The 72089-nt window shown below is 36.2% G+C and overlaps 1 long non-coding RNA gene across 1 annotated transcript; it reads right to left on the bottom strand.

Annotated features, from left to right (window-relative positions):
• Positions 1 to 29308: 29308 nt before the first annotated feature.
• On the bottom strand, positions 29309 to 58735 carry LOC150064235 (uncharacterized). Its single transcript, XR_016535138.1, has 2 exons — positions 58622 to 58735; positions 29309 to 29650 (listed from the first exon to the last, which is right to left on the bottom strand). It is a non-coding gene; the product is annotated as an uncharacterized LOC150064235 (long non-coding RNA).
• Positions 58736 to 72089: the final 13354 nt, after the last annotated feature.

Genomic DNA, 72089 nt, shown 5'->3' with positions numbered 1-72089 from the left:
TGGTTAATACCTACAGATGATCACTTTCCCCGCTCTGCTGGCTTACTTATTCCAGGGCTGTCACTTCCTTCTGAACAGTAGAGATGATTATCAGCTAATAGAGTTGAACGTTACCTACATGTCATGTAAACTTTTAGTCACACAGATATGCTTACCATATTTACCTCATTGTTGAGGCCAGGGGTACTTAGTCAAAACATGGGTTACTGAGAAGTGATTGATAAAGATAAAGCAATTGAACTAAGTGCTTTGCAAAGATGTGTTGAAATACAAGTAGGGCTTCATAAGTAGACAGTATATTCTTCCTCCTGAGAGTCTACAGTGTAATCTCAGATCAGTAAATAATGTTTCAGTGTATCGAAGTAAAGGTATATACATGCAAACGTACATACAATCGATTTTTTTCAAATTATTTTACTTGATGTCTTAAATTTCCTGAAAAACAATGGATTACATTTCAAAGTCACAGCATTTTGTCTCAAAAATTATCTTTTTTATTTAAAGAATTTATTAACATTGATTTTTACATCACCTTTCAAATGACTCATTTAACAAACAAGTATTGAAGAAGGGAATCTCTATATACAATCACTGTCAAAAATTATTTTGTGTCTACATGAATTCATAGTGTCGCTATGTGAGTAAAACAAGACTAGAGTTAGACATGATGCTTTGCTCCAGCAAAAGATATAGCACTAGTGTCTCAAAAGGTCATGTCTAACATGACTTTCAGAAATACCAAACCAGAGACCACAAGAAAGCAGTGTGTGTGCAAACCAGTTCAATAGAATATTGATTGGTAGAATCCATAAGTTCAAAGCAAGAGTTCCCTATTTGATCTATAGATCCAATCTAGGTAGCACTGGAACCATCATACATACTGTAAAGCGAGAGCACTGGAGCTCTTAGCAATATGATCCAAATAAAATTCGCTGCAAGATTATTCATATTTAGGCTCCAAAAGAATGGCTAGTGATGTGCTCATGTGTTCATATAATGTACTTAGCCCTCTCATGTGGTTGATTTGCAGTGAAATAATACTTGGCATATTCCTGCAGCAAGTGAAAAATAAACAGCATTTAATAAAAGGAAGCCAAATTTAACATTTTAATCAATGTCTTTCCCCACTATGGCAACAAAGTGTTTTAATGTGTTTCCCCTGTCCAGTCTCCCTCTGGCATTAAAGCCATGCCTTCCAGTATGGCTTTACCACCTGCCACTACTAATGTGGAAGCTACATATTGTTTAAACGTTGTTATGGGTGCCTTTGAATTCAAAATATTGCTGGAGGTCAGCATTCCATTCCAATGCATTTCAATATAAACAAACAGAAGCTAAAAGGAGAAGATCTTTAATTCTAAGTCTGTATTTCCTCAGGTTTTAATCTTTGTGAAACTACTTTCTCAAATAACAACACTCTTTTAAAAAAAATAGCAAAGGATTGTAAATAAGAAACATTTTTTGCTCCAAATAAGCACATTTTGTTATATGTTCCACCAGTGCAGTTAAAACTTAAAGATATAAAGAAACTGTCCAAGTAGCCATGTAAACAATAAATATTATCTAAAAATGAAACACATTTTATTAGCTATTTAGAGCTTTCTATGTCTTCTGGCTAATAAACTGAAATTCAAATATTACATTTGAAGCTGAATCATAAATCTATCAAAGAGCTTATTTTCCCCAAATTCCAACATCCAAAATATATGGAAAATTGCCTAAAGGTAGAGAAAGTTGTTGCTTTTATCACAGTGTGCATCTAAATTCCCGAGATGATTGATTTAACGAGGTTTGCACATTTGAAGCTTTTTCCATTGTTACAATAAGAGGAAATCACAAGAAAGATTAATGCCCTCTGCATGGTGCCACTGTATTAAAATGTCTTTGAAATGTCTTCACTCCAGGAGCACTTCCTACCCATATCAGTACTTAGGAAAGTTGGTCTCAGTGTAAAGAATGTATTAGTTATGGCCAATGAAGCTGTTGTGTTGGAAATAAATACCTGTGTTTCATTTACTTTCAAAGAGACATATAAGCCAGTCAGTTTCCAAACAAATTCTGATTTCATGGCTTAGCTCAAGGAGATGCTTGCAAATGAGGCCACCCACTGGTCTACCCTGGGGTCTGAGATCTTGTCATAACACCTCAGAATTATGGATGCTTCACACCCTCTTATCACTCAGGAAGCCTCTGGCCCTTAGATCCTCATGGGAATGGCCTTTAAAGTAGGGACATCTCCTGACCTCATCTTCCCTCTTCTGCACAGAGGTGGGAGAAGGCATTCCAGCTGCCCTCTGCAATCACAGGAATCACATAGATATCTGCATGACTCTTAGAGCTGAGCCTGTTCCTTTTCATACCATTCTGCTTCTAAAAGCGAGGAGAATTCAAAAGTTCTGATTAACATATATAAATTACAAAAAAAAACACTTGGTTTCACTGTGATATTTTCATTCACCATGTGCCCTAAATCATTCTCTCTTGCTCTCCTCCATTTCCATATCCTCTTTTAAAATGTCTTTCTACTTTTATGTCCATTTTTGTAACTCTTGCTATATTGATCTAGTTTGAAATTAAGCATGACTCTAAGTAATAATAGTGGAGAGAGTCAACATTCATGTCTTGTAGAGGAAATATTTTCAGGGGTTTTTTCTGTTGTTGTTGTTTGTTTTGTTTTTAGCCAGTCCTAGGGCTTGAACTCAGGGCTTGAGCATTGTCATTGGGCGTTCTCAAGGCCAGAGCTGTACCACTTGAACCACAGCACCACTTCTGGCTTTTTCGATGTATGTGATACCAAGGAATAGAACCCGGGTCTTCATGCATGTGAGGCAAACACTCTACCAGTAGGCCAAACTCCCAGCCCATACTTTCAGTTTTTATCCTTATTTAGTAGAGGGGATGATTCTCCTTAAGAAATTCATTATGTATCACATTGTACTAAATGCTGAGATAAACACACAAATCTTTCACAACCCCCCCAACCAAAAAAAAAGCAGGTATTACTCCATTACTATTAATTCAAATAATAATACAGTGGAAAGTATATAGAATATGCAGGAGCAATACAATTTTGTAAAAAAAGAGTCATATGATTTGTAACAGCATTGTGGCTTATGAATGTCAAGTATATGTCATGCCATAGTAATATAATGGCTGGCACATGTCCAATACTAAATCAGCATGCATCCAAGAAGAAGGGCTTCTATCACCATAGACTTACTTTCTAGCATTATTGCATTTCTACTTCTTTGTCTTTACTTATATTCTCTTGGTCTGGAATATTTGACTCTTCTCTGACTATATCAGTGATAAGTCCCTGTGTCCCCAAATGAGATTCCACTCCTAACCCTATCTTCTCCCATTTCTATGAACACTTACAGTTTTGTAATCACCACCTCAGATTTCAGCAAATATTGCCCTATGTATCTTGATACTATTTCCCCATAATTTCATAATTCTATCTAGCTTACAAGTTTCTTGGCTTTTTTGTTTTTTGTTTGTTTGGTTGTTTTGTGTATGTGTGTGTGTGTGTGTATGTGTGTGTGTGTGTTTTCTTTTTTGGTCTCTAGGCCTGGGCATTGTCCCTGAGCTCTTCAGCTCAAGGCTACCACCCTACCCCTTGAGCCACAGCACCACTTCTGGTTTTCTAGGGGTTAATTGGAGATAAGAGTCTCATGGACTTTAGTGCCAGGGATGACTTTGAACCTCGAGACTCAAATCTCAGCCTCCTGAATAGCTAGGATTACAGGTATGAGCCAATGAGCCTGGCTTAGCTTACAAGTTTCACAAGTATAAAAAAAAACAGGACTTTTATGACTTCTGGTTTCTTATGACACTTTTGAATTATGAATTTTTTTAGGAATTATGACATTTTTATTTGCACTTAATAAATACTTGACAATTTGGTTTGTTCTTATTACAGCCATTACCAGAAGGTTTCATCAGATTATAAAAATAACTATGAAATACAGAATAAAAACATATAACCACATGCAGAAGGCTGAAACTGGGTCCCTGGGTTCCTTGTTCTAATGTCAATTAAAGTGTATCAAAGACCTTAAGGCAAGACTAGAAACCTTGAAAAAAATGACAGCAAATAGGGAAAATACTATAACTTATTTCTAGGCAGAAACTTGAATAGAATGTCAGCGTCTCAACAAATAAGGGAGAGAATTGACAAATGGGATTTCAAGCTACAAAGCTTCCACACAGTGAAAAATAACATCTAAGATCAAAACAGTAACCTTCAGAATGGAAGATCGTTTCCAGCTATACATCCAGCAAGGTTCTAATAGCTAGAAGATACAAGGAGCTTAAGAAATAAAACCCCAAAAAGTTAATAATCCCATTAATAAATGGACAAAAGGAGCTAAATAGACTTCGCAGAAGAAGCAATGACCAAGAATTCATTGAACATGGTCAGTATCCTCGACTGTAAAGAACACAAAAATCAGAACAACATTCAGATTTCATTTCACTCCAGAAAATAATGGCAATCACACTGAATATGAACAACAACAGATGCTGCCAAGGGTGTGTGCCAAGGGGACAAGAAACCCTTTCACACTGTGGGTTGAAATGTTTAACTACAGTGTGCAATCACTAGGGAAATCAGTATGGATGTCAGAGTGCAGATTCATCCCAAGACTGAAAATAAAGGTGTCCCTTGGTTCAGTGATACTCTTCTTTTTTTGGATATTTTTTCAAATTTTTTATTGTGATTGATAGAAGGGTTACATTATATTCACCAGATAGAAGGTGCATAACTTCACAAACATTGATACCCTTTCTCATGACATGATCCCCATTTCCCTCCCACCCTCCCCCCCGCTTATCTTGATTTCCCCCCTTCCCTAGCCAATTTCAAACAACCAATTAAGCACATATAAAATATATCAGATAACAAGGTGAAAAATATGAGATAACCAAGGGATGGCAAAAGAGATGAGAGATAACATAGTACATTAAGGACAACAATCATTCATTATATGGCTTTTGTTTCCTTATCCTGGAGTTCCTTACATTTAGTGTCATACTATTTGGCCTAATATCTCTAAGTTTTGTTCTATTGTAAATCTCTGCTAGTAGAGCCCAAGGTTTCTACTGATTATGACAAATGAGGGAGACTATTGGACCTATGTTCCTTTGAGACTGGCTTACTTCACTTAATATGATTTTTTCTAAGTCTTTGCACTTCCTTACAAATGGGGCGATATGTCATTCTTTCTGACAGCAGCATAGAATTCCATTGTGTACAAATACCACATCTTGTTGATCCACTCATCAACTGAGGGACATGTGGGTTGGTTCCATATCTTTGCTATGGTAAATAGTGCTGCAATGAACATCTCAATTTCACTCTTGGTCATTTATCGAAAAGATTCTAGATGAGGGTATAACATAGATACTTGCACATCCATGTTCTTTGTAGTCCTGCTCACAATAGCCAAGATAGAAAAACAACCCAGATTGTCGGGGTCCTTCATCCCCGGTCCCCCTCTACTAGTAGGGGGATGGGAAAAACACACCCCGGCCAGGCCAAGCCGGGAGAGGAAGGGACCCAGTGTACTCCCGGACCCGACCTTCTTACCCCGGAGCACAAACGGAGACGCCATCAAGGCAGGAAGATCTCTCTCTCTCTCTTTATTCCCTAAATCCCTCCCCCTTATATTGGGTGAGAGAACCTATCAGTATACAAGATGGACAGGACAAAGAGATCCACGTGTATTATCCCTACTATAAGCCTCAGCAGAAAGTTATTAGGCATGGCGTTACTCAGCCCCCAACACCAGATGTCCTACAACAGATGTATGAATCAAAAAAATCTCTTTCCTCTCTCTCTCTCTCTCTCTCTCTCTCTCTCTCTCTCTCTCTCTCTCTCTCTCTCTCTCTCCACACACACACACACACACACACACACACACACACACACACACTGGATTTTTATCCATTCAGAAGAATCTTAGGTCATTTGCAAAGAAATTCATGAACTTGGAAATAAATTGTATTGAGAGAAGTAAGCCAGCCAGCTGCAGAGAGGCAAATAGCATATGTTTTTTCTCATATCTGGAAATTAGACCTAAACTATGAAAACTCATGCAGAATTGCATGTATATATATATGCAATCAACCTGACTGAAGTACATATATAGAAGAGTGAAATTCTATGAAGAAAAACCTTTGAACAATTGACAGTTTAACAAAAGGAGTTATCAGGGAGCTGACACATACCTCAACTGAGGGGTCCAAAAAGAGGGTAGACAGACTAAGGAAAAAAGAAATAATTATTGACTTAGAACTGTAGATATGAGAAACATGAAAACTCCATAAGTAAACACAACGAAACATACATTCATATATTACCTATAGCCTCTCTGCTTTATATCATATATTCCAACATTGTTTGCTAGAATTGGAAAGTTAAGATTTCCTATCAGCATATCCTGGAAAAATGAAACAGAGAGAAGCAAAGAACCTGTATACATGGGACATTAAGGAGCCATTAAGCAACAGAATTTTTAAAAGATGAAGAGAAAAAAATGCTGCTGTGGTTGCTACTGTTAAGGGAGATATGGATTTCAAACAAAGGTCTGGATTTCAGTTTTGCTCAGCTACTTAACCAGATGACAGTAACTTAAAGTCTGAATCACAGATTCTGTTTATGCAAAATTCAACACATAGTTATCATTATAGGTTATTCAGAGGACTAAGTGAGATCTTAGCCCATTGTTAAAACTTTATAATTATAATGTATATAATTATGTTATTATCAATAAAAAGCTTTAAAATTTGGACTGAAGGCGGTTTAAAGAAAAATCTATTTCTATTTCTACTTGAAAAAAATTCGTTTCCTTTTCATTTAACAACTGAATTTTACAACTGAGTGCATTCAGAAAAAATAAGTGCATCACAGGTTTAATCTGAATTCTAGTTGTGAGAAGCCAGATGAGTCAGGAAGATGCTGAACTTCTCACATCTCCTCTTTCTCCTTTAGCACTTCACCTTTTCCCTACTAGCTACTTCTTCCAGCGTTCCAAGTGGTTTCCTATGTGATTCCTACCTTTGCCCTTTCCTCTTCATATCATTTTCATGCATTCTCTTGCCTACTCAACTGTCTACATATGTTTCTCCTGAGAAAACAAAATACAAATTTAAAAAGTTGATTTTTCTCATAAGTAATTACCTTGAAACTTATGATCATTTTATGTAAGAATTCATATAGCCATGATGTATAATATATTTATAACAGTACCCCTCTAAACATATTATAGATATCTTCTAATATATTTGTTCATTGTTTTGAACTTAGGAATAGTGAAAGCAACTTTACCCTGATATCATTAAAATATCATGTTCAACAGGGGTGGAATTTTTTAATTTGAACCATAAACTATATGTAGATGTGTGGATTTATAGTTAAATTCTTTAGTTAAAATCAATGGGTATATCAATTGTTATCTCAGGTTCCTTACCATACCTAAAGGTATGGTTCAAGTAATCATATTTAAAAGCATGACTATCACTTTTAGGAAAAACAGAAGTAGAACAACCATGGGATCTCAAAAGTGAGAATTAATGTCTGTAATCTTTAAGAAGCATCCAATAAATAAAAGGAAGTTCTATTTGTTTTTCTGTACTTTGCTTTCAATATTTGAAGTTCAGACAGTCTGGCTGGTGTAGTTCAGATCAAGGGTCCACAGGGGGTCTTCATATTGCTCACTTAACTCCAGATGATAAGTTCTTATGTAACCTATGAGTAGACATGTGTGAATGATTTCCCTTAGAATGGAACAATGTGGAATGTAGTGGTTTGCTGTTCCAAGGCCAACCAAACTAAAAACTATATGCTTTCCCTGGCATCCCCTGCACACTTCAGAAGAAACAAGTCCTCAGTCTATATCTGTGTCCAAAGTTGGAGTGATAGGAAAGACATTCCCCTGATGGGAGTTACTAGGACAGAGGAAGAGGAGGAACTAAGAAGAAAGGGAAGAAAGAAGGAGGAGGGAGACAAAAAAGGGAGGAGGAGGAGCAGGAAGAAGAGTTGGAGTAGGAAGAAGAGGAAGAGGAGAAGGACTTATTTTCTTATTATTAACACTTCATTTCTTTTTTCTTATCTCTATGTGAGAAAATTCTCATAATTGCTATGAAATGACTTGCAATTTTTACCCAAGTAAAAGTATTGTGACTCATTTTGTGTGTGTGTGTGTGTGTGTGTGTGTGTGTGTGTGTGTGTGTGTGTGTGTTAGAAAGTGGGGATGGAGAGGCTTTTTATAGCTGAACGATGAGTCAGATGTTTCTATATAGAAGACGAAGCCATGGTGCTAATCTGGAAGGATGTGTGGATGTCACTCCATAAAGAAGAGTATATTTACGGAATTTGCCTACTTTCATGGTCACAAGTTTTAACCTACCATTTGACAATGTCAAGTGGTATGGCTTTCTGAGCTTCTGGACTAGTGAATTCCTTCAACACATTTTATAGGTACAATTTAAATACCATCACTGGCTTAGGTTATAGGCCCAGGTTATAACATTTGTTGCATAATTTACTCACTAGCTTTATGACTCTGGACAGATGATTTATTCTGTCAAAATTCTCTTCACTGAATAAAAAGAGAATGATGATCCTATATCACAGTATTGTCTATTAGAAGCAGAGACATGTATACTCAAAAAGGCTTAGCTGTTCTCCCAACCCTCCTGATAGATAGATAGATAGATAGATAGATAGATAGATAGATAGACCAGATAGACAGACAGGCAGACAGACAGAGACATACAGAAAGACAGACAGGCAGGCAGGCAGGCAATCTTGGCTTTCCACCAAATTGTATATATTGGTGTCACCTCACAGGACACTAGTGTATAATATTTCCTTTTCATTAGACCCAATATTTCTCTTGCCCAATTATTGCCACATAGTAAAAATTTTAGTTTGGGTTCTTATTACTTCAAATATGTAATAAAACAATGAGAAAATTAACTGTAGGCATTCAAGACATAGCTCTTCTGTGGTAGGGAAAAAACAATCAAAGCATTAAGAGGTTATTAAGTTTGTGAATTTATAAGCCCTTTGAAGCTAGAATATACTTAACTTTGAATAAAAATTCAATATTCTAAAAATTGACTTACCTATGATTTAAAAAATACATCCTTTGTATTCTGTACTTTAATCATGTTGATCAATTATCATGAAGACATTCTATCAGGTACTAACGATGTTGCTTGGGTGACGGAACTCAACAATATACTCAGGTTGTCCCAGGGAAGGTCTCCAGATACAAAGTCATTACAAAGGTGGATCTCTGAAGGAAAGTGCTTTGACATGCTATGATAGATGTACAGTGAACTTGTGATGTATTTAGCTGAAATGTAGACATAAATATTCAAAAACTCTGAAGCATATTCTAAGGGCTAATAAAAGTTCAGGCTTAGTGTAGTCCTCTGCTAGGAGAGTCTAGTTGTGTACTAATTATTACAAATGAGGGAAAGCATTGAGCCTATGTTCTTTTGGGTCTGACTTACTTCACTTAATATGAATTTTTCCAAGTCTTTCCATTTCCTTACAAATGGGGCAATGTCGTTCTTTCTGATAACAGCATAGAATTCCATAGAATTACACATCTAAGTAATCCAATCATCTACGGAGCCATACAGGATGAGGCTAAATGAAAGGATCTTCAGGATGTAGAAACCAGAGCTTCATATTACATGATTGTTGTTCTTAATGTACTACATTATTTCTCTTCTCTTTTTGTTGCCCTTTAGTTAATCTCATATTGTTACAGTATCTGACTTTGTTACCTGATATATTGTATATACGTTTGTTTACTTGAAATAGGAAAGGGAAGAGGGAAAACAAGATGATTGGAAGGAGGTAAATAGGGACAAAAACATGAGAAGGGGTGTCAATGTGTGAGAAGTGATGTATCCTCTGTCTGGCAAATGTAACTGTGATCCCTCTATACATTACAATAAAAAAGGTCAGGCTTATTCCAGTCAACCTCAGTAAAGATATTAATGCTCAAAACATGAGGAGCTGACAATCATATACAGACAGTAATGTTCTAGCATGCACTTTGCTGGTCTACCCACTTGAAATTTCTCTTTGTTTTCATTATCAAGAAAACTCAAAATTGCCAAATGTCAGATCTATTCTCCTCCAAAGATGGCTTTTACTGGACCACAAGAAGTTAAGCTACTTTAGTCAAAGCTACTTATAGTACTTTTACTTCCTTTGCAAACAATATGGATAAATATGTCACCCGCAATTTGCTAATAAGAAATAAAGGGATACTTTTCCAGGAGCATGGATAGAAAATTTTGTTTGCTGTTTTTTGAAGGCCACAAGTAAATGATAGGGAAAGAAATAATTCACCCTTATTCTCTTGTTTAAGAAATGGATTATGGTGAAGAGTTCACCATTGCACAAAAATTCTAACAAATAGAACCCCTAAGAAAATAATGAATCAGGTTGTTCAAAAGGTTAAAAATAAAACTCACTGTAACTCAACAATTCCACTCTTGAACATTTACCAAAATGATTACAAATAAGACCACACTAAAGCTACTAGCACAACAATGTTCATTGCAGCATTACGTACCATAGCTATGAGAGGAAATCAACCTAGATGCCTCTCAGTGGATAAATGGGCCAAGAAAAGGTGATACACACACACACACACACACACACACACACACACACACACACACACATTGGAATTCTATTCTTCCAGCAGAAAGAATGACATTGCCCAATTTGTAAGGAAATGGAAAGGCTTGGAAAAAATCATGTTAAGCCAGACCCAAAGGAACATAGGCTTCATGATTTCCCTCATTTGTAATAACTAGTACACCTAGGTAGTTCTAGGACAGAATCACAACTCATTAGCTATGTACATATGACCTTGTAAAATAATGCTAATTGAAATGAACTGAAAGACATGGAAACAAGAGGGTTTGGGGGTTTTCTCTCTTAGTGTACTGTATGCAGTTATTTCTTTTTTTCTTTCTCTCCCCCAAACCCTTTGGTTTAACCCCTGTAGTAACTGTTTTTTTTATTTCAGTATTATTTGTATTATATATCTACATCTATATAAGTTTATCTGACTTAGGTATGGGAAGAGGAATCATAGAAATGGTGAGACAAAGGACAACGGGTAAACCAATCCAACAGAGATACAATACACTATGTTGGAAATGAGCTCTACAACTTGGGAGGATGGGAAAAAAATGTACTCATTATTTTACTTATGTAAGTGTAATCCCTCTATACATCAGCTTTATAATTAAAAAATTAAAAAGAAAAAAGAAAAAATGCAACTAAAATTACCTTTCTTTATATTGGAAGCCTTGGGACACACATGGTATCACCTATGGAGTAACCTTCAGAGAAAGCTAACAAAAGGTATGTCTAACTTCATCGAAGTCTCTGTAAGTCAGTCTATAATTCAGAAATCAGAGATGGGTCAAGATAAATGTGTCACAAAAAAAAAACACACAGACAAGTACAGAACGTGAGCTAGGGTAACTAGTTTCTTGAACAAAATACGTGGGAAAATACTAGTAAATACTAGTAAAGCTTTAAAGTTTACAATCACAGTGGTATACAGACTTCAGATTTTTTTCTTTAAATACTTTGAAGAAACTGTGCCTTTAATAGATTTTAAGAACTATTTTTGAAAAAAACCTTTTCCTTTGATATTGCTAAAATATAAAAAACACATGCTAAAATATTCATTGACAAGATTTGTGATTTTCCATTAAAAATACTCATATAAAGTATAGAAGTTGGCACTGGTCATTCGCAGCTATAATCCTAGCTACTCAGGGGACTGAGATCCGAGGATCATGGTTTCAAGCTAGATGGGACAGGAATATACACAAGACTCTTATTTCCAATTAACCATCAAAACAGTCAATCTAGAGCTGTGCTTCAAGTGGTAGAGGTCCATCCTTGAGGAAAAATATCTCAGACACAGTGTACAGGCTCTGGGTTTAAGCCCCAGTACCGAGATATACACAGACACACATACACGCACATGCACACGTACATGCACACACACACACACACACACACACACACACATATAGGAAAGAAAGAAATAAAATAGATCAGAAAATGCCAATAATTGTTGAAGTTGGGCAAAGGGTATGTGATTGAACTTTTCCAAAACTGAAAGATGTTAGACAGGTAGGAAAAATCTGATCTGAAAAAAGATGTGCCCTCTTCCCATTTCCAACCTCTAAACAGTACTATGATTGTGAAGGAAGACTGTCCTTAGAGCAGAGCAGAGGAAAGAAAGAAAATGACTTCTTTGATCACATTACTGAGAGAATGGATGAACCAGCCTCAAAGCATTTTACCTTGTGATTTCACATTAAGGACCAATGTTCCTTAACTGTTAATCAAATCCTAGAACATGGTTCCTGCTTTTTTGAGAGTGACCTTTGTATATTACATAGATTTACTCTATTCTTCTTTTAAAAATATTTATGTTAGAGGCCAGAAGTTTTGTCTAATGTAGAGTGCATGCCTAGCATGCACAAAGACCCAGGTTTGATTCCTCGGTACCACATACATAGAAAAAGCCAGAGGTGGTGCTGTGACTTAAGTGGTAGAGCTCTAGCCTTGAGAAAGCCCAAGGACAGTGATCGGGCCCTGAGTTCAATTCCCAGAACTGACATATACATATATATATATATACATATATATATGTAAATAACCACATGCTCAGTGAAAGAAGTTATGAAATGCTCACTTAAAAAAATCCCACAACAGTTGGGAATAATAAGGGCACAGATTGTTGCTTCCCCTCATGCCTTCCATCCTCCTCTCTTCATCAGTAGCAACCAGTATTCCTTAACATGTTCTGATTGAAATGTTAGCGCAATATCTGCACCTGTGTTTGCCAAATACTATTGCAAGGATCTTCCTGTAGGGACACAAACTTTATTTCGTGTCTTCTGGGGTTCACATAATACTACAATTCCACAAAGCACTCAATAAGGACTTCTTTGTAGGTGCTATTATTGTTGATAAGAACAGCCCTGATCAGAAGAATCCTTTCCAAACTTACACAGAAATTGAACTCAAGTTTCCAAGCATAATATTGTACTTGCCTCATCCCCACAGAAAAATAATAGAGCAACCTTGAAGATACCAGCAGGTGTGCCACATGCAAATGGCAAGCAGGCAAGTAAAGTGACTGACATTCTGAAGACATTTTCCAGCAAGATAAATTGTCAAAGCTGAGAACATTTGAACAGCAGGGCACAGCAAAGAGGCATTACATCTTCACATTTCAAGTCATTTGGCTGTGCACAGCAAGTTACTCACAAAACTTAGTAAAAAGAAATCTACATTAACTGTTGAGCCATCTACAGGACTGCATTTGGTAAGAAGAGGGCATATGTGCCCATCTGTTCCGGATCTACGTACCTTCCCAACCTTCCCTCTCTTGTCATTTTTAGAATGTAAACATTTTGAATGTAGGGAAGAACTGGGTTCTGGGGTATGTTCTGAACAGTTTCCAGCTCTTTGAGCACTTAGAACATTTTTTAAGGAATAACAACATTTTGCATTGGACTGGAGGGAATAGAACTTCCCCCTTCATTTGCTAAAAATGAGAATATCTTTTATTCACCAAAAGCTGTTCTTTGGCTGACCAATTTAGCAAAAGAATAAAGAAATCCCTCCTCTTATGCTTAGAAGAGACCTGTTCTGAAACAATGAAATGGAAATTCAAGGAGACAATTTCCAGCAGAGAGCAGTTTGTAAAAGTACTTTCTTGGACACGAAAGATTCAGTTTCACACTGTAGGAAACTCACTTGGTTCTGAGCAGAGAGGGCCCCCAGATAGACAGACATAGAGGGAAAATGTGTAGGGCTAGGCCAAGCATGCATAAAACTTTTTGCTTCTTATGTGTAAATTTTAAAAGAAGGAGAAGAACTGGTACAATTGTTAACTTTTTTTTCCTCAGTTGTGTGGTTTGAACTCTGGGCCTGGGCCTGAGCTCTTCAGCTAAAGGCTCATTGACATTCTTTAAGTATTCCTCACAAAAAAAAGCAAAGATTTTTGTCTTGGTTGAAACTTACCCTTTTGTGATTATCATTTAAGTATTTAAAAAATGTAAAAGTAAGTAAGTTCTTATGTGAAATCACAGTAGAATAGAAACTATACAAAGGGCCATCAGAAAAGACCAGGCTGAGTAGTAAACTTTCCAACCAAGTAAAATACTATATAGCTGCAAAGAGAGGAAGACAGTTCTCTACTTAACAATGAGAAACATGAATGGAATTGGTAAATTTTAAAAAATGCTATTCCCATTTTACAATAATGGAAAATAAACACAAAAAATATGCATAAAGCAAGTCTGTAATCTTCAGAGCAGCTACCTGGGAAGAAGTGAGAATGTATAAAGCTAGAACACAAGACTGATTTTCTTGATGCAATTATTCATACTTTCTCAGTTAGACTGATATGAGTGTTAAAAATGTTGAAGATTGGGGCCGGGAGTTTGGCCTAATGGTAGAGTGCATGCCTAACATGCACAAAGACCCGGGTTCAATTCCTCGGTACCACATACATAGAAAAAAGCCAGAAATGGTGCTGAGGCTCAAGAGGTAGAGCTCTAACCTTGAGAAAGTCCAAGGACAGTGCTCAGGCCCTGAGCTCAAGCCCAGGACTGGCAAAAAAAAAATGTTGAAAATTGAGTTCCTTTTAAGCCTTTATTAAAACTGAAGACCTATTATAAAGACAAAATTTTACTTTTAGGATGGTATTTTAAATGTTTTCTTCTAGTTCTTCCAAAAAGGCAGTTCTTCCACTGCCTGGATAGATGCCTCAAAAAAAAGTTGAGCAGGTAAAAAAAAGAGATAAGTGTACAACATATTCCTCCCTAGACAGCCAATAAGATGAATGTATAAATATTTGAAATGGTGAGTTGCTAATACAAAATGAAAGATGCCACCTCAGAGATAGAATTGAATTCACAAGAGAATATACAGTTTAGAGGAAGAAAAAAAAAACAGACTAATGCTGAAAACCTCAACTGTGCCCTCAAGACTGTAAACAAGAAGTGGAGGCGAGTGACAACATCAGATCTTCCACAATGAACATGAGCTGCTATGCTCTGTTCCATTTACATCAGTAACATTTAAACTTATGGAATGTGAAGATACACTCACTATAGGCACTGTCACCATAGAAAGGTAAAGTAACTCATGAAGAGCACCTGTGCCCGCTTCCCCTGGTAGAAATCAATTGTCAAGAATTATAAGCTAGCCAAACAAAGAAACCCTAAAACACCTTTAAAATGTAACCTTTGGTTACACCTTTATGTACTTCCCAACTGTTTTTGAAAATAACTACAGTTAGAAAAATAAAAGATATATATATATATATATATATATGGATATATATATATATGTTCTCCCTCAGTATCAATCTTTTTTCCTTCAAGAACATCACCAAACAAAAATGCTGAGTATTATTTTTGTATTTATTTTTCCATTTTGAGAAAAAAACTTCTAAAAAAGCCACTGATATCTAACATTCAATATTAATTAACATGATAAACCAACTAACAATATCACACTTGTAATTAATAGGCATTAATTATAAATAGAAATCAACATAATATAATACGTTCTTGTAACATTATATAATTCCACATTATGATTCAACTGAAGGACATTTTCATTTGGAAATGAAGTAACTTTTTTTTAAATCAGGGAAAATAAACTTTGGAAAGCTAGAGCCTGTCCAAACAACCCACAGAAGCAGAAATGTGAGTTAATAATCTGAATGTCACTTCAACTCTGCTTGAGAAACAACAGATCCATGAAAAACCAGGTGAAAAACAAGGTGGAAACGTGCTGTAATAAATTATTTTAGGATGTTTCTTTTTTCTATACATTATCTTAGGTTTATTTTTAAAGGCTGCTCTCATAAAAGCAAGGCTACAGTCTGTCATGGGTGACAATATTATATTTGTCATATTATTAACATACCCAAAGGGCCATCAGAAGTTGCAACTTTAAAAACAAAAAGAAAAGGTTATTCAGGACTGTATGTAGCAATTGAGTTAAGTCACAGAATAACAAAAATCATCTAAATAGAAAACAATCTTGCATTTACCGAATCATCTAGAGACAAGGACATACTAAATCCATTAGCACAACTATGTTCAGTGCAGCACTATTTACCATAGCAAAGATATGGAACCAACCCAGATGCCCCTCAGTTGATGAGTGGATCAACAAGATGTGGTGTTTATTCACAATGGAATTCTATGCTGCTGTCAGAAAGAATGACATCACCCCATTTGTAGGGAAATGGAAAGACTTGGAAAAAACATATTACATGAAATAAGCCAGACCCAAAGGAACATAGGCTCGATGGTTTGCCTCATTTGTCATAATTAGTATAAACCTTGGACTCTCCTAGAAGAGGCTTACAACTGGGCAAAACCTAGATACATGAAGTCATATGGGATGAGGCTGAATGAAAGGACCTGCAGGATATAGAAACAAGAGCCGTATAATGTGTGATTGTTGTCCTTAATGTACTATGCTATTTCTCATCTCTTTTGATGTCCCTTGGTTACCTCATATTGTTACAGTATCTTACAGTATATTTGTTTATTTGAAATAGGATAGGAAAGGGGGGAAAACAAGATGAGGGGAGGGGTCGGGAAGGTAAGTGGGGACAAAAACATGAGAAGGGTATCAATGTTTGTGAAGTTATGCACCTTCTATCTGGTGAATATAATGTAACCCTTCTATTAATTACAACAAAAAACAAAACAATTTTATATGTTGCATGTATTTCATTATATATCTGAGAATATTCTAAGGAATTTCTTCTACAGCAACAATTGCCAGATGATCCTGTAGTCTGTATACTTGGGTAAACTGTCTCAGTCAGTGATAATTAACAATCACTCCTTGTGGATTAGTTATTATTATTTTAATCATTAACTTCCATAATTTTGTCAAATGTTAGAAAGGGAAACAGTTGTCCCTAAAATATGGCAGCTTTTCAAATGAAAGGACCTCCAGGATACAGAAGCAAAAGCTATATAATGAGTGATTGTTGTCCTTAATGTACTATGTTATTTCGCATCTCTTTTGCTGTCCCTTTGTTATCTCCTATTGTTACAGTAGTTTACCTTTTATCTGACATATTATATATATGCTTATTTAGTTATCTGAAATCAGATAGGAAAGGGGGGAAAACAAGATGAGGAGTGGAGATGGGGGAGGGAAATGGAGACCAAGACATGAGAAAGGGTATCAATGTATGTGAAGTAATGCACCTTCTATCTGATGAAATATTGCCATGAACCCAGGTATTTTGGGTTCCAAACCAAATAACTCTACATCTTCAACTTTTTTATAACCTATTTTCCAGATTCCACAGCTTCTCAGTTTCCTTTGATATACTTATATTAATGTCCTTCCCAAAATGAGATCCTCAGTACTGACTATAAGGAAGCCTACTGCTAATAATCTCATGCTTCTACTAATACAGTTGTACACCTTGTTGTACAGTTATAATGAAGTTGTACACCTTGGCAATCATGACATTTTATGTCTCATTGTATTTGGGATTCATGATAGTTTAATATTAGCTGAATTTAGTAGAATTTGGTGTAAAGGGTAACACAAAGAAATTTGAATTCTTAGGTTAGGATTAAGTCCTACAGTTCTAGAAATAAAAGGAATGTGTTGAGACTGTTGCTTTAATTTTTTATCGTTATTACAAAGGGGATAAACAGAAGAGCAATAGTTACATAAGTCAAATAAGAAGTCTATTTCTTTTTGGACAACACTTTTGATTTTGAATATTATTGAAAGACTCATAGAACTTCATATATTCGTAATATGAATATTTTAGCTATTTGATTTTAATCCATCTTTCCAATGAGCATTGATCAACTTTTTAATACACTCACTAAACCCCAAAGCTTATGTCCATTGCAACTTTTACAAACTTAGGACCCAATTTCCATAACAGTGAAAAGCAAGTTGAATAGAGTCGATGGCTGAATTCAAGCATTAATCAACCCGTTTTCTTTATGCAATCATGCAGTTCCAGTTGTGTTATCACTGATTCCACCTTTTAGGGGTTGTGAAATAACTTAGCTTCTCTCTATACCATGAATCATGCTGACCCACCAATGTGGGAAAATAAAAAGTGAAAGGGGATTTTGTGAGGAGGACTTCTTGCTGGTGAATACATGCTGCCACTCAGAGACTACATCTTGTCTTCTATGTACTGCATACCAGTCTATTTCTTTAACAAAAGAAAAAAATACTCCTCTCCTTATAAATGGACTTGGAGTTTGGAATTCAACTGCTATGAAGTGTGAAGTTGTTAAAAAAAAGATAACCATTCATGAAATTAGTAAAATTAGTCATAGATTGACTTTAAGAAGCCAGTTTTCTTTCAGCAAGTGTCTTATTAATGTCACCCAAAGTTTTATGTGTATTCATTTTCAAATAGCTTCTCTCTCCTATCAAACATCACTTTTTCCTAGTATATATTAGGAAAACATTAGCAGCAATGAATTCTTCACTAAATGCAATATACTTATAATGAATTAACAAATGAATAGGAAAAGGACAGGAGGAAGAGAAAGGAAGGAATGTGAGCCTTATCTGTATGAGAAATTGGTCTTGTAGCATTCTTATACCATAAATGTTTTCTTTAAATCTCTTACCACGGAAAAACAAATCACCTGAATGGGGGAACATGAAGATAGGGGAAGGAAGTACAGTAAGAATGACATGGCACCACCTACATGCTTTCTACAAACTCTGGGGTAGACCTCTTAAATTTTCAATAGTGATAGTTAAACCTTTCAAATTCCAGTCCATGACTTGACACAGAAACATACCCAGCCAGGGCAGAGGAGTGATATGTCCATATGCAACACTTTAGGAAGCAATCCATAAAGGAAATTATTGATTTAAATAAAAACTGAACAATTCTCAAAGTTTTCTTTGATTATTTTTAAAATGCTAATCTAAAAACTAATTGTTTGAGCCTGGAAATATTTCTCAGTGGTAACAAGCACAAGGCCCAGGGTTCAATCTCCAGCATAAATGTACACACACAGACACACACACACACACACACACACACACAGACACACACACACACACATAAAATGATTTTCATATAAAACTTGACATATGGATGAATCTAGAGCAAATCATGTTGAGTGAGACAAGTCAAGACCTAAGGAACAAAAGGCGCATGGTATCCTTAATATGTGGCTATTAAATCCAAAGAGTACAAGAGCAAGGACTCAATAACTGCATACCCAAAGCTATGGACATGGTAATGGAAATATAAACATAACTATATAGACATAAAAACCTATGACTCTATAGAGATAATGTTTTATTTCATAAATTAATATGTTTCTATGACATACAAACCCTTAGCCTAATTTTAATTAAGTTCTAAATACTAAGTCCCAGTGATTGTAAATAGAGATTCCCTCCTTGAACACTTGTTTGTTAAACTTGTCATTTAAAATATGATGTAAAAATCAACATTAATAAATTCTTTAATAAAAAATAAATAAAAGGGAATAAAGATTTAAAAAAAACTGAAAATAGACCTTCCCTATGATTCCACCATGCCACTTCTGGGCATCTACCCTGAACATCATAACCCAAGATATGATAAGGACACCTGCTCAGCTATGTTCATCTCTGCACTATTCACAATAGCCAGGCCATGGAAACAATCCAGATGCCTTACTGCAGATGAATGGATACAGAAAATGTGGTATATATACACAATGGAATTCTACATAGGCAACAGACAAGATAATGGCATTTGCAGGGAAGTGGATGAATCTAGAGTGAATCATGTTGAGTGAGACAAGTCAAGACCTAAGGAACAAAAGGCACATGGTATCCTTAATATGTGGCTATTAAATACAAAGAGTACAAGAGCGAGGACACAGTATCTGCATACCCAATTCTATGGACATGGTAATGGAAATATAAACATAACTATATAGATATAAAACCTATGACTCTATAGACATGTTTTTTTCATAATATGTTTCTATGACATACAAACCCTTAGCCTAATTTCAATTAAGTTCTAAATACTAAGTCCCAGTGATTATAAATAGAGATTCCCTTCTTGAACACTTGTTAAACCTGTCATTTAAGATATGATGTAAAAATCAAAGAAAGTTTATTGTAAGAGTGATGAATAGAGGGGTTACAGTTACATTTGTAAGTAATGAGTATATTACCTCTTGGATATTGTTATCCCTTCCCATGTATTTCTCCCACTTTGCCTCCCCTACCACCTCCCAAGTTGTAAGGTTCATTTCCAACATATTGTCTTGTGAATATGCTGTTACATTGGTTCATCCTTTGTCCTTTGTCTCATCAGCTTGTTTTTCTCCTTCCCTTTCCTAATTTGAATAAATAAATAAACATTTAAAAAATTTGATATAGATTCTAGATTTACCGAAAACCCTGTGCTGATGCAACCACATAAGAAATTATGGGTTATTGTACAATCACTTTGGAAAGCAGTATGGAGGTTTCTCAAAAGACTAAACATAGAGCTCCCCTATGACCCAGCAATTCCACTACTGGGCACTTACCCATTGGTCCAGAAATAAGGGCATACTAAATCCACTAGCACAACAATGTTCATTGCAGCACTATTTACCATAGCAAAGATATGGAACCAACCCAGATAGCCCTCAGTTGATGAGTAGATCAATAAGATGTGATATTTATACACAATGGAATTCTATGCTGCTGTCAGAAAGAATGACATTGCCCCATTTGTAAGGAAATGGAAAGACTTGGAAAAAATCATATTAAGTGAAGTAAGCCAGGCTCGAAGGAACATAGGCTCAATGGTTTCCCTCATTTATCATAATTAGTATAAACCTTGGACTCTCCTAGCAGAGGATTAAAATAGTGCAAATCCTAGGTCCATAAGGTCATATAGGATGAAACTGAATGAAAGGATCTCTAGGATATGGAAACAGAGCTTTATCTTGTGTGATTTTTGCTCTTAATGTACTGTTATTTTTCTTCTCTTTTGTTGCCCTTTGGTTAATCTCATATTGTTACTATACCTGAATGTGTTACCTGATATATTATATATACATTTGTTTATTTGAAATAGGAAAGGGAAGGAAGGAAAACAATATGATTGGGAGGGGGTGGAGGGAAGGAAATGGGGAAAAAAACATGAGAAGGGGTATTAATGAGTGAAAAGTAATGCACCTACTATCTGGTGAATATAACTGTGACCTCTCTATACATTATAATAAAAAAAATTAAAAACAAGAAATTATGAGTTATGATATACATAAACCCTGTAAAGATTAGTTGGTTTAAAATGCTTAGCCTGTTATTGCATAGACAATGATGAATTTGCCTTCAAAACAAATCTGTCAAAATTTCTGTAATTTCAGGTTAGAGGGAAATTCAAAAGGTTTTTCTAAAACCTCTCAATTTTCAGGGAAGTTGTTTGTTCAATAAGGTTTCTCACTAGTGCACATTCTATTCTTGGCTCTTTTCCCTTGACTTTTAGAAAATCACTTGATTTTCTTCACTGGCACTATTCTGCCATTTACAGACTTGAATGTCGATGTGGCTCACAGCCCGCCTTCTTATTAAAGATTCTGAGCATTTCTTTTGAGTCATGTTTTGGCAAAATTTGTGAAATGTTAATTGTCTAACAGAGAATAACATTTTGTCTTGCCTTAACACTCCCTATGTGGTCACCCCTCCATGGTTTTTCCTCTTTGTTTTTCTTTTTCTTTATTTTCTTTGTGTATATTAGTTGCACAAAGTGATTTCACAGCAGTATTTACATGTATGCATACAATCTATCGAAGTCAAGTTCATCTCCTCTTATCTCACTCCTTTCTTAAAAGTTTCACTAGGATTAGTTATTCTATTTTTATACATGTCTATGAAGATTATCAGATTCATCCTATATCATACTCTCCTTTTACTCTCTCTACCTCATCTCCATGATGAGGCGATGAAATAAAGTTCCCCCATTTTACACTCAGGTCATTTTATGTTTGTTTGTTTGTTCTTTGAGGTCTAAGGTCTACATAATGAGAGAAAACATGTAATGCTTGTTTCACGTAACATGACTTACGCATTACCTTATAAATATGGCTAAATAATATTCCATTTTATATAGTTACTAAATTTTCTTTATTCATTAGTTGATAGTTCCATAGTTTGGCTAACGTGAATAGTGCTGCTATAAATAGAGATGTGCGAGTATTTCTATTATATATAACTTATATTCCTTTAAATATATGCTCAGGAGTGGTATTGCAGGATTATATGGTAAGTTTAAGTTTAGATCTTTAATCAACTGCCATGTTTATTTACACAATGGATGCACTAATGTGCATTCTTACCAATAATGTATACACCACTGTCTACTATGGAATTACACCTACCCACTAAGGCAGCAATCCATAATCCTCAGAATATGTTGCTGTTTCTTTTTTTCGATGATGGTAATTTTGATTGGGGTGAGATGAAATGTAATTTCAGATTCATTCTAATTTGCATTTCCTTTTCTTTTCTTCTTTTTTTTGTCAGCTATAGGCCTTGAACACAGGGCCTAGGTGTTGTCTTTGAGCCCCTGATGCTACAGCACCACTTCTGGCTTTTGAGTGGTTAATTGGAGATAAGCGTCTCCTGGAGACTTTTCTGCCAGGGGCAACTTCCAACTTCTATCCTCAGATCACAGCTTTCTGACTAGCTAGGATTACAGGTGTGAGTAACCACCCCTTGGATTTGATTTGTATTTTCTTGGTGGCTAAAATAGGGATTGTTTTCCACCTGTTCATTAGTCACTTAAAAACTGTTTCATTCAATCATTTAGATATTACCTCGAGTTCCATGAAAACAAGACTAAAACTACTTAATAGAGACACCAGAGCTTAACTCAAACAATATAATAATCAGGAATCACTTGGGAGCCAGTGAAGTTATCTCATGGAAACCACCTCAAGTGGTGAGCAGCAACAACTTCCCCAGAACCCTAAAAATGCCAGAAGTCAGAGAATGTCAAGCCAGACTACATGGGTAGCCAAGACTCTTAAGCTATGAATAACTTTATCCCTCACCCCTAATTCTTCTTCTATTTAAGCCTACTTTTCATGTCTTTACTGGGAAGATGGTTGAAGATGAATTAAAGCGCCATCTTTCCATAGCAAGTCTATAATATGTAATCTCTTACTCTGCCATAATAAACTTTCTGATGAGTTTTACTAAGGTCAAGCTTTGCTTGTTTTTTTTTCTCTGACCAGACACAAGAATTGATTGAGGTGCTGACTTCTTGGTATCACTTTGTTATTTTTCAAGACATTTCAAAGTTGCCTGCCTTCCGTTTAAACCACTCATTATGAAAGAATTTTATACAGGGTAAGAGGAATGATTATAGCTTTTCCCCAGATAGGATGATTTTAGCTATGTATCATACATAGTCTTTCTAATGTTAGGGTATATTTCCTCTATTCCTACCTTTTCAGAGCTTTGTGAAGGGATGTTGAATATTGTCAAAAGTTATTTTGTACATCAACTGAAATGATCATGTGATTTTTTTTCTTTTATAATGCTTATGTTAGATATGGTTTCACCTCTATTTATTTGCATATTTTGATGTATCCTTGCTTTCCTGGAGTAAAATCAATTGATCTCCCTACTGTATTACCAGATTCCATTCCAAAGTATTTTATTAAGAATTTTTCTGGGCCGGGAGTTTGGCCTAGTGGTTAAAGTGCTTGCCTAGCATGCACGAGGACCCGGGTTAGATTCCTCGGTACCACATACATAGAAAAAAAAAAGCCACAAGTGGTGCTAAGGTTCAAGTGGAAGAGCTCTAGCCTTGAGAAAGTCCAAGGACAATGCTCAGGCCCTGAGTTCAAGCCCAGGACTGGCAAAAAAAAAGAATTTTTCTGCCTATGTTCATAAAGAAAATTGGTTTGTAATTTTCTCCTTTTTTGCCATATCTTTACCTGGTTTTTATATCAAGGTAATCCAGGCTTCATAGGATGAGTTTGATAACATTCTTTCTTTTTTATTTTAAGGAACAATTTGAGGAGCATTGCTATTTGTTTTCTCTTAAAGTTCAACAGTAAGATCTATCTGGTCTTGTGCTTTTCTTACTTTCAATTTCATTTTTTATGACGTTTTCAGTTCCAGAATGGCCAGAAAGACGGGAGATACCTATAGTGTCTTGAATCATATAGGCTCTGAGCTCTTTGAATCCCTGATACCAGAAAAACTATTCCTGCAACACTGTAAGCAACTTCATATCTTTTTGTCTTTGGGAAAAGTACTGAAAGGAGATCCTTTGTTATAACAGTACTGCCTAATGATGATGAAGAAAGTGGTTCCAAAGAGCTAAAATGTTCACTGAAATACTGAGAAAGACTGAGCATGGCAGCTGCTCTTTTTGCTACAGAAAAAGTTATTTTACAACTCTGACTTTTTATTGTTGCTTAACTGTCATCTAGTGCTTCTGGATAAGAATGAGTGATAAGTCTAATTACAGGAAGTCAGAATTAGAACTACTAAAAAGATACTAGATATTGTACTGGTTTCAAGCATTTGGAATTGATCTGGAGTCAATCTCCAGAGCGGGAGCATGTACATCAATAATTTTAGAAGGCTTACTTTCCCTATATTGGAGGAAATTCCTTCATTGTATAATTAAGTTTAAATACCCCATACTTTGTAAACAATCTGAATGTTGGGCTATTCTTTCCTACTATGATTATTGGAAGTAAACCTTCTAGTAATATTTTCATACTGCAATTGCCCAGGAAAGTAAAAATGGGACGATGAAGTCTTCTCAAGATAGGCTGAGACAAGCACATGTACACCTAACCATAGTGACATTTTCTCTGTTCATGCTGGCCCTTATAGTTCAGTACAGGGCTTTAAATATCAAGTCATACCAGGAGTTGTCCCTGGCTGTGAGACAAGCTGACCTACATTTGTAGAAACAGACGAGGAGCCAAACTATTGTACATATGGGAAAAGTCAGTTCCAAGCAGAGATGAACCTGGTACTCCCACTGTCACCTACGTTCAGCCAGTGGGCGGAAAGGGCCCCACACTGCCATGTTATCCTTCCATTGGTGTTTTTTCAATGTGTTCCAGTTTGAGAAATCTGGCTGTGAATTGAAGCATAAAGATCTTTCCACTTATACTAAAAAATCTCTACCTGACCAAAATATTAGTTGCAGGCAGCAAAAGCAAATGGAGCAGAAAGGTACTTCTTAGCATCTCTTAACTTTTGACACCTCCTCCATTAGCAGAGCCAGATGAAGCCAAAATGCTGCGTTGCATAAAGGTAAACATTTAACCAGCAACCACTGCCACTGTATCCAGATTCACCTGTGCAACGACTATGTTTTACAAGTTGACTTGCTTTCAGTGACAAGGTTACATTTCATAAGTAAAACTTACATAATCACAGTAAACATATGTAGGCACTGAAAATTACACAGTGCAAGGATCCACAGATTCTCAAAATGGAATCACTTTTGTTCTGAATAATGGCAAACCTGTCACCAAACTTGCCAACCTACCAGACTGCCTCAAAGTCAAAAGTGTTCTAATGGTTTGTACAAATTTATCCATATGATTCTCATTGTTCAATATGAACAAAACATCATGTTGCTTAGTTATCACCAAGTTTTCTTCACAGAAATTATGCATTTCTTCACTGTGTCCAGCAATAAAAGAAAGTTTCTCACATCCTCAGTTTCTCAAATCTGTCAGTAAGGACTGGTATCTGAATATCAGTCCATTTAACTTGCCATCTACTCATTTGGAGTGAAATTGAGCATCTAGCTCTAACTAAAGCATGTGTTTTGTGTGTGTGTGTATGTGTGTATGTGTGTGTGTGTGTGTGTGTTATCTGCTCATATTCTTTGTTCATTTTTCTATTGGGCTTCTCTATTTGTAACATTAATAAGCACTATATTCATCAGTATTCTTGTGTGTATTCATGTATGTGTGTAAGAGTGGGATCATCCCATATAAACATATGAATCTAATTATTTGGATAAAAAATCTCATAGGATTTGGAGGATGAAAAGTCCCAAAATCTATATGAGTTTACAAGTTAGAGGGCCAAGAAGACTAGTCTTGTAACTGGAAACCTAAAGTGTACTCTGAAGACATATAAACCAGGAGCTTTACTAGCATATAAGTCCCAGAAACTGAAAGCTAAAGAACAAAGAGCTCTGATATAGCAGGTCAAGTGAAGATGGATGTTACAGATTACCAAAGCCAAGAGAGAATTCTGTGCCTCTTATTCCATTCAGGATTGGATAAAATTCAACCACTGGTGCTAGTAATCCTTTTGTACTATGTCTAACAATGCAAACACCAATGTCTTAGACAGATGCTCACAGACACACCAGAAATTAGGGATTATGCTATGGGCGTCGCTTTGACCAGTTAATCTATAAAACTAAAGCATGTTTCCTAACCTAGTTTATAAATTAATGTTATTTGAGTAAAAATTTTTAGCGGAAACTTGGGTTGTGCCTGAAACAATACAGTGCTGAATGTTTTTTGAACATCTTCTGCTTGCTTATTTTTATTTACAAGCAAGAAATAACATGGTTTTCTCTTCAATTATAGCTTTGAACTAATTGATGTCAATTATTTAGTTGTGTATTCTAATTTCATGTCAGGTTACCTTCCTCGGTTTTTAATAGTTTTTAAGTAGATTCTCTTAACATCTTATAACTGGCTATTCATGAATTGGCTTTTCCTCTTTTTAGTCTCATAGTTTTTTCTCTCTCACCTAATTGCATTAACTGACATTATTACTGGAAATTTCGAAATTGAAGACAAATGTCATGTACTATTCCTGACTTCAATGGCAAAACTTACATCCTTTGTAAGATGTTCTTTGTAGGAAAAGGATGTTGAAATGTGCCCACATATGTATCCATATGTAAATATATGTACAGATGTCGCTACAAAATGCACATGGTATAATTAGTCCATCAATTCTCTTTAATAAAGTAGAGACGAGGGCCAGGAGTTTGGCCTAGTTGTAGAGTGCTAGCATGCATAAAGACCAGAGTTGATTCCTTGGTACCACATACATAGAAAAAAGCTGGAAGTGGTGCTGTGGCTCAACTTCTAGCCTTGAGAAAGCCCAAGGGTAGTGCTCAAGCCCTGAGTTCAGAGACCAGGACTGGCCAAAAAATGAATTAGAGATGAAAGCAGATTTTTGTCAAATGTCTTCTTAGTATCTGTAGGCATGATCAGATCATTCTAGGCCTTAAAACTATATAAAATTTCTTGTGTTTACCTAAATCCTAAACCTGTAATATTTGAAATAAAATATGAAAATAAATAATTTAATAAAATATTTCAATAAAATATTTACATTAGAAGGGAAATCTCCTCTGCCTTCTTTTGTTCATTTTGTTTGTTTTTTTTCTAAGACCTTCACTATGTCTTTGTAATATCTAGTGGTTTTTTGTTTCTTGTAATTAAACCTGTAATTTTAATTTTTTTCCTTTGATTTCAGTCCTGAATTCTATTAATTCCTTTTTTAAAAAATTTCTCACATTGTCAACATTTCTGAGTTACTATATATTTCATGTTTTTTTGTAGCTGTGACTAATATATTTACATATGCATTATCTCTTTTGTTCTTTATAGATACAGAAGATGTAATTATATAGTATATATCTATGTGTGTATGTATATGTGGAAAGAGCCCTTTTCATTATAAAATCATTCTTTGCCTGTAATCCTAACTACTCAGGAAGCTGAGATCTGAGGATCAAGGTTCAAAGCCAGCCTGGTCACAAAAGGACCTAAGACTCTTATCTCCTCTAGAAAATGGGAAATGGGACTTGGCTCAAGGATAGGGTTGTAGCCTTGAGCTGAAGAAATCAGGGACAGTGCTGAGGCTGAGTTCAAGCCCCATGGCCCACAATAATAATAATAAATAATAATAATAATAATAATAAGCATTGTTTGCAACTTTTTCTGACTACAGCATTGGAGTAGAGGCTTTTTTTCCATTGCTGAATCATTGTTTCATGGATATCAGCTTGGATGGGTGTTTCTATGTGTTTACAGTTAGTTAAATATGCATTTTCATTTCTAGTATCAAGGAAATCAGCTGGATGGGAGGAGAGAAATCCAGATTGTGTCTGATTCTCTTCATTGTTCTATCATGGTACTGGAAGCAGGTGAATTACTAGGGACATTAATCTCATTTTCATATGGAGAAGGAAGCCTCCATGTGTCAATCGCCTCCCAAAGACCACTCTTCCAATCCTTCCAGTTGAGGATGGAGCATTCATGTGGATTTGGGATAAAGCAGAAACATTCAGAGGATGGTTTTTCTCGCTTTTTGCTCAATGGGTCTTACTGTGCCTGGTTTGTTTTCACTCATGCTCCTGACCCCAGTGTGCAGGGGTTTTCCTTGCACAAACTAATTCTCCAACTCATTAGACACCCTCAATTAAATGTTCTACAATTACACTGTGTTCTGATGCCAACTACTCAGTGTTGGCACAGGTGTCACATTTACAAGATCTCATCCCACATGATGCCCCACATTTCAGAAATTATAGTTCAGCCAGATGCTAATGGTTCCCAGAATTCAGAGAATCACAGTGCTCACGTTGGACAGTTTATCATAAAGGATGAAAACAGAATAGCCAAATGGAAGGGAGGCCCAGGGCAGGATAAGCTGTAGTGTGGGTACTGCATGGAACTTCCATGCCCTCTCTGGGCCATCAACTGTGGCAGCACCTCAGTGTTCCGAACAACATGGAGGCTCTCGTGTTCTGCCATTCACAGGATTCCAAGGAGATTTCATTTTGTTACTATGATTGATCAAATTACTGCTCATTAGCAGTAATTTGACTTTCAACTTTCAGCTGCTTGCCTCTCCCCAGAAATTCTTTTTTCTTTTTTCTTTATTCTTTTTATTGTCAGGTTAATGTATAGAGGGCTTACAGTTATATTTGTCAGGCAGTAATTGCATTACTTCTCACACACTGATACCCCTTCTCATGTTTTTGTCCCCATTTTCCTCCCCTCTCTCCCTCCCAATCATCTTGTTTCTCCCACCACCACCAGATTAATTCTTTAAGTGGGAATTTCCAGTCCTCTACTCACAATCTTGACCTTTCTGGTGATAAAAACTGAGCTACCAGGCACACTTGTGGCTATAAAAGAAATCCATATCATTTTAGCAAATCCAAAGGAACTAGGACAATGTATACATATATATTTTCTTAGTCTCAGTTCTGCACACATGACTTCTCACTCAGACCACTGCAGGAAGAAATCTAAATATCTCCTGATACTTTTGGTCTTCTTTTGCTGCTAGGAAATCTCTCAGTTCACTCCCCTCTGGCCTGCTACCTTGAAGTGCTCTTTACATCTCAGGCACTTATGGTGCTTCAGTTCTTCAATCATAGTTCATGTACTTTGTGGACTTTTCTTGGTTGAGAGGAGTTATACTTTTAGTTACTGTTTCTGGTGGTGGTGGTGGTGGTGGTGGTGGTGATGGTGGTGATGGTTGCTGCTGGAACCCATACTTCTTCCATTAGCCCTGAAATCAATTAATTCCATGTTATTATCTGTTATTGGTTGTTCTTACTTTCTATTACTCAGGAGCCTTCATTATAGGTGTCTGGAAGACTGTAGGTAATGAGAAGCTCCTTCAAGTAGAAGGAGCTGCCTGAAGCTAGACAGCCTGCTAAAAATTTGTGCTAGACTTAGAGCTGAAAATAATGTATGCCAACAAGGGGCACACCAGATACTTGCAAGGAGATAGTAAGACCCCAGTCTCAGCCAGTAAGTTTAATAGGCTGTACTGCCACTATTCAGAGAGAAAGCATAGGAAAAGAAAAAAATCTTATGGTTTGAGGCTAGCTCCAGGCAAAAGTTCAAGAACCTATCTGAAAAAAATAATCTAGATTTGAGGGGCATGATTCAAGTGGTACAGTGCTTACATAGCAAGTACAAAATATTTACAAATCCTAGTAGTGAAAAAATAAGTTAAGCAGGTAGAGGGGCCTTATAGTTGGAGGAGGAAAGAAAAGGAGTAAGCTGCCCAGGAAAAAAAAAAGATTACTCCTTTAAATCCTTCTTTCTCTGGGGAGTTATAGGTTCAATTTTTGGACATTCCTACACATTTATCTCATCTCTTCATTTCTTTTTCTCTAATCCTACCCAAGCAGTCTCCTTCTGTTTGTTGACAACTTGGGTTTTAAAGTTAGTACTACCACCAGGCATTCCTGCTAATGGAAGAAGTCCAAATTCTATTTGGCCATGAATACAGTTACACCCACAGAAGTGTATTTTTGCTCCCAGCTTCAGTCTTCTTTTTGCAAGGTAGATAATTTATACAGAGTTAGAAAAAGATTGTTTGGGGGCAAATGACACAATAGACTTGCCACAGATAGACACAGCCTCCATATCTGAGACCAAGACAATGAGGAGCTCTCTTTCCAATTTTCTCTACAGAGTCCATTCTAATTCAAATGGGGTTGATATTTCTTTACCACTTACTAGCAGAGGAAGGGCATTATAAAGACACTTAAAATACATTCAAACACACTGATGACAGGCACTTTATGGGTATTACATGATGCTGTCACTGAAACTTCCTTCTCATTCTCCCTATTTATATGTTGCACTCTTTTCTTTCAGCAAGCATAACCATACAGTGAATCCATTGTCTGTACATAAAAAATTTACTGAATAGGCCCTTATGAATTCCTTCAGGAGCTTCACTCATAGTTACTGATGTTCATCAAATAGATGAGAGTACTAATGTCACCTATTTGGGTTTTTTTTAATGTCTGCTGCTCTAGTTGCAAATTAGTCTCTCAGATGTTACAAACAGCTGTCAAAAAGGACACTATACTCAAACATATATTTTGAATTCAGAGGACACAAAATTATGTAACAGTCACTCCAGCAGCAAATACAATAGTTACTATAGCTCGAGTTTGTTGGCCAATGTCAATCAGACATTGTGAACACTGTATGTGAGAATAATTCAGGAATGGGTGACCACTGTGTGACACACATGATTTCAAGGACTCCCAGTAATTCCTCTTTTATCCTAAATCATCATAAATCTGAGAGGACCCCAGTCCTTAAATAGAAGACTTACAAGTTATCTGAGGCTTAACCACCATCATGAGGGGCGTGAATTTAGGAATGAGAAGCTGGGGAACAAGACAACATTCAAAGTAAAGAGAGACAAGATGTATGAAGGGAGCTGCATATGGAAGCCCTTGCTTCTCAGGAACGTAAACCATAAAAATTCAAATAATTGGGCTGGGAGTTTGACCTAGTGATAAAGTGCTTGCCTAGCATGCACGAAGACCCGGGTTCGATTCCTCGGTACCACATACATAGAAAAAAGCTGGAAGTGGTTCTGTGGCTCAAGTGGTAGAGCACTAGACTTGAGAAACATCCAAGGACAGTGCTCAGGCCCTGAGTCCAAGGCCCATGACTGGCAAAAAAAAAATTCAAATAATCAGTTTAAAGGTTTCTTTAAGAATTTTAAGTTGGGCCTGGAGTTTGGCCTAGTGATGGAGTGCTTGCCTAACATTCACAAAGACACAGGTTCAATTCCTTAGTACCATATACAAGGAAAAAAGGCAGAAGGGGTGCTGAGGCTCAAGTCGCAAAGCTCTAGCCTTGAGAAAGTCCAAGGACAGTGCTCAGGCCCCAAGCTCAAGCCCAGGAGTGGAAAAAAATTATTTCCCTTTCTATGTATCCACAACTTGAACCTTGTAAGAACCCCCTAATAAAGCAAATATATCTTCTTTGAAAATGGACACCTTTTGTTTAACTTGAAAAGGGATTGTGTTGATGTTTTACTACTGTTCTTTTTCCTCGTTTTCTTTCAATTTTGTTTTATTCTCTTTTAAAACAGAAAAAGGGACAGTAAAATATTTTGCTAGGAATCACACATAGGAGAAAGAAACTAAATGTTTGCATTTTTTATTTTTGCCAGTCCTGGGCTTGAGCTCAGGGTCTGAGCACTGTCCTTGGACTTTTTCAAGGCTAGAGCTCTACCACTTGAGCCTCAGCATCATTTCTGGCTTTTTTTTCTATGCATGTGGTACCGAGGAATTGAACCCAGGTCTTTGTGCATGGTATGCTAGCACTCTACCACTAGGCCAAACTCCCAGCCCAAATGTTTGCATTTTTGGACCTGATTTTCCAACTTACTCATTTAACTCCTAACCATTTTGATTTCCTAATATGTAAATTGGTTATAACACCATCCCTTCCCCCATAACAGAGGCACTCCCTTGTATAGGATAAGGTGTATAAAACTCTGAAAAACTGGGACATTGTGCTGGGACTATTTGCTGTAAATCAGAATTTTCTAATATTTAGACCGTCCATGTTAGTCTCCTTCTGTCCATAAAATGTTATCATGCACAAACTTGCAAACAAATATTTGCATTTGTTTATGCAGTTGTTCTCTGCCCCTTCCATAAGGGAATGTATTCATCTCTTCCCAGCGTCTGGCAAGAGTATCTGTCCATCCTGTGTGGCCAGAGGGAAAGAGTAAATAGAAAATAAGTCAGTCATCCACTTGACATTGCCCTCTTCTGGTTCTGTTATCCAGTGATGAGAAGCCATAAAAGTATACTTACATAGGAAGTACAGAGATACTAAAAAAGAAGGAAAAACAAAAACCTGAGCAACCATAATACATTTTTCATCTGAGGAACTTTTCTGCAGTCTGTGTTTTAAGAAGGCATTTTTGTTGAGGAGTTTTTTTATTATTATTTTGTAGATTTCCCACTATGTAACCATTGGGTGATATAACCTGCATCTCTATAAATTATATACCATGTGTCAGAATCAAATGTTCTTAAAATATTATCAAATGTTGCCAAATTTATTTCGCACACTCCTTCCTTAATTCTGTTATATAGTAATTGATACACAGCCCACAAAACATCTAAAAATACATGTACGGCAAAACAAGTACTTGCAATTTCTTTCTACTCCTTGGTAAATGTGGACCACAGAAACCCATGTAGAATTCATAACTGAAAGTCAAGAAGTGAAGGGAAGGAAAGGTAAAACAGCAGTCCCTAGTGTTTAGTTCTTCTCTCACTAATTACCAATCTGCACATAGTTCAAAGAGTGACAATCATCCCTTGTGTTCCCAGTGATTTGGAAGTGATTTTTTTCCCTCTGGGTCAAGAAATTGCTTTCCATTTGGATTTACCAACTATGAAAAACAATGAATGATGTGTTCAGACACACTGTTATTTACCTACCTCATCTCCAGTTCCCTCCCTTCCATTAGAGTTATAAATTTCAGGTATCCAGGCCTCTTCTCTTTGACTCAAGGGAAATAACCTGATTCTTCACCCTCTCTTAACTCTATCGCTCCACTGAGAAAACAGAAATGTTTGTCCAGGTAAGTTATGCCCTAAGTTACCCCAGGCAGATGGAAGGCAACCATCTCTGTGCTAAAGGTAGAGAATCTAGTTCTCTACTGTTAAATGTAAATAGGAAATTCACATGATGTCACTCACATGTAGAGTTTCAAAAAGTCAATCTTACAGAAGTAGAGGACAGAAATATGTCTAAAGGCTTGGACAGAGGAATGATTAGGAAAAAGAAGAAGATGATCAAATATATGTATGTCTGTATACATGAATATATATAAATGTGTATACATACATATTTACATATGTATATGTGTATGTGTGTATATATATGTATGTGTATATGAAGAAACCAGGAACTGGTCACTCACACTTACAATCCTAGCTAAACAGGAGGCCTAGATCTGAGGATTGCAATTTAAAGCCAATCCATACAGAAAAGTCTCATGAAATTCTTATCTCTGATAACTACTCAAAACCCAAAGTACCAAATAGACAAGAAGAATAGTTTAGTGATGTATTGTAGAGAATGGTGACTATACCAATATTGGGTTCTATATTTAATATTACAAAAAGTATGGGAGTATAAAATACAATTTTAAGTATTTTCAAAAATGATAAGCATGATAAGTGATTGATGCTAATTATCTAGATATAATTCTTTCACAATGAAAATATTTATTAAAATATCACATGGTACCCCAGTAAAGGTATATAACTATTATTCATCAATTAGAAACAAAAGAATTTTTTTGGTGGTAATGGGGCTTGAACTCTGGGCCTAGGCATTGTCCCCGATCTCTTCAGCTCAAGGCTACCACTCTACCACTTGAGCCACAGTGCCACTTCCCAAAAGAAAACAATTTTTAAAAGAAAGAGTAGGGTTAAATTTAGAGAGAGATCTCAGAGCAGTTATGGTCCTAATGGTAACTCCAGGGGGAAACAAAGATGAAGCTGATACTGGATGTGACAGAACCAAAGGCAGTTTTCATGGGTCCTTTCTTATGGTTTGAGTATAAAGTGTCTCCAAAAGACTCATGTTTTAAAAGCCTGATTCCCCAGGTGGTGATGTTATTCAGAAGTGATTGGATTGTGAGGGTGCTAACCTCACCAATAAATTGATCCCTTAATGAGCTCATAGTTGAATAAACTATTAAGAAAGAAGGCCTGGTTGAAAGAAATAGGTAGATCACTGGAGCCATAATTACAAAAGATAGAACCTGTTCTACAGATATTCATGTCTCTCTGGTTCCTGGCTCCCATTAGAGGAGAAATTCCTATGCTCCTCTGTCATGATGTTTCCTTCTTGCCACAGGCCTAAAAGTAATACATGTAGCTGAACATGGACTCAAATTTCCAAAGTCATGGGCCAAAATAGACATCCCTAACCTGAGCTTGTTTCCCTCAGTTATTTAGTCAAACGATGAAAAGCTGATACAAAAAGGTATTACACCAGCAATGGTGTGCCAAGAAACCAGCCTTATTACTAACCTGGTTATAAAATAAGTGCCATAGATATTTAATAAATTGATTATTTTTCTTTGTCATTATAGCCTCAAACCTTCTTAACTTGTTAAAAAGTAAGTTTCCTCAACAATTGGTTTTATGCTGTGAAATTTACTGAGTTACCCATTTGAGGCAGATATAAACAAATTTGTGTGTGTGTGTGTGTGTGTGTGTGTGTGTGTAGTTGTACATTCATTCATGTCCATCTGTCTGGCCAAGTTGTTATTACTCAAAAAGACAGTCAACAGTGACAAGGTGTCATGAATCTCTTTATGAAGGTATCAGTTTTCATAATTATTTCATAAGAAATAGAACATCAGTTTGTATCCATTCTGAAATGGGGATATACCTCAATAGTGTAGATTCAATACCTAACATCAAAAAAAAAAGGATAAGGAATAAGCTTACTGTTTATCTTCCAGAAGGATCTGCACCACTCTTTTTTTCCTGATCTGGCTGCTGGATCCCACTGACCTTCCATGACGCCATTGTACTTCCTCTTTCCTTGACAAACACTTTTTGATGCATGAAAAATAGTCTAGAAGCTCTTCCTTTCTGTTCCCTAGAATTTATAGTTTATTAGAATCCCAGGTTTTTAACTATGTTTTTATTTGTTTGTATTCTCCACTATGTAAATCCCCTTAAGTCTGAACACCTTATATATGTCTGTTTACCAGAGGGGCTCAATAAATATTTGTGTAATGAACTCAGGCCCAGAAAGACAGTTTCCATGTAAAAATAACCATTCTATTAAAAAATTATTAAATTATTTGATTAAATTATCCAATTAATATTTCAAAAAAACAATTTCCAAAAAGACTTAGTTAAATATTGGACATCTGTAAGTACATGTGTCAGTATTTTTGTGGATTTGTATTAGGGTTGTAACTCAGGGTATGGCATTCTACCATCTTTGTACTGATTAACTGGATATGAGTCTCATAGACTCTTTCCACATGCTACTTTTGAATGAGGATTCTCAGAGCTCAGCCTCCTGAGTAGCCAGAATTACAGGTATGAGCTACTATGCCCCAGTTTATATTTCAAATATTTCAAGAAAGTTTTTCATGTAAGAAAACCATGTCAAGAAAGTATAAATAAGATATATTTTTAAAACTATAGAAGAAAAATATGGACTTATATTAGGCCCAGTGCTTTTGTTGTACTGAAGTTTACCATCTATTCCTTAATGCAAAAAAAAGACAACTGAAAGAGTGCCTTCTATCTTCTTTATAATTACTTGCTATTGAAAAGTGCTTAAACAAGATGAGAGGAGGGGTTGGAGGAGGAAAATGGGGACAAAAACTTGAGAAAGGGTAGCAATGTTTGTGAAGTAATGCACCTTCTATCTAGCAAATATAATGTAACCCTTCTATTAATCATATTAAAAATATATTTTGAAATCAGATATATTTGTATTTGGTTATTTGAAATTGGACAGGGAACGGGGGAAAACAAGATAGGTGTGGGGGGGAGGGAAATGGGGACCAAGACATGTGAAATGGTATCAATGTATGGGAATTAATGCACCATCTATCTGGCAAATATCATGTAACCCTTCTATTAATTACAATAAAAAATATATGAAAAAAAAGAATTTAGTCATTCTCACAGTTTTACACTGATCATAAAACCAGAGATTCATCCTTTGAAGTAAATATATCCTACTCAGCAATGGCCATTATATATATGTATAAATGTATGTATTTGTATATATATATATATATGACTTTTAATACTATTACCATTTAAACTTTAATCACTATGTACATTACTCTGGATTCCTACCATTTGAGGCATCTATTCCTATTTATAATAGAATTCTTAAAAATCATTGTGTTATACCATAATTTTTGCCAAAATCCTGGTTACAGCAATTTAAGCATCTCTACAACCTGAAAGTCTCTTCAAAGCACTTTTCTAATATGGAACCTTTTTAAAATAGAATTTTTTTCATGCCATTAGAAAATGTCAAGATTTTAATAATATAAATTGTAACAGAAGGCTTTCATTTTGCCTAATTAGAGCACAGGAAATTTTGTTTTCTTTTTCAAGTAATATTTTTATTCATGAACACCAACACCCCAAAGAGGCAATAAAGGGTGTGAAGAGCAGATTTCAGGAAAGATAAAGCACAAGAGTTACACTTTATTTCCAGCATGTTCCCTATTGGTTTTTATTTCATTCCTATTTCCATTTATTTCTACTTGTCTAGTGATAACAAGATTCTATCACTTTACTTCTGCTGAAAGATAATTTCAGCTGCATATCTCAATGTGACAGAAAATGTAAAAGAGAAGTAAAGGTTATCCTAACAAATGACTCCCTAAATACAATTTATTACAAGCAACCACTCAAACAATGCAAGCTGAGATTTTATTGAAAGTCCCTATTCTCACCCACGAAGATGTGTTCAAATCTATTGTGAGCTTGGCACTGGTGGCTCATACCTATAATCTATAATTTATTCAGAAGGCTGAGATCTGAGAACAAGACAGTCCAGGCAAGACATATCTGAGGGTCTTACCTCCATTTAATCAACAAAAAGCTAGATAGAGGTAGAGGTATAGCTCAAATGGTAGAATGCCAGCAGCCATAAGCAAAAAAGTCAAGTGAGCTTGTGAGAACCTAAGGTCAAGACCCAGTAGCAGCATAATTGCAAAACAAAACAACAAAAACAAACCCTATTTATTATGCTGCCTTAGTGGAGGTTAGAAGTCAAGTGTAATTCATAATGACAGATCTTCATCTTATCTTATGACGCAGGGCCTTAGCTCCTACCAATAGTAAGAGTAAGAAAGGTCCAAGAGCATTCGTGAATAGGGGTAATCTAGTAAAACTGTGGGCTCCTTCAAACATCTCATAACTACCAGGAATAGTTTCAGTTCAACTTTATTGAGCATATACCTGCTTAAATCAGAACTCGCTTTTTTTGAGAGTTTTTTGATAGGCTGATTTAATTTTGGTTGAGGAGAGGAATGGTTACCCATTCTCTATACAACTCTATATGCTACCCATTGTTTGCTCCGTGTTTACCAATACCTACACAGTGAAAGTTCTTGTATGCCGCCTTCAGTTGCCTCAAAATAGATTATAGCCATCAAACTTATACTGTAGTTCTCTTTCCCCTTTTCTCCATAACTAAACCACTTAACACAAAATTGCCAAGACTATTATGAAATTGCATACTGTATGATTATCATTATGTATTCTATTTTAGAAAAGGTGAATAGAAGAGAACGTCAAAAGCAGCAAATAGATTATTCCTATATAACATAGTAGAAAGGCCATCAAACCTCAACAAGAACAAACTGCTCACCTCATGAAAGTAAGTTCCAAGAATGATGTCATTTGGGCCTAAATGTCTATGAAACCACATTTCACACAGTAGTACATGGACAGACCAAAAACAGTCATGTAAAGGGAAACGGTTGGAAAAATTAAAAACCTGACCTTTCCAAGGGACAAAGGTAAAATTTGATCACAATCAGAGATTAGAGAGGAAACAAATTGAGCAAAACAGGAAAAAATCTTAAGACATCATCACTTCTGTGGGAGATGAATGGAATGCAAGTTGATGGTAAAGTGGAACGTAAAGAATTCATCTTAAAAAATAAGCAATGCCATGTGTGATTGTCATTCTTAATATACTATGTTATTTCTCATCTCTTGTTGTCCCTTGGTTATTCTCATATTGTTACAGTATCTTACCTTGTTATCTGGTAAATTGTATATACAATTATTTGTTTATTTGAAATAGGAAAGGGAAGGGGAAAACAAGATGGGGGGAGGGAAATGGGGACAAAAACATAAGAAGGGTTATCAATGTTCGTGAAGTAATGCACTTTCTAATTGGCAAATATAACTGTAATCTTTCTATTAATTGCAATAAAAAATAAGCAATGCCAAGCTCAAACATGGAAAGATCAATAAATGGAAATTAATGTGATTGAAAGTAGAAATTAAATACTCAATTCAAGTTTTGGACACTCAAGTCATATACTTGTATGAAATATCTGTTCAGCAACTGAGCCAGAACAATGGAGACAAAGCACTTCACCTCAGTGCCCCTTCAAGAGTGGAAAGGAGTCTGAGAATCATGCCTCCCCACGCTTCCTAAGACATTAATGTCAAAACCTAATATTGATATTAAATAAATCACCAAATCTTTGCTAAAGTCTGTAATATGTTACTAGAAATAATTCTCTAAAAATGTGTGGATAAATCTGAATACTCATAATAGTGTGCTGTGAGTAGTACTCTAAGCACTTTTTTCTCTTTTTGATTTTTCAATATCCAGCAGTGTGTAATTATATAATGTCAACCTGTTATGTTTGAAAATAATACCCCCACAGGGGTTGGCTTATATCACAAGATCTTTGAATACAAATGTAGTTACAAGAATTTTCCTTTTGATTATACCTATGTTGAGGTAGTTTGTTGCTATAGGTTGTGGTAATAATATTTCAAATTCTATAGCTCTTTTATCCCAGAATTTAGTGAGATGTCACTAAAAATAGGAGAGCTAAAATTCAACAACTAAAAAGGCTGAAGTTGTGGCTTTCTTTACTTATAATGGAGCATTTTAAGAGTATGATTTTTTTTACTGTTTTTTCAATGTTTTCTTTGCTAACACAGAGGATTATACTAATATATATGCAGAAACAATCACAAGAAACCATCCAATTGCATAGTGGACTGAAAAAAAATACATATCAAAAAGCAAACAGTAAAGATTATTTTGAATTATAATGAAAATATATTACATTTTAAAAGATGACAGAAATTAGCTTCTTTTTGAATTGCTTCCTTGGGATGTAACTACACTTATCTTTGCAAAAAACAGGCTATTCCCAAGTGTTGCAGAGCTTACCAGTTGGAACTGAATCAATATCCAAACCGTGATATACAAAGTCAGTCCATCTTCAGACCAAAGGGTAGGCCAAGAAGAAGGAAAGCCTTGTTTTGCCTTTGTTTCTGTTTCTGTTTTTGCTATGGATCACAAGGCTTTGCAGTACTTGTTTGGCAGGTACTCTACCACTTGAGCCACACCTCCTGGCCTACATGAATAATCCTACTATTTATGCTTCTTACTGTACCTTATATGACAGAAATGTACCCCAGCATGCCCATCTTTTAGTAATGAATTGTGATCTGATAAACATTTTGCCCAGGTTAGCCTCAAGCAGTGATGCCCCCAATCTTAAGAAGAGGATTATATTCATGAGCCAGCCCTGCTGCTCTGAGGAAGTACTTTTAAATAGAACAGAAAGTAATATGATCTAATTTGTCAGGACATAAATGATATAATAAAGATTTTAGCCAAGGTAGAATTATAATGAAAAGTATGTTAGTATATTATTTTAAGGAGAATATGTTATGATTATTTAATGCCATTGTCTACACGTCAGAGGTCGATCATATATGCTCATATCACCTTACTTGCCAACCTAAAACTTCTCACATAACAACACAAGCTGATTTGTACTTTTTACAGATTGTTTTGTTTTATTGATATGCTCAAATGGCAGAAAACTCAAAAGATGTCAGAATAATTAAATCTTTAGTTCATGTTCGCAATGCATTACTTATGCATGTCATGAGTACTTATTTAAAGGACCTACTGTAGACCATGAATTGAAATAGGCCTAGAGTGAAAACTCAAAAGCAGTTCCAGCCTTCCCAATCAGATGTGATTAAGACAGATAACACAAGTGCAAACACTTCCAGGGCCATGCACAACAATGAAAGAACTATAAAAGTATTTAACAGGATGGATGGGGAGAAGCTCTATGTAAAATAAAGTCTGACATAAGGCCATATAGTATGATGCTAAATGAAAGGACCTCCAGCATATAGAAACAAAAGCCATATAATGAGTGATCGTTGTCCTTAATGTACTATGTTATCTCTCATCTCTTTTGCTGTCCCTTGGTTATCTCTTATTGTTACAGTATTTCACCTTGGTATCTGATATATTGTATACATGCTTATTTGGTTATTTGAAATAGGATAGGAAATGGGGGAAAACAAGATGAGGGGTGGGGGTGAGGGGAGGGAAATGGGGACCAAGGCATGAGAAAGGGTATCAATGTTTGTGAAGTAATGCACCTTCTATCTGGTGAATATAATTTAACCCTTCTATTAATTACAATAAAAATATATGGAAAAAAGAACAAATAAAAGTACATCATATGCCAACTTAAAAAAAAATAAAATCTCACCGAGAGTTTAGCCTAGTGGTAGAGTGCTTGCCTAGCATTCTCGAAGACCCGGGTTCGATTACTCGGTACCACATACATAGAAAAAAGCTGGAAGTGATGCTGAGGCTCAAGTGGTAGAGTGCTAAGCCTTGAAAAAGGCCAAGGACAGTGCTCAGGCCCTGAGCTCAAGCCTAGGACTGGCTAAATAAATAAAATAAAATAAAATAAAATCTGAAGAAGTTCTTTTCTTCCCTCAAGCAAGACTAGTGTGTTTGTGGATCTGCAACTGAAGAATACTATGAAAAATTTCAGATGGGTCCAGTAGGTCTCTTTTGCACATTCAGCACCATAAAGACAAGAACTATATTGATTTCTTTGGCTCACTGACAAGTCATCCTGGAATATGGTACACTGTAGTCACCCAACAAATAGTTATTGGAATAATGTAGCTAAAAGATAGATAACTAAGAGAGCATTATCATAAAATGACTTTACAGAAGTGGGCGAAGGGGCAGAATCATCAGGGCCTTACAGAAAATGTTAGGAATGTTGAATTGTATTCTAAGGAAAATATGAAATCATTTAAACTTCTATGCATGGAAATACCATAGACAGAAGATTTTTCTGTCATATTTCATTAACTCTACAAGTGCCATCAATTGTAAGATGTGCAATTATATACAAAAATATACTTAATAAAATTTAAAATTGATTATATGATGTATCCTGATGTTAGAGATAATGAAATGTTAAAATGAAGTGTACAGGAGAGTTTGGAAAACATAAATGTATATGCAAAGAAAATAACTAGAAAGTGAGAAAGTAAAAAATGACTGGCCAGAAAGCAATTGCCAAAGCTACCTCAGGGACTCGGTCTGGTGCAGAAGTACAAGACAATGCTGGAGTGACAGAAGGGAAGAAAATGGATGGAAATGAGACCAATCCAGGAAGAGCTGGTAAAATTGTCCCTGCTGCCTTAGTCAGAGTGGGAGTCAGAACAATAGCTAAAGGTGGTATTGGTCATTAAGTTGGAAGCATTAGTTAGAAGCTTTGAAGATGAACCTGGCCAAAGGTATGTTTGTAATTCATCAATGTACAGATGGGAAATGACATTGCAGAAAGCAAACAAGATTTTTATTTTCCTCTAGGGCAGCAGTTTTTAAGATGGGAGTATTAGTCTCACTGTATTGATGAAATTGATGAAGCTACATTTGAGATAGAAACAAAACCAATCAAACTTGAAGTAGTACAGAGGGGACATTCGACAGCAATGACATGATAGCAGGCATTAGAGAATACATGCCACACATTGGTGGCTTGCACCTGTAACCTAGGTACTCAAGAAGCTGAGATATGAAAATCATAATTTGAAGCCATCCCAGTGAAACTATGATCTCCAAGTAACCAGCAAAGGTGGAGCTATAGCTCCAGGTATAGAGCATTAATGCTTGAGCAAATAAAAAAAAAACAAGAAAAGAAAAAAAGACAGAAGGAAAGGAAGGAAAGAAGGAAGGAAGGAAGGAAGGAAGGAAGGAAGGAAGGAAGGAAGGAAGGAAGGAAGGAAGGAAGGAAAGAAGGAAGGAAGGAAGGAAGGAAGGAAGGAAGGAAGGAAGGAAGGAAGGAAGGAAGGAAGGAAGGAAAGGAGGGAGGGAGGGAGGGAGAGAGGGAGGGAGGAAGAGAGAAAGCAAGTGATCTAGCAAGCGAATGAGAGAGAGAGAGAGAGAGAGAGAGAGAGAGAGAGAGAGAGAGAGAGAGAGAGAGAGAGAGCAGAGAGACAGAGACAGACAGAGAGACAGAGACAGAGGAGGGGAGGGAGAGAGGATCTGACTTCATAGAGTAGAACACTCAGGACTCAAGGCCTCCATCTGAAACAGGAATAGTCACAGGCTTCTGGGGAGATCCTGGTGCTGTTAGCTTTATGGAAGAGGAAAATATTGCAGAAGAGTTTGTGAAAGAAGAGAATGAGTTCCGTTGTAGGCCTCTTTACCATGGACCATGACCTATGGGATGATCCAATGAAGATGACCATCAGGCAGGGCAGACATGTTTTTAAAGCTCTGAGCCATGTAGAAACATGTAATCTTAGAAGTAGTCCTGCCTCTTGTTCATTTGTTCAGGAAGAAGAGGGAGCATGACGCTGCAGGATATCTCAGGTTCTGTGGCTGGATAGACATGAATTTCAGCTTTGTCTCCATGGGTAATGACTGAGAGCTCCTGGAGCCCTTTGTTTCCTCATCAGTAAATTGAAGAAAATACTTAGCTTCTAAAGATGTTTCATAAATTAAATACAAAATGCCTAGTGCTTGGCAGGTGAAAGGACTTGGAAAAAAATTTATCTATGTGACTCCACTAATCAAATCTGGACCGATTTCATCCAGCATCCATAATAGTTTTTTTTTTCTTTTATAATCTATTTATCTGCTTCTGCTACGTAAGAGGTAGTAATCTGCTTGTACGTACCTATCTCCCCATGTCTTAGTCTAATCATCTGAATTACCAGATACAGTTTCTCAATTTTGCCGAGCTCCCTCTAGCACTGTGCTTTATATTAAACTCCAGATCCTTGAGTCTGGATTAAGATAGAAAGAACTCTGAACTGACAGGTTAACATAGAGCTTTTATCCAAACTGATCAAAGAAAAGGTATGCAGGAAACATATAAGGCAAAGGAAAGAAAAAGCTAAGTTTGAATGAAACTTTTTTGGGGGTCATGGGGATTGAACTCTAGGCCTCAGTGCTGTCCCTGAAATGTCTTCAGCTCAATGCTACCACCCTATCATGGGGGTGGATTTGTCCCTGAGCTCTTCAGCTCAAAGCTATCACCCTACTCCTTGAGCCACAGAGCCACTTCCAGTTTTCTCCTGGTTAATTAGAGACAAGAATCTCACGGACTTTTGTGCCTGGGCTGGATTTGAACCATGAACCTCAGATCTCAGCTTCCTGAGTAGCTAGGATTACAGTCAAGCCACCATACCCGGCTTGAATGAAACATTTCACCATAATGTATGATATTTGAAATAGAGTATTCATTTCTACAATAGACATAGTCAATTCCTCAAAATGATTTAAAAATCTCTTTTACTGGGCCGGAAGTTCGGCCTAGTGGTAGAGTGCTTGCCTAGCATGCACGAAGACCCCGGTTTGATTCCTTGGTACCACATACATAGAAAAGAGCTGGAAGTGGTCCTGTGGCTCAAGTGACAAATTACTAGCCTTGAGAAAAAAAAAGCCCAAGAACAGTGCTCAGGCCCTGAGTTCAAGCCCCAGGACTGACAAAAATCCAAAACAACAAAAAAAAAATCTCTTTTATTGCTACTTCTGGTGGGGAAGGGGGGATTTCATCAATATGTAAATGTCTCTTTCTATCCTTTGTAACTCTAATCTTGATATGCTTTGCCTCTCTTTTTTTAAATCGTTAAAAGCCTTGGAAAGAAAGGGTTTTTTTAAAAAAAACTTAATCTTGTTTACATTTCTATTTTCATCCACTTGGCTTTAACACCAATTTTAAAACTCTTTTTCAGAGTTGCTGTTGGAAGCTGCCCTTGTTACAGAATAGGTCAGTATAATTTATAATAGATATACATGTGCATTCTTCTGTGGTTTCTAAGTTTCCCTTGGCTGACTTGTTTTATAATATTCTTCATCCGGTGCTTTCTGCTAATTGATCACTTAATCAACTGGGATCTCACTAACTTCCCTTTTATTTATATGTTTCTTTTTCTCTTCTTGCCTGTATTCTAGTAGGACATCATATACTTTTTTCTTCCTTCTTAATTTTATAGGCCTTTCTACGGAATTACACTATTTGATTTCTCCCTTGAATAGACCATATTTCAGTTAATACATTTGTTTGCACTTGCATATCACCCAGCATATTTACTTATAGGTTTATAGACTAATTTTAGTTCCATATATGAGGGAAATCATTCATCTTTTGTTTCTCCAGGTTTGACTTGTTTCACTTAACACAACTTTTTTCCAGCATCAATTAAAAATTGATCAAATACCTCATTTGAAGACCTAAAACCATGAGATTATTACCATGAAACTACAACAGGAAAGAGTAAACGAAACATTAAGACTCCTTTCAATTGGATAGAGAAGGGGGGAATCAAAAAGAGCGGGCGGGGGGGAGGGAAATGGGACCATGTCATGAGAAAGGGTATCAATGTTTGTGAACTAATACACCTTCTATCTGGTGAATATAATGTAAGCCTTCTATTAATTACAATAAAAAATAAATTTTTAAAAAGAATGAAAAAAAGACTCCTTTCTACAGAAGCACAGCAAATCAAAGAGAGACTTGATAAATGAGAGTGCATCAAACTAAAAAGTTTCTGCACCATAAAGGGCATAGCCAACAAGCTAAAACAACAGCCTAGAGAATGGGAGGAGATTTTTGCCATCTATACATCAGAAAATGGTCTAATGTCCAGAATAGCTAATGTACAGAACTCAAAAGCTTATTTAACAAAAACCATACACTCAAAGAACCAATTAATGGACTAATGAGTTAAAGAGAGACTTCTGAAAAAGTGGAAATGACCAACAAACACATGAATAAATGCTCAACATCTTGGGACATAAAAGAAATACAAGTTAAAACAACATTGAGATTTCACTGCATCTTAATTAGAATGGCCTTTGCCAGACGATTAATCACAACAGATGCCCATGAGGATGTGGCCAAAAGGAAACCCTAATATACCAATGGTGGGAATGTAAACCACTCTGGAAAGTACTGTGGTGCTTCCTCAATATAGAAATACATTATAATCCAGCAATTCCATTCCTGGGCATTTATCCAAAAGATTACAAATCATGAAACAGCACAGTCATCAACACAACCATGTTCAGTTCAATGCTATTTACCATAGTCAAGATATGGAATCAACACAGAGGTGCCTCAATGGATTAATAGATCAAGAAATGTGGCATATATTTGCAGTGCAATTTTACTCATCCATTAGAATGAGTGATACTGGATCATTTTCAAAGAAATGAAAAGCATTTCTTTTTCAGTGGTAAAAATCCTGCTGCCAGAGACAGAATGACATGGCACTATTGGGGAAAATGTATGTGTGTGACATTCACAATAAACACCTCCATGTTACAATTAAAGTGCAGTAATAAAATATGGGGAAAACTTTAAGAAAAATGTAGAGAACAACTGAATACATAAGTCAGTCGAAGAGAAGGCAGAGCAGGTGAATGTTTCTGATTCAACAGAGTGATAGAAAGTTCCTGGGGAATAGAAATTCAGAAATTATGTCAAAAACTCATGTAGCCATTAAACAAAACAAATTTATTTTTATTCTTTTTAACTAGGCAATTTTGTGCAAAGGCTGAAAGGCCAATCAATTCATTTGACTGAGATCTAATTTATTCTCAATCAAACATCAGATGCTTCCACATTTTCTCAGCTTGCTAATTATCTGGATATTTTTCCTGTAAGTGTTCAGCAGATCTAAGCCATCCTGCCTCTTGAAAGTGGTAAGAAGTTTAAACAGAGGCTTTGCCTAAAAGTAGATTACAATTTAGAAGAGCAGCATGATTCATTATACTTCTTAGTGAGCAAAAGGGTTTGAACATGATGACATATAGTAAATCTACATTTTTAGATGAATTGGTTTTTAAAAACAGGGGGCTTTTTTAGTTTTTAGTGGAAATGCACATGTTTCTTCCAGAAACTTTCCAATAATTACCTCGCATTTGTTGTAAAATGTGTAAGTTGTCTTTCAGAAGAGCTCCTGCTTATTCTACACAGATCTTACTTGTTTCCTATAAGAAAAGGTTAGTAATTAATTGCACCAGTGAGGACATGGAGAGACTAGTTTGCAGAAACAAGGCCAATGATAGGCTGAGAGGAAGCAAATAGGAATTCTACAGTAGCCCAAAGGGAAACAAAATATGTGAATAAGAATATTCACGTATTGTCAGGCTATAACAAAGAACAAATCAAAGGTTAAACAAGAACCCTTATTCTCTGGAAAATGCAAAGAATATAGTCGATTAGAAAACATGATTTTGACTTAACATTGCACTTAGAAAACAATTTCTCCAGAGTTTGTTTACTAATTTGAAATACAAAAAATATATAATTAAAAATATATTAGTAACATTACATTTTCAAAAAGTAATAATTTGTTATAGTGATGAGCATATACAAATTTACTCCTAGAGAAAGTGAATAATTTTTTAAATTTCATGTATCATTTGATATAAAAATGTATGGATTTCTTATGCATTGACTAAAGCTTTGAATTTTTTTAAAACTTCTAAAATGAGGGCTTTGATGGCAGAGACTAATTCTAACTCTAATTCTAACTCTAACTCTGTCATTTACTGTTACTTCAGCATTTTTTTTAAATCTCTATTAATGCCTGCTGTGAAAATCTTTGGAGGTGTATATAAAGCACCTAAAGCTTCCTGTCAAGTATGGTGAATTGAACACACCTGTTCTATGTTTCGTCCTTGAAATTCTAGATTTTTAGAAAGAAAACATGAAGCATAAATCTACAAGGACAGCTAAAAGGACAGAGAAGTTCCTAGCAAAAGCTGAAAGAGATGACATACACTTTTTTTTAGAGAAGTGGATAAAACAGGAACATGTTAGAAAGACAAAGCAACTATTGAAGTAAGGAGACTGAGTCTAAGCAAAAGGCCTCAATATCTGATTAGCTTTCTACTTTGTGGGGCATGGTGGGCGTAAAAGCCTGGGTTGGCTGTATTGGGGAAGGTAGGGCTTTGTGGATGGAGTCTCCTTGCCTCCAGCTCGCACTCCAATAACGACTCCAAATTCTGCCTTTTAAGTGGTGGCTTCTCTGCTTTCACAGCCAGATTGACCACAGAACACTATCTACAACTCAAGTATGCCATTAAACTTAGAAACTCTCAAGAGTTGGCTTGCAAATCACCCGTGACGCTGGGTGTGAACAGAACAAACCTCTGTAGATGCTTAGGACTTGGGTCTGCTCAGGAGGTGTGGTAGCCAGGGGAAGCCCTGACCCCACAGCACCACCAGCAACACCCACTCCTCCACTCTGAACTCTAGAAGGGCAGCATTCTAATCGTTACAAATGAGGGAAACCATGGAGCCTATGTTCCTTTGGGTCTGGCTTACTTCACTTACTATGATTTTTTTTTCCAATTCTTTCCATTTCCTTACAAATGGGGCAATGTCATTCTTTCTGACGGAAGCATAGAATTCCATGGTGTAAATATACCACCTCTTCACAATCCATTCATCTACTGAGGGGCATCTGGGTTGGTTCCATATCGTAGCTATGGTAAATAATACTGCAATGAACATCCTTGTACTGGAAGGTTTAGTATGCCCTTGTTTCTGAATATTTGGGTAATGACCAGAAGTGGGATTACTGGATCATAAGAGAGCTCCATGTTTAGGCTCTTGAGGAACCTCCATATTGCTTTCCAGAGTGGTTGCTTATTTATGTATTTGAAAATGGGAAAGTAGGGGAAAAACAAGATGAGTGGGAAGGGATTGGGGAGGGAAAGTGGGAGACAAACATGGGAAGGGGTAACAATGTTCAAGAAGTAATGTGCCCACTACCTGATGAATGTAAATGCAACTTCTCTGTACATCACCCCAACAAAAAATTAAATTAAAATTAATTTTTAAAAAAGGACGGCATTCTTCATTTGCTGCTGAAACTGAAAACAGAATTGCCATTAAGAGAAGGGCATTAAGAACAAAGCATAAATTCCTTTCCTACCATTATTTCATTGTCTCCTGTTTTCTCTCTCCCCCCCCCTCTATCCTCTCCTTTCTCCCCTCTCCTGTCTCTCCTCTCTTTTTTGGCTTCTCTTCCCTCTCTCCTTACTCTATTCTCTTGCCTCACAATCCTCTCCTCTCTTCTCTCTCTCCCCTCCTCTGTCATCTCTCCCCTCTTCTCCCATTCTCTTTCCTCTCTCCTCTCTCTGCTTCCTCCTCCCTCTTCCCTCTCTCCTTCTCTCTCTCCCTTTTGCATCCCCTCCCTTCTCTCCCCCTCTCTTTCCCTTCTCCCTCTCCCCTTTCCTTCCTCTCCTCTCTTCTCTCCTCCCTCCTCCCTCTTCCCTCTCTCCTTCTCTCTCTCCCTTTTCTCCTCCTCTCCTCCTCTCTTCCTTCCTCTCTTTCCTTCTCCCTCTCCCCTTTCCCTCCTCTCCTGTCTTCTCTCCTCCCTCCTCTCTCTCCTCACTCCTTTCTCCTCTGATCTCTTTCTCAGTCCCCTTCTCCTCCTCCTCTCCCTGTCCCTCTCTGTCTCCCTCTGTCTCTCTGTCTCTCTGTCTCTGTCTCTCTCTGTCTCTCTCTGTCTCTCTCTCTGTCTCTCTCTCTGTCTCTTCTCTCTCTCTCTCTCTCTCTCTCTCTCTCTCTCTCTCTCTCTCTCTCTCTCTCTCTCTCTCTCATCTCTCTCTCTCTCTCTCTCTCTCTCCTTTCTTCCTACCTCTTTCTTTCATCTCTCAATATGTCCAAAATAAGAAAGAGAGGGGGACAAAGAATTCTACATAAACCATCCATGACATCTGAGTGCTACAGAATTTGTTTCCATTCTAGAAACAAATTATGTGCAGGATCTGCTATGAAGTGGAACTGTTAGAGTTCTAGTACTTATGGTGTTAATTGTAGCTCTTGAAATCTAAATTGTTATCTTAAGAATATCATTGTCAAAGACATAAACATCTAAGCAGACCTGATCATTAGCTTATGATAACAAATATGAATGTTACTTGTTTTTTGACATGGAGAATTTTCTGCCTATTGATGCAGAATTATGTTAGCAGGCAAGAAAATTCTCCATGTCAAAAAACCAAGTAACATTCATATTTGTTATCTAAGTAATGATCAGGTCTGCTTAGATGTTTATGTTCTTGACAAATGATATTCTTAAGATAACAATTTACATTTTCAAAGAGTACAATAAACTCAATAAGTACTAGAACCTAACAGTTCCTTCATAGCAGATCCTGAATAATTTGTTTCTAGAATGGAAACAAATTTGTAGCTAGATGGATGGATGGATGGATGGATGGATGGATGGATGGATGGATGGATTTGCATGCTCATATTTATTCAAAAGAAAAAATACACTCATAACACACAGCAACATAGTTTGAAAACATGATAGTAAGACAATGCCTTTTACACTCTTTCCTTCATAAGTGTGGATCCAATTAGGCTTCCAGTAGTTAACTCACATATTCACAGATCTTAGTATTAGAATGGTTTTTAGGAATAATTATTCAGTTGTCTTTAAATTAATGAGTAAAAATACAAAACTGTCAAGTAATCAAGATGTGTGGAGAATTCTGAGAGACGGGGATGGCAGTTGGAGAGTTTTCACCATATAAATTCCAACATAAAATAGCGAAGATAATTATGACAGTAACTCAACACATACACACAAGAATCAATAGGTCAATAAGATAACCAACTGAACTCTCACTGCTGACAGAAGGGAGCAAGTCCAAGGCTTGTGGGGTACCTGCACTGGTATGTAAGGATGTAGAGAGTAGCTGACAAACATCAAGACAGAAAAGTCATATATCACTGAAAAGTATTGCAGGACAAAATAATCCTTCTTCCTAATGAAAACTAAATTGTCATTGAAAATATTTGTATCTATTTGATAGTATAAAAATTTAATGAGATATTCTTGTGGCTACTTTGAAGATTAAGTCATAGAATATGGATATATTGTTAAGTCATATAAATTAGTGTTCTTTTAAAATTGATAAGAAAATAAAGAGCCACATAAAATACTTGTGTATATATAACCTTATCTATATCAATCTACCAGACATTTTCATATAACTTTTCATATAAAAACAATTACTTTGGAGTCATTTTTGTCTCAAAACAAGTGAGAATTATTACCTTTAATTTTTAAAATGTTTGCAACTATGGAGTGAGCCTCACAATACGGATGTTTCAGCTCAGGAATTAATATTCTCTCTTCTTGGGGATAATAAAACTGCTATTTCCCACCTAAAATGTATGAGAAGACCCCTGCTCCCCCATCCACATCGGCACGGTGCCCTGAGGATGTCTCTATTTATAATGTGAAGCATCTCATGAATGACACTGGTTGTAGGCCTCAGCGCTCCAAGGCAGAAGCAAGTGGTCTGTCCCTGGTGAGTTTCTCAGGTGTTCCCCTACAATGCAAATTGAGCTGCCCTGGAGGTATCTTGTAAATTTATTACAACTATCTAAAATAAAAAACACAAAACAAAAAAAAATTGTCTTACTAATGTGAAATCTATTCCCCTCGCTCAATGTAACTTTTAAATAGAACAGAGCAACAGTTGTCATAAGAAACAATAGCAGAGCTACTTACACATTACCAATCTCTTTCTCATCTTTAACTCTGAAAGAAGTCAAACTTCCCATCTCTTACAGCATTGAAAAGTTATGTAATCACCCTATAAATCATTTACATAACTTTGAAATTAGACAATGAGCACTAATATTTAGAATAGTTTATTTCATCTACAATTTGTTCTAATAAGGTGTGGGGGGTGTGTCTGTGTGTGGGGAGGGTGTGCAGGTACTAAGGCTTGAACTCAGGGACTAAGTGCTAATCTTGGAGCTTGGTTTTGCTCCAAGCTGGCACTCTACTGGTTAAGCCACAGCTTCACTTCTGAGTTTGGGATGATTAATTGGAGTTAAGAAATCTCATAAACTTTTCTGCCTGAGCTGGCTTCAAACCCTGATTCTCAGTTCTCAGCCTCCTGAGTAATTAGGATTCCAAAGGTGAGTCATTAAGCCTAGCCTAATAAGATTCTTCCCACTTTCACTGGGAGATTGAACAACTATAGTCATGATACTACATGGAAATTTTGGTCAGGCAGACCACTTGTACATGGTGTCACTGTGAGGTGACATGGTCTGTGATGCCACAGCTGTCTTAACTTGTATAAGTGCAATCTATGATGTGACCACAATGATGAAATCACCTCATGAGTAATTTCTTAGACCCACCCCTTTTATTAAAGGACATGTGACCTATGAGAATCTTCTAGTACCATTGCATGTCCACTTATTTGAGAAATCTCTTCTCTCCTATGACCATGATAGAATAATGACAAGATGTGCACCTTAAACAATGATAAAACTAGACAAACATATGGGAAACAATTTTTTCAACAATAAGCACAGGAATATAATTCTCTAATAAAAATGTGAACTGCAGCATCATCTATCCTACTCCCTGAAGACAAAATTTCAGTCCTCAGGGAAGAAAGGGAAAAACAAACTAAGCCCAGTTGTCTCTCAGAGTAAAAGAAGCAGTCTGCTGGAACCATTTACCTTAGAATCAGGAATTAGACAGGGATACCCACTCTCTCCACTTCTCTTTAATATAGTGCTGGAACCTTTAGCCAGAGCAATAAGGAAAGAGAAGGGCATCAAAGGGATCCACATAGGCAAAGAAGAAATTAAACTATCCCTGTTCACAGATGACATGATTCTCTACCTGAGTGACCCAATAAGTTCCACTCCCAAACTCCTAGAATTAATAAACCACTTTAGCAAAGTGGCAGAATACAAAATCAACCTGCAAAATTCAGTAGCCTTCTTTACGCCAATAATATGCAAATAGAAGGCCAAATCAAGAAAATGATCCCATTTGAAAAAGCCCCCAAAAGAATAAAATACTTAGGAATTAATTTAACCAAACATGTAAAGGAATTATTTAATGAAAGCTATAAAAAGCCTAATGAAAGAAATGAGAGAGGACACCAGGAAATGGAAAGACATCCCATGCTCATGGGTAGGGAGAACCAATATAGTGAAAATGGCCAAACTGCCAAAATTGATATTCAAATTCAATGCAATCTCCATCAAAATCCCAAAGACATTCTTTACTGAAATAGAAGGTACAATCCAAAGGTTGATATGGAACAAGAAAAGACCTAGAATAGCCAAACAATTCTAGGCAAGAAGAGCAATGCAGGTGGTATTACAATACCAGACTTCAAACTACTATAGAGCCATTAAAACAAAAACAGACCAGAAGATCAATGGAACAGAATAGGAGATACAGAAATAAAACCACATACCTATAGTCAACTTGTATTTGACAAAGGAGCCAAACGTATACAATGGAACAAACACAGTCTATTCAATTTTTGGTGCTGGCAAAACTGGGCAGCCACATGCAGAAAACTAAAAATTGACCCTAGCCTTTTGCCATGCACAAACATTAACTCAAAATGGATCAAAGACCTCAATATCAGACAAGCAACCTTGAAACTGCTACACGATAGAGTTGGAGAGACACTGAAATTCATAGGCACAGGTAAAAACTCTCTGAACAGAGTCCCAGGGTCACAACAGATAGGAGAGAGGCTCGATAAATGGGACTACCTAAAAACAAAAAGTTTCTGTACAGATAAAAGCATAGCTACTAACATAGAAAGACAGCCAATCAACTGGGAAAAGATATTTACCAATAATACATCAGACAAATGCTTAATATCCAGTATCTACAGGGAACTCAAGAAATTAATCCCCCCAAAACCCAATAAACCATTCACTAAAAGGGCAAGGGAACTAAAGAGAGACTTATCAGAACAAGAGATTAAAATGGCAGAAAAGCATATGAGAAAATGTTCATCATCCATGGTCATAAAGGAAATGCAAATAAAAACAACCCTAAAATACCACCTTACCCCAACAAGAAAGGCCAAGATTTTGAACTCAGACAATGACATGCTGATGGGGTTGTGGAGAAAAAGGAATCCTACTGCATTGCAGGGGGATTGTAAGCTAGTTCAGCCACTCTCGAAAGCAGTGTGGAGGTTTCTTAAAGAACTGAAAATTGACCTTCCCTACGATCCTGCCATACCACTCCTGAGCATCTATCCTGAAAATCATAACCCAGGATATAAGGACACCTGTTCAGCAATGTTCATCTCTGCACTATTCACAATAGCCAGGCAATGGAAACAATCCAGATGCCCTTTGCAGATGAATGGACACAGAAAATGTGGTATATATATATATATATGTATGTATGTATGTATGTATGTATATATATATATACACACAATGGAATTCTACATAGGCAACAGACAAGATAAAATAATGGCATTTGCAGGGAAGTGGATGAATCTAGAGTGAATCACGTTGAGTGAGACAAGTCAAGACCAAAGGAACAAAAAGCCCATGATATCCTTAATATGTGGCTATTAGATCCAAACAATACAAGAGCAAGTACTCAATATTTACGTACCCAATGCTATGGACATGGTATTGGGAATATAAACACAACTACATAGACATAAAATTTATGGCTCTGTAGACATGTTTTATTACATAGATTAATATGTATCTATGACATATAAACCCTCAGCCTAATTTTAAATATGTTCTAAAATTTAAGTGCCAGTGATTGTATAGAGATTCCCTTCTTGAATACTTGTTTGTTAAACACATCATTGGAAATATAATGAAAAAAACAATCTTAATAAATTCTTTAATAAACAAAGAAGCAGTCTGAACTGCAGACAATCTATTAGGAGAGAATTACAGCTAAATTTCAGAAGTTTTCCCCTAAGAACTTCTCCTAAGTATTAAATGCACTTGTAAGAGACAAAGGTAATTGAGTAAATAAAGAAGAGCAAAAAGCAGTAGTCTAATCAACTCACACTTCTCCTAGTGGGCTGTGAACATTTTCCAGTTTCTTCTGGCATGAGTGGATGTTCTTGTAATAGACAAAGCAGTGGGAAAACTTTTCAGATGAATATTCCCACAGGAGTGGGACCAAATTAACTCTGGACTAAAGCCTGCTATGAACCTACCCAACAACATTTAAAAACAAGCCACAAAAGCATCTGATTGTTAGGAACTTAATTGAATGTCAGGACAAAGATACAGTACGATATGTAAATAATACAAAATGTCAAGAACCAATACATAAAAATATCCAATACTTAATAGGAAGTAGCAAGCACAGAAAAACTCATAATGATGAAGATGATGGAATTAACAAATGAATGTGAAGAGAGCAATGATTGATGATGTTTGAGAAAAAAACTCTTCAACAAAAACAAAACTTAGGATCTGAAATTAATATATACTAGACGCAACTACGAGCAGATTAAATATAACATCAAAGAAACACTGGAGATCAATATGCAATAAGAAGGCATATTAAAGACATGCATTCAAAACTACTCTCAAAATGAAGGGAATAAAGACACCCAAAAAAGTACAAATTACTGTGGAATGCTGTGATTTAATGCAGGTGAAACTGAAATCCAGAAGAAAGATAAAAAAAAAAAAACTGGTGGAACAGTGGCTTAAAATCTCCCAAATCTGATACATTCCATCCACGATACCTCTGAGAACTGCTTACTGAATCTGATCTTTATTTGGACAGAAAAAAAAGCAAAAAATGCTAAACACTGGTACCAAGAAGCTCATCACATTATTCTCTATTTTATAGAGAGAAAAGGAGAGAGAGAGAGAGAGAGAGAGAGAGAGAGAGAGAGAGAGAGAGAGAGAGAGAACAGAAATATCAGCCTTAAAAAATGAATTAAGGCTGAAATATCCTGTGATATTTTAACCTTAATTTTGCATTTCCTTGTTCTAATCAATCTAAATCAGGTCCTCCCTAATGATATTTAAATGTAGCTACTTGTAATTCCCATAATAGGCAAACAAAGGGAGGTTAAAATAATTCTATTATTTCACAATGATGAAACAGACTGACTATTTCAATTATTCCACTTATTATAGTACACATGGAACAATGCTCTGTAATCTGCTTCGATATATATAGGCTCTTTAACCACACCACAGTGGGACTAATACCGTCACTTTGGTTGAGCTGCACTCGCTGATTCAGTGTTGGAATAAAGTACTTCACAGATTAGCTTAGTCTGCAGCACTTAAAGGTCAGGATTTATTGTAATGTAAATCACAAAGCAATTTTATCTTGACAGAGATTACATACTGTTACAATATTTCTCGCTGAATCTAGTGATGCGTTTGCTTTTTCTTTGCAACTGCTGTGCAAATTGGACGGTAGCCCAGAAAAGAAAAAGAGATGGCAGGCTGCTTTGGCTTTTTAGAAACAACTTAATTCTCTTCATTTTTCAAAGTTCCACAAGAAAAAGAACCTCTGAAAATATACATAAAATCATACATAAATACTTATAAACCTTTGCAAACCCTGCACTCACATGCACAGACACCTCTACATACTCTCCCATACTTTCAGGAGTTCTGGGAAAGCCTGATAATCACTAATAACTGATTTCAGATCATTCATATCAACTACCCTGCTACACTATCACAATTATCTCTATTTTAAGCAAACAAATGGAAGCACTCCTGTTTCCCATTGACAGAAATCAGAACATTGAGTCTAAAAAAAAAATAAGGTTGATTTAGAAAGTACATTGCTGTCGTTGTCCCCACAACCAAAAATAGAGAGGTGAGATGGGCAAATCTCCTCTTTCTATTTCTTTAGAGATTGCCCTTAAAGTAGAAGAGCCTAGGGTCAACTATCAGGAAGAACTCTGATTATCAGAACATTTTATTAGCAACTCAAAGTGTTTGAAAAGTCTTCATTCCTGAAATCATCAAGACAAGACCATCTCCCTTTTTCCTAAAACATGTCACTCAAAAAATCACATTGCATTAAATACTCCTACTGCAAGTCAACTGGCATGTGGATAGAATTATGCCATTTGGGGTCAATTCTTCATATAGCAATAACATGCAAAATTTGGCGGCTGAGCTTGGACACAGAAATATGCCCAAGGCTAATTTACCCCACAACTTCTCCATTTCTAATCCCTTCCCTGAAGTCACCATTGGGTGCTTTTCTCGAGCCCTGGCAGAGAACTTCCCTTTGAATAAAAGATGATACATTCAAATACTGAGTGAAGTTGGTTTTCATTTGGGCTGCAGCTCATCAAACACGGCTGCCCACTTCCCAGTCATCTTGGGTCAGCTCCCACAGAGCTACATTCCTTTTAAAATAAGACTTGCTTGATTTTTCTTTAAATCAATGCCAACTTTGCCCTAAATAACTTCATTTTAAAGTAGTTACTTGCACAATTAGAGATTTGATAGCTTTGACACAAATAATGCATGTTTAATAACCAAAATTTGTGGAAATATAAGGCATAGAAAGAACAGCATACTCCAGGTTAAGATAGTACATGAGAAATAGGTGGTTTTCAGAGCTGGAAATCACTTTAATAGATTATATTCATTCATGAGACACAAACAGTCCTATCCACCATGCCATCTGCCAGATCCCTTCTCAACACACAAGTTGAGCAAACATTCCAGTTTTCCTGGAGTAAAGTTTTGTGTGTATGTGTCACTAATGAAGTTTGAACTCAGGGCTTCCTACTCAGGTACTGGATTCACACCTCCAGTCTCTCACTGTCTAACACATCTTGGTTTGAACATTATCCAAATTAAGTGAGGTCTGGGTAGCTCTCCAGCACTGGTGTGTGGGGAGGGCGGGTAGAGAAGAACTCACTTGAATAACACCTTATAATTTACAACTTACATGGCATTTTATTGAATGTTCACAACTCTGAGTTACAAACAAATGGGGATTCACAGGTGCTGGAAGATTTAAGAACTTCCCTTTGGGGCTCTGACAGTGATTACCTGATAGCAAAGATTCACACAGCCTGGTCTCTCCTCTGTTTCTAAGGAGTTAGGAAATGGAAGGGTCTTGAAAGTAAAGGAGGCTGATGGGAGTTAGGTAACTCTTCCACTAATTTTGTTTTGTTTTCCAATGGGGTTGCTATTCAGACCACCAAGATACCGAACTAATGATCCTCCTCCTGCCTCAGCCTCTTGACTTCAGGGATTACAGACCTGAACCACAGTGCCTAGCTGAGAAACACTCAGAAAATCATCCCATTCTGTTTTCCTGCGGGCTCAGTGAAATTATAGCAAGAAACGAATATTACCACAATGTTTTACATACATTCTCTAAGAAGAACACCTTCTGAATACTGTTTTGATAGCCAATATTTTGAACTTTTGCTTTAAATGGCTTTGGGGGACTTGACCCTCAGTATCTAATCACACTCAATTAAAATTCCAATTTTAGGACTCCATTGTCTTTGTGATGCTGCAAAGACTGGGAGGGAGGTACAGAAGGTACTTACTGGTGAGGACAGAAGTGGGAGGACAGGTAATGAAGTAGTCAGCTTGCTTTTTCCACACCACCCCCCTCTCCTTCAGCACACTGCCAGTGTGAAGTCAAACACAACACGTGGCTTCTCGCCGCTCCGGTGGGGGAGGGCCAAAAGTTTTACATTACACCACTGGTTTACACCCTGAAAGACGTCGTTTGAGCTGCAAAATACACTTTGAAGCAACTTTCTAAAAGGCACATCTATATTTACCAATGTGTTCCACATGATTAAACTGTGAAATTTGTCTCCAGTTTGGCAATACCTTCGAGAGATGTTGTGAGGTTTAGAAAGAAAATGCCTGTGAAGCCTTCAGTTTCGTGGAAGGAAAGCATCCCAGGTGCTTCTTCCCTTCCATCTTGGGGCAACAGCCAGGAAAAAAAAATCGCGTCAGTTGTGATGTCACAATGTTGTCACGCAACATCATCCATGGTGAGAGCAAGAAAAATCTGTTTTTAAAATGCCTGTCTCCCCCTCCTCTTCAGCTTGTTAAAGCATATGGTATCCAAAACTAGTTCACAGGAAACTTCATGTCTGCCCCTGCTGTAGATGAAGTTTCTTCTCAGGCAGATGTCAGTGAGAAAAGTTTGGTGCTCGTAAATATCAAATTTACATAAAATCTATATAGCTTTTTCAAAAGACTATCTTGGTTGATGTAGGCTGATTGGCTGGGAATCATAGCTCCCTTACTTATTCCTGTAATTGCAATACACTATCAGATGCGCTAATTGGACAAACGATAATTTGACTGATTTAGAAATGACATTCCTTATGGCCTCTCAGACTATAAATGCCATGCATCACCTTAAAGGGCTCTGAGTGAATTAGAAAGGTAAGTCAGATAATCTTTGGCTACGAGTACAGGCCTACAGTTTCTAACCATTTAGGCCAAATATATAATATGATCAAGTAAGTTATGACTCTTAATTACTCTTATTTACAAAGCTAAATCTGCTCCGCACAGGAGAGCAGCTTCCTTCCTTAACAAAAAGACGAAAGGCAAAGATAGAATAATAATGGGTGGTGACTATCTAGTTTAAACAAATCTTTTGCTGTGGGAAAGGGAGCTTGATTATGATTGAGCAAATGTACAATTATCAGTTTACTATGGTAACCATGTGGAATATAAAAAAGATTTCAAACAATTATTGACGAGTAAAGGGTTGTTTGATGGTTAATTGTTAAAAATTGTTACTATTTCTTCAGCTGTATATTGAAGACCCTTCTGAAAGGAATAACAAAATTGTTGTCAATTTTATCATCATAGGCAATCATTTTCTCAAACAAAATCAAGCTGATGAAGACAGTGGAATGATAAAATATTCTAAGGTCATATAGATTTAAGCTGTAAGATGTGTGGCTATAATAGCTGTGAGCACATGTCTTACTATCTTTCTTCACAACAAGAATTCATTTCCAGCTACAGAGTAAGCAGTTTACCTTGTTGACATTGCTGGCTACACGCATGCAGATCATGGTCACAAGCTCCTGTTTATTTTGTACAATTGTCATTTTTCATGTTCCTTTATAATAGTTTTTTTCCTTTTATTTAAGTAAATACAATTACAGAAAATCTTCATTTATTTTAATAAGTCAAACAAATGCCAGCTTTTTAAAATTAATTATCCCAATTCCTCCTAATTCTTTTATGTCATACCCCCTTGTGGTGAAACTGTTAATACCCTAACCTTTCCTCATATTTCCCTGTATGCAGAATACACACACACACACACACACACACACACACACATATCACAAAACCTAAATAAAATAAAACAATAGCAATTAAGTTAATTGCTAGGGCCAGGAATTTGGCCTACTGGTAGAGTGCTTGCCTAGCATGCACAAAGACTCCAGTTCGATTCCTCGGTACCACATACATAGAAAAAAGCAATATTTGTTAGGAGCAAGAGAAAAGATAGAATGAAAAATCTAACATATTCAAACTCAATTCATTTAATAAGTCATCCCTTGCTTAAAGAAAGGGCTCCTCTTTGTTTATTGTGATGATTACAAAGAAAGATTGACTATCAAATACCTCAGTGCTATCCTTAGGAATAATTTCTAATTCTAAGAAGAAATGCCCTATTTTATATATGATGACCTTGCCACAGAGATTGGTAAATATCTATAGACAGCATTGTTCCCTCCATGGGTTGTCATGGAAACAGAAGGGGTAGGTAATTCTGGTCACCAATGTCAGCTTCAGGTGTTTACCTTTATATCATGTAAAAACTGACCATTCTTCAGAGAACTGTATTAGTATACATTAGTGGTCTGACAATGAGTCAGGTTAGTCAGGTTTTACCTGGGGCAGCTCTTCTACAAATGCCTATTTTTATTTACTTATCTACAAGTTTATGATTTCTTCACCAGTGATCTTTACCTGAGGGCCAAGAACATCCCTTGTAATTCTATTCTCTGCCTCTCTGGACCCACTTGCTTAAAGAGGGATTCTAAAACTCTGATGGTCTGAGTAAGAATGCTCATTTTTTGGCAGGTCAGATGCATCATTTTCTTACATTAAAAAATAGATTGGTATCACATACTATGAATAGAAAAGACAACCGATTCATCAGGAAAACAACTTTAATCATCTTCAAACAAAAATGTAAGCACAAGTAAGAATTTGAACATGATAAATGTTAAAATTGGTTCTAAGCAAACAAAATTAAAGTTGTGGGAGAAAATAAAAGCAACTAAAAATGTTCCAATCTATTTGTTTCATCCTTACAATAACATTGAGAGAACATCATACTCTCCATTTAACAGATGAGGAATTTGAAGTCAAAAACTTAATGAATTTGTTGACACTCTGTTATTAGGGGGTAGAAATGAAATGCACGGCCAATTTAATTCCATAGTTATCTTTTCCATAACTACACTACAACAAGAAATGCCCTTACTAACACTAAAAGCAAAGAAGAATCATGGAGCTCGCATTATATTAGAAATAAAAATGAAATAGAGAGGCAAAACTTAATCTTAGAAAGGCAAAATCAACACAAATGATACTAGACTAAAAGGAGACAGTACTACAGAATACAATAAACCATATCTACTTCTGAATGTAAAGCTTAACTGATTTAAAAAAGTTATCGGATTCCCATCCCTGTTTACTTCCTCACCGAAATGTGCAAATACAATCTTCAAACAAAATTCACCACTTGAACTGAAATAAGAGATTGCTTTAATGCAGTCCATGCACTAATCACAAATGAGAAAATCTTTTTTTGTAAAACAAGATTGCACTTGAAAAATCTTTCCAACCAAGCTCTAAGCAGAGCAAACTTCACTGTACAGAACAATCACTTGGGGAAACTTTTTATAATGTAGACTTTTTGAGCTCCATTTTATGAAATTCTACTTTAAACATTGAACGTCTAAGGGTGGACTTTTAGGATCATTCTGATTCATAAAATCTTAAGACAAAACTTCAAAATACTTTATGCAAAGAATTCATTCTCCTGTGCTCTAAGCACCAAGTACAAGTGCACGCATGGGCACATACACGCACACATTAAGATGTCAGTCACCTGCTCTGAGAGCAAACAGTCCATTAAATGGAAAGAGAGAACATGGCAGCCATGAAATGACCAGAGGCCTGGTGGCAGGTAACACATTTAATTGGACAGTTTACAAATGCTTGCTAAAACTTTTTTCTGATCAGATTCTTCTCTAGGAAGATATATTTAGCATTCAGCAATCAAATTTCAGTCCCCGCTGGTGGTAAACGGAGATCATGGGTAAAAATGCTGGATTCTATAGAAGTTCTTCACAAAAAAAAATTTAGTATATCAGGAATGAATATCATTAGCTGAGCAAAAGAAGATCTAAAGCAAAGTGCAAAATAATTACCCATTTACTTTCTCATCTCCTAGACTACTGATATGTATCATTATTATCTGGCAACATTAGAATCTCATATGAGAATTTTTTATCATAAACTTTAAACAAAAGTAATTGAAGGTCTGTGTGTTTTTGTCTACCACATTCAGCTTCATGATGCAAGCATATAAGAAGGGGAAGATTGGATTTAGCCAGAATGTGATTTTGGCTCAACAGAACATTAAAGAGCTAATGGTGATAAAAGTACATATAAAGGAAAACCATGGCTACTATCACCTGAGAACAGACCTAGGTGGGAAGAAATGATAGCATAGTGGGTTAAAGGATTACTGGCGTCAGAGTACTAGAGGGAGAAAAATGAGAAGACATTATCATAACTAAGATTGGAAACCTTATTATTGAAAGAGGGGCAGTAGGAAGAAGATAATTCTGTATAAAGAAGAATTTGCTGATCTATGTCCTCAGTTCCTGAACATTTACAATGGTAACTCCCCGAGTGATAGAAACGACTTTGTTACTTATTTCCTTTGGTTGCTGACAGTTTATTCTAATGAGATGACTCACCATGGGCCTCCAGATAGAAAGGGGAGCCGGCTATTCTATGAAAACCATCCCGGTGATTGAGAGATGACAGTTTAGCCCTATGAAACTATCCTGAAGGGAAGAGGTGTGAAAACTGAGTTCCAGCTCAATCAGTGGCCTGTGACTCAACTAATACCTATATAATGAAGCTCCAGTAAACACTTTGGACATGGAAGCTTGTGTGTACTTTCATAGTGCAGTATTCTTGTGTGTATTTTTCTACATCACACTGAGCTGTGCTGATAATGAATCCTGACTGCAGAGGGAGAAAATACTAAATACCAGATACCCATATCTCACTTCACATGTTGCTACTTTGGGCTGATTCTGATTTACATCCTTCTGCAGCAGCAAAACTGTAATCACAATAAAATAAAAACTGAGGTTATATAAATGTTAGAACTTTGGGCCAACTACTTCCATAGAAAACAGAAGAAATTTATCTGCAGGGTAGCAGAAAATCAGATATGATCAAGAAAATGTGTATTACCTTAGAAAAATGCTTCATAACTTTTCTATATGTGTGTGAGACAATTCTTTACAATAGCTATTTTGCACGTTAATACAGAAATATTCCTTCAGTTTGTCACAACTTACCTGAAACACAAGAATGTTAGAGAGCAATGAGTAAACTGACTCACAGATCATACTTGTAAACTTCTAGTTTAACATCTATTAAATAAAATAACAGAGAATGGAAAGGAGGAAGGAGTAATAAAGATAAGGAAGGAAGGAAGGAAAGAAAGAGAATCAAGAAAGAAAGAAAGAGAGAGAGAGAAAGAAAGAAAGAGAGAGAGAGAGAAAGAAAGAAAGAAAGAAAGAAAGAAAGAAAGAAAGAAAGAAAGAAAGAAAGAGAGAAAGAGAGAGAGAGAAAGAGAGAGAGAGAAAGAGAGAACAGAGGGAGGAAGGGATGGACAGATGGACGGAGGGAGGGATGGAGGAAGGGAGAAAGGGGAGGACACATTAAGATTTTAAAGACTCTTTATCCATATCTAAACCAAACATCATGTGTATACATGGGTTTAATGGCTACAAAAGTACCCACAATATGCCTTTACCATCCTGCTAGCAACTTTGATTATATGCAACAGACATTGCACTTCTATTTGACTGGTAGGACCCTCCAAGAAAGTTAACATGAAAACTTAGAAAATCTGGCTGCCAAAAAAAGGTGGATATGGAAAGAATACTCTCTATAGTTGTTTTTATTTTAGCCTATTCTAATTGTACAAAATAATGAGACACATAATATTTTTATATATGTCCATAATAAGTTCTTGCCATTACTCTTATTCACCACTCCCTCTTACTGGTTCCCTTCCTCTTGCCAAGTAGCCCACTTCTAATTTAATGTCTTTTTAAAATCTAGATTCCACAAAAGAGAAAAACATAGAGAATAAATTATATATAGTTGCTGTTTAAGACATCAAAGAATACTATGTTATACATAACCCATTTGTGTATAATAATGGACTATTGAATCACTGAATTTTAGAATAAAATATATACTCCTATGATACCTAAAGATGATAGTTTTTATTATTCCTTTTATTAATATAATAAAGTTAGACTATGATGTAATAATAAATACCTTCCAGAACATTGAAATCTACCACAACCAATTCAGTAATTCTACGTTGATTAATATTAGAATTAATCTTCAAAATCTTATTATTTTAATCCTTTATATTTTGATTTCTTTATGAAACACAGGCTAAACTTGAACTTACAATCATTCTGAGTGCTGGGATTATAATATGTGCCACCATACCCAGCCTGAGATTTCCACTTTAGTGTGCTAAGTAATGCAAGCTTCCAAGTGGAATATATTTCCATCTTTACACAAAACTGATGACCAACACAGCAACAAAGTGGAAGGACAACGCATTGGCTCTTCACACTCACTTGGGCCTCTGGTTGATACAGAGTACATCTGCTGAGATTTTGTTAATGGGACCTTGTCCTCCTAACTCCAGAAGATGAAAGACTTTCAACTCTTCCCAACATTCTGCACATTGGTATATGGACAACGATACACTCTGTGTATTGTCTACCAACTAAGCTTACTCTGGAAGTGGACTGGAATACTTGTGAATACACCAGGACATACTTTGCACTTGAGTGCCTGATGTTCATATTGCTTGATTTAATAAAACAAAAACAAAAACAAAAAAAAACACTTGGGCTGGGAGTTTGGCCTAGTGGTAGAGTGCTTCCTAGCATGCATGAAGACCCGGGTTCTATTCCTCGGTATCACATACATTAAAAAAAAAAAAAAGCCAGAAGTGGTGCTGAGGCTCAAGTGGTAGAGCCTTGAGAAAGTCCAAGGGCAGTGCTCAGGATCTGAGCCCAGGAAGGGCAAAAACAAAACAAAACAAAACAAAACAAAAAGGCAAAGCAAAAAACAATCTTTCTCTTCTCAGTGTTCAAGTACAGTATCACCTAGGTACTTGTGTTCTAGTATGCTTGCCTCACATACAAAGGGTTTAAATCCCTGACTAGCCCCAATCTCCAAGGCTCACACAAGAGTATATGGTATGCAGGTTCCTAGTAATGCATGGATATTACCATTTCTCAACCTTTGCATAATGATGTGATAAAACTTTATATATATCTTTGTGTAAATCTCTAAGTACTGGTTAATTTTTGTGTGAATTCTACTTATCAGAGTAAATTAATTTAAACACGTAATAACTAACTCCTACTACATTTTTAGAGTTATTCAAGTACTTGATTCCTTTGTGAAATCCACAATGTGGAGAACTTTATCTACATCAGTGGAGCCCCCAAAGTGACAGGAGCATCGTTGGCTTTCTTTGAGAATGTGCTCAATTAATGTATTTACACATTGCCCAATGGCTTTTCAAACTAAATTCCACTTAAAAATAAAATTATTCCCAATTATTCCTAAAGAAACGTAAGTTTATCACTTGTTGCCATTTTGGTCTGATTCATTATTTAACTGATTTATTTCTTACTGGTACTTACTAATAGATATAGATAGATTTAATAGGTATATTTAATAGAGGGCATTTCCAGAGAAGAAGTACATGAGAAAAGCAAGCTTACTTTTACTTTCAATTCTCCTAAAGCTTTTCTAGGACATTAAAATTCAGTGATTTATTTGATAATCATGAAGCAAGGGAAAATGCACAAAATAGGCTAAAACACATTTGCATTTTTCTAAAGTTGTTACAAAATGCATGCTCATAGATCAGTACAAATATAAAAAACTGATGTGTGTGTGTGAGTGTACATGCACACTAAGATAACATTAATCATATTTTGTCTCAGAATAAAAACTTCACATTTCTCTAATTAATCCACATGCAAAATTCTTGCATTGTTTTCCACTTCTACACAATATTATAACCCCAGAACAGCCTTTTGCAAAGCCTTCGGCTTTCCTAGATCATTTTTCTCTAATAATACAAATGAAGTATACATGTAGTAGTTTGATATAGAGCTTCTATATCTCAGTTCCTAAATTAAGGCCTTTCACAGAGCTTTTAATAATACAGTTCTGTGCTCCCGGAATTATAGGCAAAGTTAAAAATCATTCCTCCTTTGCCTTTCAACTCATTTCAGTTCTCTCCTCTAGCTGTGTGCATGCAAGTTCTATTAATGCTAATGGAGATGACGCACATGCATAAGAAGTAGAATATATATCTAAATCACACTTTAATCTTTAGCTCATAACTCTGGAGCCTGTTCAAATGATACATGTGCTTCAAATACACTCTGTATGTCTGGTTTTTCTGTCTGGATATTAAAATTTATGCATATATTTTAGAAGCTATTACAATGTTTTGGCCAACGAATTTTCTTATTATTGTTATACATGTAGTTGAGTGTTACCTTGGTGCTAGATGCAACTACAACATTCCTGATTTATTATAATGCAATTAGAATGTCAAATTCATTCCTGACCAGGTTATATTTGTCTTTAAAAAATGGAAAATTTCTTTTGTTTTCCATCTGAAACATATGCAAGAAAGAAAAAACATTGTACAAGCAAAATAAATATATATAACCTGATAGCTTGTTTCTGTGTGAATCATGATTATCTTTGCATAATAAAAACACTTTCAGGAATGCGTTTTTATAATCCCAGTTAAATGAGATCATACTTGGTTTGTTCATATGAAAAATATTTTATTTTCACTATTAAATTTTTAGGGAGAAGTCAGTTAGCTAAATAATTTTATATTCTTGTTTACATTACCTTAAAGAAGGCATATAAACCTAATGTTAGATATTATCAATAAGTTTCTTGTAGCTCTATCTTCATATGTCCTTTCTTTTTCTGCCTTCCCACACTGATCCTCAAAGGAGAAACAAGGGAAGATTATAGTGAATGGCATAAACTATTTCAAGGCCAAAATGCAAGTACTTTGGGATGAGGAAAAATAGTAATATTTTCTCTGCAACTGGTGTCAGTCCATCCCAGCAGCATAGAAACCTGTCAGTTAATGCAATTCTGTTCATACATAAAACCATACATATTCAGTCAATACAAAGTTCAAAGTCCCGGGTAGGACTGCGTTCTCACCTTGCTTCCTGGGTGGCAAGAGTAGAACAGGATGAATGAAAGCTTTCCATGTCCTTAAACAAAGGCAATAGAAGCCTCTGAGTGTCCAGAATAATTTGTCAGTTCTTTTGGATTCGGTCATTAGAGCCCTTGTGCTCTGTTATCCAGGTATAATGTCCACTTCAGTAGGAAGTTCAGATCACATGGAAACAGCACACCACACCCCACATGTGGCCCACTCAATTAGCTGCCTCCCTCAGCCATTATATCCTTTATTTTTTTAATATTTTTATTGTAATTGATAGAAGGGTTACATGATATTTGCCAGATAGAAGGTGCATTAATTCACATACATTGATACCCTTTCAGATGTCTTAGTCCCCATTACCTTCCCCCCACCCCCACCCTTCATCTTGTTTTCCCCCCTTCCCTATCCAATTTCAAATAACCAAATACAAATATATCCAATATATCAGGTAACGAAGTGAGATACTGTAACAATATGATATAACCAAAGGACAGCAAAAGAGATGAAAGATAACATAGTACATTAAGAACAACAATCATTCACTATATGGCTTTTGTTTCAATATCCTGGAGGTCCTTTCAATTAGCTTCATACTAAATGGCCTTATGTATCAAGGTTTTGTTCTATTGCAAATCTTGGCTAGGAGAGCCCAAGGTTTCTACAGATTATGACAAACGAGGGAAACCATTGAGCCTAAGTTCCTTTGAGTCTGGCTTACTTCACTTAGTATGATTTTTTCTAAGTCTTTCCATTTCCTAACAAATGGGTCGATGTCGTTTTTTTCTGACAGCAGCATAGAATTCCATTGTGTACAAATACCACATCTTGTTGATCCACTCATCAACTGAGGAACATCTAGGTTGGTTCCATATCTTTGCTATGGTGAATAGTGCTGCAATGAACATTGTTGTGCTAGTGGATTTAGTATGCCCTAGTTTCTGGATGGTTGGGTATATGCCAAGTAGTGGAATTGCTGGGTCATAGGGAAGCTCTATGTTTAGTCTTTTGAGGCACTGCCATACTGCTTTCCATAGTGGTTGAACGAGTTTGCACTCCCACCAACAGGGTAGTAGTGATCCCTGCTGGCCACATCCCCTCCAGCATCTGTTGTTATTAGATTTCTTGATCGTGGCCATTCTAACTTGAGTGAGGTGGAATCTCAGAGTTGTTTTGCTTTGCATTTCTTTTATGGCCAGAGATGTTGAGCATTTCTTCATGTGTCTATAGGCCATTATTTTTTCTTTTTTTTTTTTTTTTTTTGCCAGTCCTGAGCTTAAGCTCAGAGCCTGAGCACTGTCCTTGGATTTTTCTCAAGGCTAGAGCTCTACCACTTGAGCTTCAGCACCATTTCTGGCTTTTTCTAAGTATGTGGTACCAAGGAATTGAACCCGGGTCTTCGTGCATGTTAGGCAAGCACTCTACCACTAGGCCAAACTCCCAGCCCTATAGGCCATTCTTATTTCTTCTTCAGAGAAGACTCTCTTTAAGTCTTTGGCCCATCTTTTAATGGGATGGTTGTTTCTCTGGAGATTGGTTTTGGAGTGATTCAACGTTTTTAGCTGTAAATATGTTTTAGATATGAGACATTTGTCTGTTGTATGGTTACTGAAGATCATCTCCCACTCCGTGGGCTTTTTCTATTTAGCTTGCTAGCTATATCCTTTTCCATCCAGAAGCTCTGTTGTTTAATGCAGTCCCATTTGTCCAAACTTTAGATTCTATTATAGAGCTATAATTATCAAAACAGCTTGGTACTGGCACAAGAACAAGCCTGAAGACCAATGGAATAGAACTGAGGACCTAGATATTAAACCACAGACCTATGGCCACCTAATCTTTGACAAGGGAGCCAAAAAAATAGAATGGAAGAAAGATAGCCTCTTCAACAAGTGGTGCTGGCAGAACTGGTTAAGCATGTGCAGAAAACTAAAGTTGGATCCTTCTTTGTCACCCTGCACTAGAATTAACTCCAAATGGATCAAAGACCTGAAGGTAAAAGCTGACACACTGAAATCTCTACAAGAAGGAATAGGAGATACACTAGGCCTCCTTGGCACAGGTCGAAACTTTCTTAATAAGGATCAAAAATCACAACAAATCAGAGAAAGGCTGGATAAGTGGGACTGCATTAAGCTGCGGAGCTTTTGTATGGCAAAGGACATAGCTTGTAAATTAATTAGGAAGCCTACAGAGTGGGAGAAGATCTTCACCAACCAAACAACGGACAAAGGCCTCATATCTACAATATATCAACAGCTCAAAAAATTGAATCACTCCCAAACTAATCTCCAAAGTAACAACCATCCCATTAAAAGATGAGCCAAAGACTTAAAGAGAGTCTTCTCTGAAGAAGAAACAAAAATGGCCTATAGACACATGAAGAAATGCTCAACATCTCTAGTCATAAAAGAAATGCAAATCAAAACAACTCTAAGATTCCACCTCACTCCAGTTATAATGGCCAGGTCAGGAAAACGAATAACAACAGATGTCGGAGGGGATGTGGCCAGGAGGGATCACTACTACACTGTTGGTGGGAGTGCAAACTCGTTCAACCATTGTATCCTTTATATGACATGTTTTCTTTTGATTTAAGGTTGCCTCTAAAAGCTTTAAAATTTAACAGACTAAAACATCTCTTCTAGAAATATTTCTTTCACTCTTGGTCAACAGTTCTCTACCCCAGGATCATACCATAAATAAGGAGCCACAACTTTGTTTCCATGTGGAAATTGAGCCCCTCCCCAGTTTCCGAGAGTAAAATACAATTTGAATTAATTCATGGGAATTCCACTACTCTGGGTAGCTGCTGTAAGAAAGACATGTGGTGCAGTCCTGGCCTCTGAAATGCAGCAAATGGTGTGCTTAGGGCTCTAGAAAAGTGTTCTTTAAAGATGGGCTTGAAAATGGACATCCTCTTTAATCATGCACATGCAGATATCAGACACAAGGCTTGTAACTGTGGCTGTTGTTTTGCAGTCAGGAGGAGAGTAGGAAATAGGTTAAATGGGGAAGCCCAGATTTAAGAGGGGGGGAAAAAAGCTGGTCATTAATAATGTCAACAAACAATTAGGCTAGAGACCTACCTAGAGCCATTCATCTCTACTTTACATCTTACAAACAAAAGCACACTAATTTATACTATCTTCTCTGGGATAAAAATATACAGAGGACCACAGGGAGATAAGACATTCAAAGGAAAATATGTAGAAAAAAATTGTAAAAATATTTCATTTATAACATGCCAAGAAATTATAAAAGCATGGTATTGTCATCACAATTCTTTTCTGAATTACTGATAAATTCCCCTCTCCATACCCTGAGAATAATGAGTCTCAATTAGAGACCTGTATATTAACTACCTTAGTTCATCACAAATTGATTAAAAGTGCCCAGAGTCCAGTTAGTACCTATGGGATAGGTTTGAAAGATTCTCTTCTGAAACTTCACCCAGGTAAAAGGCACAAAGGATATTCCTGATTTATTAACTATTGTGTATATAGATATGCAAACATATATGTAGTACTTCCTCACTGTAAAAGATGACCATTCAGTTGTTTTCTTAAAGACACACATATTCTTCATCATCTCAGTGTAATTTTATAAATCATATTGAGATTAATATTGTTTATCCTTATTGCTGAGTGAGCTTTTTTCAACCAAGTAATATTACACATTTTTGTTACTTTTTTCTTCATAAGTTAAATTTCATTTTCTGGAGTTATTGTTTTCCCTCTTTTTCAGTTTTCTATATAGCCACTATTAATTCAGCTTCCCACTGACAATAGTTAAATATCATCTCTGTTTTAACATTAAGTATTCTACTAATTTCATTTTACTGAAATAAATTCCATTTCACATCTGCTCTCAATCACAATTTTGATAGGACTCTTGACCCTTATCAGATTCTTTCTTTCATAGATATTACATACTTTCAAATCTTCCAGAAGCTTCCAGAAAAGGAAAATATGGAAATACATTTTTGAGAACGTTTAAGCCTAAAAACATCTGAAGGGATGGCATGGATCAATATGCACTGTAGTAATGAAGTGCTATGCTAAATTAAAGCCCTTTGTACAAGCAAAGGTAATTAAAAATATCTTCTTTATACCTCACACTTTAGTTGCATTTGGATATTAGCTTGGAAGGAATTTTTATTTGAATCCATTGCTCTATTATGTATAAGTTTCCAATATGTGGTTAAGAAGTCATTGTAATTTCTTATTTTTTTCAGTAGTAATGCTAGGGATCAAACTCCAGGCTTTTTATCATGGGCTCTTCTCTCAACTATTCCTAATTCTTTATGTTCAACTTATCTATTCTTTCAAGAAGCTGTAATATTCTTTTACCCTTCAGTATTCTAAAATTTTGTTATGAGTTGTCCTAAATCTATAACTGGGTCAAACATTCAACCTGGAAATCATATCTTTAAATTCTGAAAAATGTCATTGAATTATTTTGCTAATTGCTTTCTTCTTGCCATCCCCCTTGATACAACTCCATTCTCTCTGAAGCTCCTTTTATTCAGATGTCAGATATTTCATCTAGCCTTCTAAATACCATTTCTTCCCTCTGTCCTTATCACTCTACTTTCTGAGATTTCCTCAACTTTATCTTCTAATTTATCTGTTTACATTTTTGGAATTTCTATTCCCAGAAACTTGTTTTTAAAATTTATTATTCTATTGTGATGTCTTGCTTTTTTAAAAAAAAAAATCTCACGGTAAGATTATTTGTTTTCAG

The sequence above is a fragment of the Megascapheus bottae genome, chromosome 4 (genome assembly GCF_031878675.1).
Source record: "Megascapheus bottae isolate mThoBot1 chromosome 4, mThoBot2.hap1, whole genome shotgun sequence".
NCBI classification, from domain to species: domain Eukaryota; kingdom Metazoa; phylum Chordata; class Mammalia; order Rodentia; family Geomyidae; genus Megascapheus; species Megascapheus bottae.
Note: the sequence above shows the minus strand (reverse complement) of the source record. Positions and strands in the feature narration are given on the sequence as shown.